Source organism: Somniosus microcephalus, unplaced genomic scaffold (genome assembly GCF_052327205.1).
Source record: "Somniosus microcephalus isolate GS21.2 unplaced genomic scaffold, FLI_Smic_1.0 unresolved_chr1, whole genome shotgun sequence".
NCBI lineage: Eukaryota > Metazoa > Chordata > Chondrichthyes > Squaliformes > Somniosidae > Somniosus > Somniosus microcephalus.
Window position 1 is genome coordinate 80,652,774 of NW_028225179.1, and position 72,089 is coordinate 80,724,862.

Below are 72,089 nucleotides of genomic sequence, written 5' to 3' on the forward strand. Positions count from 1 at the left end.
TGAGGTCGATAGTCGAGAAGACTCGGTATTGTGCAATCTGGTTGACCATTTCTGATATGCGGGGTAAAGGGTAGGCATCCAGCTGGGTATAAATATTAACAGTCTGGCTGTAGTCAATTACCATCCGTTTCTTTTCGCTATTTTTAACTATGACTATTTGGGCACGCCACGGGCTGGTACTGCATTCAATAATGCCTTCCCGCAGGAGTCTGTCCACTTCCGCCTTGATAAAGTGTCTGTCTTCCAGACTGTACCGTCTACTTTTGGTCGCTATGGGCCTACAGTTCGGAGCGAGATTAGCGAATAAAGAGGGCGGGCTGATTTTTAAGGTTGATAGGCCACAGACTGTGAGTGGCGGCTGGGACCCGCCATATGCTAGCATGACACTTTCGTGGTGGCACTGGAAGTCCAGGCCCAAGGTTACATTAACACAGAGTTCTGGCATCACGAGGAGTTTAAAATCCTTGCAGTCCGTGCCTTTTACAGTCAGTGTTACCACACAGTAGCCCAAAATGTCCGAAGTGTGGGGCTTAGCAGCCATAGCAATTCTGCTCCATGTAGGGGTTACCGTTAATGAGTGCCGCCGTACCAGGCTAGGGTGGATAAAACTCTCGGTACTCCCACAGTCAATTAAACATTTCATTAAATTCCCATTTACCTGTATGTCCATCATGGATTTTGTCAACGGGTGTGGCCTGGATTGATCCACCGTGATCGAAGCCACTGTTGGGCCCTGGGCGGCCGTTGAGTCGGGAAAAGTTGGCGGATCCCAAGATGGCAGCCCGCACGGCATGCACAAGGCAGTGACGGAGTTGGAAATCGGATTCCCCCTGCAGACTTTGCTAAAATGCCCCTTTTTCTTACATTTGAAGCATGTAGCGTCCTTCGCTGGGCATCGTTGTCTGGGGTGTTTGGCCTGGCCGCAGAAGTAGCATTTCGGGCCTCGAGACATTGCCGCTGTAGTAGGACTCCTGGGTGAACTTCTGTGTGGGGACTCCGGCGGCGTAGAGCTGGTCTGAGACCTGGACGGGGAAGATGGCTGATTCCAAGATGGCGGCCCCCTCGGCGCGCATGAGGCGGTGAGGGCCACATGTCCGGAAGAATAAGAGTCAGAGTTTTTCTGGGCCACGTCCAGCGATCGCGCAGTGGCCACTGCCTTTTTTAAGTCCAGGACCTCCTTCTCTAGCAGTCTCTGCCGGATATAATTCGATTTGAGGCCCGTGATGAAGGAATCGCAGACCAATTCGTCAGAGTACGCGTTGGCCGTCACGGCCTTGCAGTTACAGTCCCAGACCAGGTCCCTTAGGCCCTGTAAGAAATCGTCCATTGATTCCTCTGGTCGCTGCCTGCGTGTAGCCAGCAGATGTCTGGCGTACACTTCGTTTACCGGCCTCTGGTATTGGGCCTTCAGGATAGTGATGGCCTCCGTGTAAGAGGTGGCGTCCCGGATGAACGAATAAATCCGATGACTTACGCGAGTAGTCAGTAGGCTCAGTTTATCTACCTCGCTAGCGGATGAGGCCCCCGCGAAGAGTTCGAAGCATTTGAGCCAGTGTCCAAATTGATTTGATGCTTCAGCAGAATGTGGATCCAAGTCCAGACGCTCTGGTTTTAGGAGTCGATCCATCCTAGTATTCTTTAGTGATTAAAATTGATGGGCCTTCAATAACCACAAAACTAGAAGTTATAGACTTAAACAAGTTGGCTTTTAATCACTAAGATCAGAGCTAACATCTCAACACGCCGACTGGTTCACAGGAATGAGTCATACAGATCCTGGGATCTTTATGTAAGAGAAGTCAGGGGCGGAGCCAAGAACCAAGACCTGGAACCTCCCAGGTTAGTCGGGAAAGAGGAAGTGAAACTATACACAGTGGGGGAGGGTAATATACATGAGTGCAAAACGAATACAGGATCAAGACAAACAGATTTCATTACAAGGCCTAACTAGTGTTTTATACAGTTGAAGCATAAACCCTCCTGCTCTTGTATTCTATGCCACGGCTAATAAAGGCAAGCATTCCGTATGCCTTCTTAACCACCATATCTACCTGGCCTGCTACCTTCAGGGATCTGTGGACATGCACTCCAAGGTTCCTTTGTTCCTCTACACTACTCAGTGTCCTACCATTTAATGTGTATTCCTTTTCCTTGTTAGCCCTCCCCAAATGCATTACCTCACACTTCTCCATATTGAATTCCATTTGCCACTGTTCTGCCCACCTGACCAATTTACTGATATCCTCCTGCAGTCTACAGCTTCCTTCTTCAGTATCAACCACACAGCCGATTTTAGTATCATCTGCAAACTTCTTAATCATACCCCCTATATTCAAGTCTAGATCATTGATATATACCACAAAAAACAAGGGACCTAGTACTGAGCCCGGCGGAACCCCACTGGAAACAGCCTTCCAGTCACAAAAACACCCATCAACCATTACCCTCTGCTTCCTGTCTCCGAGCCAGTTTTGAATCCAACTTGACACTTTGCCCTGGATCCCATGGGCTTTTAACTTCATGACCAGTCTGCCATGTGGAACCTTATCAAAAGCCTTGCTAAAGTCCATATACACTACATCAAATGCACTACCCTCATCTACCCTCCTTGATACCTCCTCAAAAAATTCAATCAAATTTGTCAGACATGACCTTCCCTTAACAAATCCATGCTGACTATCCTTGATTAACCCGTGACTTTCTAAATGAAGATTTATCCTGTCCTTCAGAATGCTTTCCAATAATTTTCCCACCACCGAGGTTAGGCTGACTGGCCTGTAATTACTCGGTCTATCCTTTTCTCCCTTTTTAAACAAGGGCACCACAATAGCAGTTCTCCAGTCCTCTGGTACCACATCTGAAGCCAGAGAGGATTGAAAAATGATGGTCAGGGCCTCTGCTATTTCCTCTTTTGCTTCGCTTAACAGCCTGGGATACATTTCATCTGGGCCTGGGGATTTATCCACTTTTAAAGCTGCTAAACCCCTTAATACTTCCTCTCTCACTATGTTTATTTCATCTAATATTTCACCCTCCTCCCCCCTGATAGCATGTCTGCTTCGCCCATCTCCTTTGTGAAAACAGACACAAAGTATTCATTAAGAACCCTACCGATGTCTCCCATCTCCACACACAGATTACCCTCATGATCTCTAATAGGCCCTACCCTTTCTTTAGTTATCCTCTTATTCTTAATGTATTTATAAAACATCTTTGGGTTTTCCTTGATTTTACTTGCCAAGAATTTTTCATGTTCTCTGTTTGCTTTCCTAATATCCTTTTTAATTGCACCCCTGCACTTTCTGTACTCCTCTAAAGATTCTGGAATATTTAGCCCTCGGTATCTGTCATACGCCTCCCTTTTTTTCTTTATCCTATCCTGTATGTCTCTAAACATCCAGGAGGCTTTAGATTTGTTAGTCCCACCTTTTTTCTTCAAGGGCACATATTTGGTCTTGTGGCGGAGCCACCAAATGACTCAGATCGTTTGTTCATAATTCCTTTAACAGATTGTTAGCCACAACTGGTGTCTGTATTTTTATCTGTACTGTGTGACTTTAACAGTGCGGTCAAAACGTGATGACGTCATGCCATTCATCACGTGATCCCCCACTGGCGGGAAGAACGTGATGACGTCATGACATCAGCCAGGGAACGGCCCCAGCAGTCCTCGTGGAGCCTCTGAAGAGAGCAGACCTGTATTCGACGTTGTCCTGCAGTTTCTTGTTAAAACCTGTTTGTTTTATTAAAGTTCGTTTGATTGATTGCCTGAACAGAACTCAATCTTTTCGTTAGGAACTCCAGTTCCTACATTGGTGACCCCAAATTTTGCGAACGGATTTCGCAGAATTACAGAATGGAAACGAACGCCGTGTCTCTTAAACTGCCACAGTTCTGGGAGCAGCAACCAGCCGCCTGGTACATCCAAGCTGAAGCCCAGTTCGCCATCCGGGACATCGTCGCGGATCTGACCCATTACTGCGACGTGGTCTCCGCCCTCGACAGCGCCACTGCCTCGCGGATCGTCAGCCTACTCGGTAATCCACCCGCAGACGGCAAGTATGATACCTTAAAGGCGCGGCTGCTTCAAATCTTCGGACTCTCGAAGTCAGAGCGCGCTCGCCACCTTCTAGCTATGCCCGGCCTCGGGGTTTCCAAACCGTCCGAGCTCATGAGCCAAATGCTCACGCTCTTAGGTGCTGAACCGGAATGCTTCCTTTTTAGGGAGTTGTTCCTCTGCCAACTGCCGGAGCAAGTTCAGAAGTCACGGACTGCGCAGAGCTTGCTGCCGAAGCAGATAAGATATTCGCAGTAACCCAACAGGGCTGCGCTGCCATGAGGTGCCCATCCCCCACAGACGCGGCTCCAGCTCCTCTTGCAGCAGGCTGGTGCTCATACCACGCCCGTTTTGACGCGAAAGCTCGGCACTGCCGCTCTCCCTGCAGCTTTTCGCCCAAAGAAAAAACAACAAGGCCCCTGCAGCGTTCCTGGCGAGGGAGGACCGGGTCTAACGGGCGTTCTACGGCTGCGATGGCCATCGGATCTTTGGGGAAACTTCTGTTCATCACAGACTCCCTCTCAGGTCGACGTTTCCTTTGCGACACCGGGGCGCAGTGCAGCATCCTGCCTGCGTCGAACCTCGATCTCCAAGCTGGGGGCCACGGACTCTCCCTTGAGGCAGCTAATGGCGCAGCCATTTGTACGTTCGGTAAGCGGCGGGTCCAAGTGTGTTTCGGCGGTCAGCACTTCCATTGGGAATTCGTCACAGCCAAAGTCTCGCAAGCCATCCTAGGGGTGGATTTTTTGTGTGCTAACGGTTTCCTCGTCGACGTCCGGCACCGCCGGTTGATCAATGCGGCCACCTTCCACTCGATTCCTTGCCACCGCGGCAACGCTGTATCGCGCTCTGTTGCCTGCGCTTTTCCATCTCCGGATGCCTTCACTCGCCTCCTCGGAGAGTTCCCGGAGCTGACCAGGCCCACCTTCTCCTCCTCGGTTACGAAACATGGAGTCGAGCATCATATTACCACAACTGGCTCCCTGGTTTATGCACGGTCTCGACAGCTGGAACCCGGCAAGCTCGCGGCTGCGAAGGCGGAGTTCGACACAATGGAGCGGCTGGGGATTATTCGCCGGTCGAATAGTCCCTGGTCATCGCCGCTCCACATTGTCCTGAAACCTGGCGGTGGCTGGTGACTATGCGGCGACTACCAACGCCTGAACGACGCCACTACTCCTGATCGGTACCCGATCCCGCATATTCAGGATTTCTCGGCCCATTTGAAGGAAAGTCCATCTTTTTCAAAGTGGACCTCGTCCGTGGGTATCATCAGGTTCCCGTGCACTCACAAGACGTTCCCAAAACCGCAGTAATCACCCCGTTCGGCCTTTTTGAGTTCCTGCGGATGCCGTTCGGTTTAAAGAACGCGGCACAGGCTTTCCAGCGTTTAATGGACTCTGTGCTTCGAGACCTACCCTTCATTTTCGTCTACCTCGACGACATCCTCATCGCCAGCGATAGCAAGGAAGAGCACATCTGCCAGTTACATGCCCTCTTTTCTCGCCTTAGCCAGCATGGTCTAATCATCAACCCGGCCAAGTGCCAGTTCGGCCTGCAGCAGATCGATTTTTTGGGACACCGCATAACATCAGATGGTGCGGTCCCCTTACTGACGAAGGTGGAGGCTGTTACCGCTTTCCCGCACCCGCAGACCGTCAGGGCACTTCAAGAGTTCCTTGGGATGATCAACTTCTATCACCGATTCGTCCCTAAGGCAGCTCTGCTTATGCAGCCTTTGTACGAGGCTCTCAAGGGCACGTCCGGTAAAGATCCAATCAGTTGGACGGCCGAGATGGACCAAGCCTTCGGCAACACAAAGAGCGCCTTGGCGAACGCAACCATGCTGGCGCATTCGCGTCCAGGTGCCACCATCGCCCTTACAACGGACGCATCGGACTACGCCATCGGCGCAGTGCAGGAGCAGTGGGTCAATGGCACGTGGCAACCGCTGGCGTTTTTCAGCCGTCAGCTATGAAGGAATGAACGCAAATACAGCACCTTCGATCGGGAGCTGCTGGCCCTTTTCCTAGCCATCCGCCATTTCCGGTTTTTATTGGAAGGACGTCACTTCACGGCTTTTGTCGACCACAAGCCACTGACTTTCGCCATGGCTAAAACCACCGAACCGTGGTCAGCTCGTCAACAAGGTCACCTGACGTTTATTTCTGAATTTACCACGGACATTCAACATGTGTCTGGCAAAGACAACCTGGTAGCGGAATGCCTCTCCCGCGCGACGGTCAACGCGGTTCACCTGGGGATTGACTACGCCCTCATGGCTGCGGATCAGGCCACGGACCCAGAGGTCCAGTCATTCAGAACCATCCAATCCCGTTTCCAAACGGCCGACGTCAGTTTCCAGGCCGCAGGCACCACGCTCCTTTGCGACGTCTCCATGGGCGTTCCCCGACCTATCATGCCAGTCGCATGGCGCCGGAAAGTGTTTGACGCCATACACGGGTTGTCGCACCCCGGTATGAAGGCTTCGCAACGGCTCATGTCGGCGAAATTCGTATGGAAGGGTATGCACCTCGACGTTCGCGACTGGGCCAACACCTGTGTAGTTTGCCAGAAGGCCAAGGTCCAGCGCCATGTAAAGGCTCCATTGGCTACGTTTACTGTTCCGGAACGCTGTTTCAACCACGTGCATGTGGACCTGGTGGGACCACTTCCGCCTTCACACGGTTACACTCATCTCCTCACCATGGTGGACCGCACCACTAGGTGGCCAGAGGCAATTCCTTTGGTTTCCCCCACTTCGGCAGACGTCGCTAGAGCCTTCATCTCGTGTTGGGTTGCTCGTTTCGGGGTACCAGCGGACATCTCTTCCGATCGGGGGCCACAATTTTCCCCGGAGCTCTGGAACGCTGTAGCTCAGGGGCTCGGCACCAAACTTCATCGTACCACCGCCTATCATCCACAGGCGAACGGCCTTTGTGAGCGATTCCACAGGTCGCTTAAAGCCGCCCTACGGGCCAGTCTTCAGGGTGCAGGATGGGTGGACAGACTCCCATGGGTACTGTTGGGTCTGCGGACGGCGTCCAAGGAAGACCTGCAATCATCCTCGGCGGAACTTGTTTATGGCCAGCCTCTCCGAGTTCCAGGGGATTTTCTACCTTCTCCCACGGAGCCATGGTCCGCCTCTCAACAACTCGTCAGCCACCAGGAAGCGGCCAGATGTTTCGCTCCGGTGCCTACATCAAATCACGGCCTACAGAGCTCCCACATGCCGGTTGAGCTGAAGAGCGCCGAGTACGTCTTCATACGCCACGACGCTCACAAGGATCCGCTCAAGCCCCCTTACACGGGTCCTTTCCGCGTCATCGAAGCGGGAGACAAATCCTTTGCGGTCGACATCGGAGGGAAGCCGGATCATATTTCGGTGGACCGGTTGAAGCCAGCTCATTTGGAACTGGATCGCCCCGTCGTCGTCGCTCAACCGCTGAAACGTGGTCGACCGCCCACAGCCGCCGTGCCAGACCAACCTCAGCCGCCCGCTAATTCAACCACAACCGCCGCGCCAGCTCAACCATAGCCACCCGACAACTCGACCACCGCCCTTCAGCTTCCTCTGCCAGGTTATCGAAGTCGCACAGACAGACTGGTCAGGCCTCCTCAACGTCTCACTTTTACTGTTAAAGACAATTCTGGGGGGGCGCATGTGGCGGAGCCACCAAAGGACTCAGATCGTTTGTTCATAATTCCTTTAACAGATTGTTAGCCACAACTGGTGTCTGTATTTTTATCTGTACTGTGTAACTGAGCAGAGCGCGGTTGCTTTAACAGCGCGGTCAAAACGTGATGACGTCATGCCGTTCATCACGTGATCCCCCACTTGCGGGAAGAACGTGATGACGTCATGACGTCAGCGAGGGGTCCGCCCCAGCAGTCCTCGTGGAGCCTCTGAAGAGAGCAGGCCTGTATTCGACGTTGTCCTGCAGTTTCTTGTTAAAACCTGTTTGTTTTATTAAAGTTCATTTAATTGATTGCCTGAGCAGAACTCAGTCTTTTCGTCTGAATCCTCCGGATCTCCTTCTTGAATGCCTCCCACTGCTCTGACACTGATTTACCTTCAAGTAACTGTTTCCAGTCCACTATGGCTAAATGCCCTCTGATCTTAGCAAAATTTGCTTTGCCCCAATTTAGAATTTTTATTTCTGCTCTATCCTTGTCCTTTTCCATAACTGCCTTAAATCTAACAGAATTATGGTCACTAGCACCAAAATGCTCCCCCACTGATACGCCTTCTATCTGCCCAGCTTCATTCCCTAAAACTAAGTCCTGAACTGTCCCCTCCCTTGTTGGGCTTGCGACATACTGGCTAAAAAAGTTCTCCTGGGTGCATTTTGGGAATTCCGCACCCTCTATACCCTTCACACTAATTTTATCCCAGTTAATATTGGGGTAGTTGAAATCCCCTACTATTACTGCCCTATAGTTTTTGCACTTCTCAGAAATTTGTCTAGTAGGAAGAATAGAAAAACAGAGTATTTTTTAAATGGTGAGAAACTTTCAAATGTTGGTGTTCAGAGAGATTTGGGTGTCCTCGTGCAAGAAACACAGAAAGCTAGCCTGCAGGTACAGCAAGCAATAAGGAAGGCAAATGGCATGTTGGCCTTTATTGCAAGGGGGTTGGAGTATAAGAGTAAGGAAGTCTTGTTACAATTGTACAGGGCCTTGGTGAGACCACACCCGGAGTACTGTGCACAGTTTTGGCCTCCTTATCTAAGGAAGGATATACTTGCCTTGGAGGCGGTGCAACAAAGGTTCACTCGATTGATTCCTGGGATGAGAGGGCTGTCCTATGATGAGAGATTGTGTAGAATGGGCCGATACTCTCTGGAGTTTAGAAGAATGAGAGATGATTTCATTGAAACATACAAGTGTAGGAATTCGGGTTGACCTCAGCAGGTATTGGACGAATGCCTACTAAATAATCGAGTTCGACTTCAGGAGAACAATCTAGAAGTTGTTTATTTACAAGAACAGATGAAATACAGCAGGTAAGATGGCTGGATGCAGGAGCGTGACGTCAGCGCGTTAGGTCGCCTCTTAAAGGGGCAACGGCCCAACAGGTAAGTTAAAGGGGCAATGGCCCAAACAGGTAAGTTACATACAAACTAGTTAGGTTAAAGTGAATTATGTACATAGTTAGTAAGGGACAACTGGTGGTACCACCACATGCGCCGCCCCCAGAATTCACTCTAACGAAAGTCCAAAGATGAGATGGTCTGACGAGCTAGTGGTCTCGGCGGGCGTGCTGTCTCGACTTGGCTGGCCAGGTCTGAAGATGCTGGTCGTAAGCGGATCCTTATGCACGTCGTGGCGAATAAAACGTATCCGTCAGGCGAAGGACCGTGGAGACGTGCGAAACAGCAGGCCTTGTCAGAGTGACAGGCAGGTTGGGCGGACGCGGGCGATGTCTCCGTTGATGTTGAAACAAGTCCTTGTTCTGACGAACTCTGCAGGAACACCAAACGAGCGATCCAGAAGGACTTGACAGGTGAGGTCGGTGAAGTCGCCGACAGGTGAGCGAAACCTTCGGGAGGCTGGAACGATACGACGATAACACAACGGAGGGTGAAAAGTTGCTGCGTTGATCAGTGATCGGTGAGGACAGCAACTTTCACGTGGCTGATCGCGGCCGCGAGATGCCCGTTGGACCCGTCCTCGATGTTTGCAGCATCAGTAGATGTTTGCGTTTGTTAAGGAGAAAACTGGAGAAAGGGCGGCAACGGTCCAGGTTGTTGTTGATTGCGGTAGGGGTAAACTCTGCCCGGAGGGCGGCAACACTTGTAGTTGTTCTTGCTATAGGAGAAAACAGCCGGGAGGGCGACACGCTTCTTGAATCGCCGAAAAGTGTGGTAGGTAACACAACCAGCAGGCTGACGGGCTGGTGTGTCATCGGCAGGGCATGAGTCTTCGTGTTTCACGAGGAATGGGTCCTCGTGGTTCGCGAGGGATGGGTCCTCGTGTTTCGAGAGGAGTGAGTCCTCGTGGGTCGCGGGGGTGAGTCCTCGTGGTATCCCCGCAGGGCGCGCTCCGATCTTGTGGGCCCGAACATGCCGTATCCCGCGCTTGGAGAGATCTATACTTGCTGTTGCGTTGGACATAGAGGCGGACGACCCGCGTGGCGGTAGAAAAGTCAAATACGGAGACCGTAAGCAAGTGCGTGGTCTGCGACGCATCAATGTTCTCAGCGAACAGGGCTTCTACCTTTACAAAGCACGAGGGCGGTTGTTTCTCCCTGAATTGCGGTAGCGACAGCGGAACGGCTGGTGCTTCCATGGCGTGCTTCTTTTGTGAAAATTATTCACAAAAATCGGGGTCCGCCTGCGCTTTGTCCGTGAAAAACGGGATCACCTCCAGGCTGCGCTTCCTTGGCGAGTACGTTCGCAAAGGCGGGGTCGCCAATGTAGGAATTGGTGTTCGTCGGCTGTTCGTCGGTCGTCTTCTGTGAAGACGAGGTTCAGGCTGCACGTTGCTTCCGTGAAAATCATTCACGGATACGGGGTCACCAATTGTTGTGTAGGAATTGATGAGCTCCCGTACTCACGTCGTTGGGTCACCAATTGTAGGAATTCGGGTTGAGCTCAGCAGGTATTGGACGAATGCCTACTAAATAATCGAATTCGACTTCAGGAGAACAATCTAGAAGTTGTTTATTTACAAGAACAGACGAAATACAGCAGGTAAGATGGCTGGATGCAGGAGCACCGCGATATAGGTCTTTCCCCAACGGGGATGTGAGGACTCAGTCCGCAGTCCTGTGGAGAGCGTGATGACATCATTACGCTCAGTCGCGATTTCCCGTGCTTCGGGTGTCACGTGACTGCGTCGTAACGTTAGCGCGTTCGCCCGCGCTTGGGGCGGTCACGTGACCCACGCCGATACGTCGGCATGTTTACCCGGCACTGAGGCTGGCCGTTGAGGCCGAAGTCGCGAGCGCGGGAGCTGGAGGCCGAGCTGGGCCGGCGCTTGCCGCGGGAGATCGTGTTGCTCACGTCGGCTGGCCGATGTGGCTGAAGCCGCGGTAGGCCGGGCTGTGCCGGCGGCCGCCATGGAAGGCCGAGCCGGCACGCGTACGTCACGTGATGCGTGACGTCAGCGCGTTGGGCCGTTGCCCCTTTAAGAGGCGACCTAACAGGTAAGTTAAAGGGGCAACAGCCCAAACAGGTAAGTTACATACAAACTAGTTAGGTTAAAGTGAATTATGTACATCATTAGTAAGGGACAACCGGTGGTACCGCCACACAAGATTCTGAAGGGGATTGACAGGGTAGATGTGGAGAGGTTGTTTTCCCCTGGCTGGAGGGTCTAGAACTAGGGGGGCATAGTCTCAGGATAAGGGGTAGGCCATTTAAGATTGAGGTGCGGAGGAATTTCTTCACTCACGAGGGCTGTGAATCTTTGGTATTCCCTGCCCCAGAGGGCTGTGAATACTGAGTCTTTGAATATATTCAAGGCTGAGATAGATATTTGGACTCTAGGGGAATCAAGGAATATAGAGATCGGGCAGGAAGTGGAGTTGCGGTCGATGATCAGCCATGATCTTATTGAATGGCGGAGCAGACTCGAGGGGCCGGATGGTCTACTCCTGTTCTTATTTATGTTCTTAGCAAGTTCCCCTGTCAAGTGATCAGAATACCACCTGGTGAACTTCCTTTGACATTAAGAGCTCCAGCAGCCAGTCCTATTTCCGGGTAGTTCTCCACTGAAAATGCCACCATTGTGCAGTATAGAAACTTGCATTTATATGGCACCTTTAATAAAGAAAAAATATCGGCAGCGTAATCAGACAAAACTGGACACCGAACCAGAGGAGGGATGACCAAAAGCTTGATCAGAGGTGGGTTGTAAGGGAGGAAATTCCAGACAGCAGAGAAGGGGGGATGCACAAAAGCCAAGAGAGTTCAGGTGGTGGGGGTTGCATTTATATAGCACTTTTCATGACCACCAGACATCCCAAAGTGCTTTACAGCCAATGACGCTCTTTTGAAGTGTAGACATTCTTGTAATGTGTTGTGCACAGCAAGCTCCCAGAAACAGCAATGTGATAATGATCAGAAAATCTGTTTTTGTGATGTTGATTGAGTGATAAATATTGGCCAGGACACCAGGGATAATTCCCCTGCTCTTCTTCGTTATCGTGCTATGGGATCTTTTACATCCACCCGAAAGCACAAATGGGGCCTCGGTTTAACATCTCAGCCGAAAGACGGCACCTTCAGTAGTGCAGCACTCTCTCAGTACTGCACTGGAGAGAGATAGCAAAATACTGCGGATGTTGGAAATCCAAAATAACAGAGAATGCTGGAAAAACTCAGGTCAGGCAACATCCATGGAGAGAAATTTGAGTTGACGTTTCGGGTCGAACCCTTCTTCAAAACTGGAAAGGAAATGAAATATATCGAAAGGCAGGGCTGGGAGAGAACAAATGAAGCGAAGAGACATTAAGAGGTATTCAAAATGAGAGAAGGTACCAGAACACTTCACACCTAATCTAGAGCTGTCTTTTGTCTCCACTAGTCTGATCACCATCTCATCTCGTTTTGAATACCTCTTAATGTCTCGTCACTTCTTTTGTTCTCTCCCAGCCCTGCCTTTCGATCTATTTCATTTCCTTTCCAGTTTTGAGAAAGGGTTTGACCCGAAACGTCGACTTATTTTCTCTCCACGGATGTTGCCTGGCCTGCTGGGTTTTTCCAGCATTGTCTGTTGTTATATTGGAATAGTTGAGCCTGGAGGTGACAAAAGCGGTTTATTCCCCTGGCATGCAATGGTTATGGGTGGATAAAAATGAATTTACAACACTTCAGGTCACAGGTGGTTATTGGAGCAAGGAACCAAATGTCTTTTGGTGGCCCGTCTCCAGATAACAGGGTTGAAGAAGGTAGTGCGATTGATTTTTTGTATATGGACTTTCAAAAGGCATTTGATAAAGTACTACAGAGCTGAGAGAATGTGCTGGGGGCGGGGGGGGGAAATTTGGCAAGTGGGAATTCACTGGTAGGTAGTGCAGATAGTGTTATCCAAGTGAAATTGAATCTAGTTTTCTTACTTTAAAACTTAACTGCCACTGACTTGCAGTTTTGAAGTAAACAGTCAATTGGGTCCCTGACTGTTAATTATTGCAGCTGGCAATTGACTGACAAGTTGCAACCAGTGTTTCTAAAAGCTAGGAGAATCTGAACAGCGTGGCGGCAGGGATCGTGCGAGAATGGGAATTCGGTGCAGAGGGGAAAGGAAGAGGCAACAGTAAATATATAGAGTAATGAAGTCCAAAGGGAAAAAATTACAATTAATAGAGGATACCAACATTAAAGGGATCCAAATTGCATGAAATAAAAATCTGGTATACCTAATTGAATAATAAGAGTAAAGGATACGAAACTAAACACAAGTAGATAAAACTTAAGTAAAATGATGGGACAGGTGAGACCTGTTGCTTGTAATTCCTGTGCCATGTGGGAACTCCAAGACACCTCATATGTTCACAATAACCACATGTGCAGGAAGTACCTACAGTTGTTAAGATAAATGTCAGCACAGATTTGTTAAAGGCAAAAGTATTTCACTAACTTGAGTTGAGTTCTTTGAAGGTAATGCAGCTGCTGTGTATATGGACTTGCAAACTACCGAATAGACTGGTTAGCAAAACTGAAGCCCATGGGATTAAAGGGGCAGTGGCAACGTAGATACAAAATGATCTAAGATAGAAAGCATAGTAGTGGTGAATGGTTGTTTTTCCAGACGGGAGGGAAGTGTGCAGTGGTGTCCCCCAGGGGTCGGTATTAGGATCACTGCTCTTTTTGATATATATGTTAATGGCCTGGACTTGGGTATACAGGACATAATTTCAAAGTTTGCAGAGGACACAAAACTCAAATGTAATAAACAATGAGGATAGTAGACTTCAGGGGGACATCGACAGACTGGTGAAATGGGCAGACAGTTGATAAAATTTAATGCAGAAGTATGAAATGATGCATTTTGGAAGGAAAAATGACAAGGCAGTATAAACTAAATGGTACAATTTTAAAGGGGAACCAAGACCTAGGGGTTAAATCTTTGACGGTGGCAGGACAAGGTGATAAAAGCTATTAAAATACAGGATCCATGGCTTTATAAATAAGACAGTACAGCAAGGAAGTTATGATAAACCATCATAAATCACTGGTTAGCACTCAGCTAGAGTATTGTATCCAATTCTGGGCACCACACTTCAGAAAGGATGTCAAGGTCTTGGAGGGTGCAGAAGAAATTTTAGAATGTTACCAGGGATGAGGGTTTCAGTTATCAAGAGACTAGAGAAGCTGGGGTTGTTCTCCTTAAGAGCAGAGAAGGAGAAGGGGAGATTTAATAGGTGCTCAAAGATCAGGAAGTTGAACTAATTGGTAGCTCTTTCAGAGAGCTGGCACAAGCACGATGGGTCGAGTGGCCTCCTTCTGTGCTGTATGATTTGATGTGTTCATTGAAAAACTAAGCTTTAGCCACACTCAATGATGGAAGCTCATGCTTATGAAAGCCACTGAACATTTTGTAAATAGATGATTAAGAAATTGAGCAGAAATGGCTTTCCTAAGAAAATCTGCACCATAATGATTGTGACCTTGAATATTTCATTGCCAAGGGGACTGTCCTACATATCACTCTTACTATTCCACCTGCAACTCAACAGTATGCATCTTATTTTTTGAATGCTTTACCTGACAAATCAATTTAATAAACAGACACACACATGTAGTTTTAAAGAACACTTTTACTGTACAGGTTTGAGAACTGAAGGTTTAACAAATACACGTCGTCACATACAAGTTGGTAACTGCTACATGAGGTCCAATTCTACAAATAACAAAAAAACGGAGGAACGGACTGTAGAAAAAAACTTTACAGATTAAGATAAAAAATAAAATCACCTTTACATTAAGAAACATGCGTCTCAATTGTGCATCTTCGTATATACAATACTTGTTAAAATCTCACTCTACACTCTCTTGTGACCTGCATCAACAGGCACATTGGTTCAGTCTTTACAATATAAAACATAATTATTTTGTAACAAAATAAATAAAACACCAGGCAACTGGATGAAAAAAAGATTAAATTCAGCTGTCAGCTTTTCCTGTAACCTCTGCAGAAATGAAGACTACACCTAAACTGTACACGTTAAAAACAATCCTTCGCTCGAAGCCAAGTCGTGCAACTGAGCAAGACAGAGCACCAATTGGAAGGATAACCAGCAAGACTATCCAATCAGCCTAATCCAAACCAAGAGGGAGGGGAAATAAGGTAGGCACATCAAGCGATTGCTTACAGACTGTGCACTGACCAACACCACCATGGTTACAGCGTTACTGCTCTGCATTCAAGTATCGGATGTGGGAAAATAAAGCAATGGGCAGAGCTCAGCTTATCTGCTCACGTTCACAGTCAGACTACTGCCTTTTCAAAATGCTTCTCGAATCACCACGCTAACTAGGACTAGTAAACTCAGCAAGAGGAGCCAGTGGCCTCTGGACAGTGGCTGAACAGTCGAGATGGAGCACAATCCTTATGACCCATCTTCAAAGATGTAATGAACTAAAATTTAAGAAAAATTTGTAAAAAAACCCTCCACTGAACATGGTTATAAACATGGGTTTCAGAGTGACAGTTCAGAGACCAACAGCTTAAAATGCTTTTAAACTGGAAAAACCTTCCAAAACAAAAATAAAACTGCTTACTGCGACTCTACACATGGGTTCAAAGCTGCTCACCCCGCTACAAATATCACATTGGATCCTGCACATGATTTTATGCAACAAAGAGGGTGGCGCTGGGTTTAGAGGCTGCAGTCTCTCTTCTGTCCTGACCTTGAGTTGCCGTCCGCTATTGAGAGGAAGGCGGAACCAATCCTCAGCCTCGAGTACCCCATGGCTCCCGTTTGGCCTTGCACACGGCACACTTTTGGGACAGACGAGTTAAGAGATCTAGCTGATGTGTAAGGGAGTGGTGCAATCCTCTACCAGGTCTGTCCTTGCGATGCATCACTTGTGTAGTTTTTTTATATAAAAAAACCAAATCACATCAAACCACGTACACTGCAGTCAGTAACGGCGGGCAAGTGGGGACAAGCCATCTCCCAACAGTCTGGTTCATACTTCGTCCGACCCCGCAGATTAGTTCGAACCAATCCTACACCAATTCCCCCCGCCTGAAACCTGCCAATGCATTTGCCAATTCTAACCAGAGTCAGAATCACTGGTGTCTGATGAACTCGATCCACTGGAAGTGCTACTAGTGTCAGATCCTGAAGAACTGCTGCTGCTGGCACTGAGGCGTGAAGGGCCCACTGGCTGAACTGGATCCGGCTTTTCAGTTGCTGCAGAGAGAGAAATCTTATTAAAGCATAATTTCTGACAATGACCAGCATACCCAGTGGGCATGCTGCTGTAATCCTTGGTTTAAAAAAGGCACACAATTCTTCACCGTCTCAAGCTTGGCTGAACACTTAAGCTCCTTGAGAGCATGTTTATTCTATGCAGTTTTGTATTACTGTACTTTACACTTTCCATCTGCAACACTCCCCTCCCCCCAAAACATCAAACCTAGTCTTCTGATCGGTCAGCTTCCTGTATGGCTATTTAAGAGTGGAGTAGGAACTGCTTGAAATGTTATTTTAGGATTAGGTTCGGATCATTTTAAACTGGATCCAACCCAGAGCGAGTACACCCACTGCAGTCTGCTCTTTACCCGGCAGTTAATCCCACTTAGATCCAAATTGTGTATGATAAGCAAAGACTGGATTTGAATATTGTAGATCAGCCATGAACAGAAAAAAGAATAAAAGGGATTCAATAACAAAAAAGGGCATCTGAAGAGTTCTAGTGTATAATCAAAGATTAACAGTGTAATCATAGACCACACTTCCCAGCATTAACTTATCCTCAGCATATTTCACTACAAATCGCTAACACCAGGCATTGGCCAATGGACGATACCTTTCTTGGGAGGTTTTTTACTGGGATTCAGCTGTCCGCTCACATCCTGCAGCCGTTTTTCTAACTCTTTCTTCTTCTCCAGAGCCAATTCTTCCTTGGTCTTCCCTGCTTGTTTCTTTGCTGGAAGATTAATGCAATAGCAGTTAGTAAAACGACTTCCCAATTTGGACAGAGTGGGTGACAGGATAGTGGGAACCAAAACCTCAGTGTCAAGACACACCCCTCCAACAGGCTCCACCAACCCCTCCACGTATGCTTCCAATCCTTTCTCTCTCGTGTTTTTCTAGTTTCCTCTTAAATGCATCTATGCTACAATCTTTCTCTTGAATTTTTGAGGGGATAAAATGGAATGTCTTCTCCTACAGCCTTATCAAAGTGCTCAGAGGCCAGGTATTGCATGAGTTAATTACATCCTCATACCATACACATGGATAAAGGTGGTTCACATGAACAGAAAGCTTTAATTGACATCTCCAAAATGTTTTTTTTTAATCCAAGTTAGACCAGCCAGAATCTCCGTTCTGGGCATCTGCCGCAAATCTGCAGTCAGTCTTTCTGGTCAGCAATGCCGACAGTTAGTCATACTATGGAACCTGGGGCACAAATTACATCCCCAACACTAGAAAGGGCTTCACAGTAACTGGTCAATATTTACACCAGCTCTCATCCAGCAAGGATGCTTGTGCATACAGGCCAGTCTGTAGAAAAACTGCTTAGCACAAAGAGCCCTCTACTGGCTGTTTCTAACACCAAAAAAGGTTATCCCCACCCAATAGGCCACTGCTCCTACGTTGTCCAGACGACCAACAATCGCAACATTCCATACTTTTAGGCTTAATCACTTTCTGATGACACAAGATAGGTTAAACAAACACAGGCCCCAGAATAGCAGCGTAACACATTACAGGTGCCCATCCTGTACACCACTTCAGACTTACAGTAAGGTTTGCGAGGTTTCTTCCGTAAGCAGGACATAACATAGCGTTCAAGCTCCCGAAGTGTGGATGGTTTAAGAGTTTCAAAGTCTATCTCAATCTCATCAGGATTGGAGTCTCGAAGCGACGGCTCTCGGGATTGGATGATATGTACCACACGGCCCAGCTTGTCACCAGGCAGTTTATTAATGTCCAAGCTTAACTGTCGCTTCTCGTCATAAGTCATGGGCCTGCAATTATCTTCCTCTTCTGAATCATAGCCAGGAGGGGGTGGTGGTGGGGGAGGCTGTTTCACCTTCTTGGACTGCCTGCGAAGAGTAAACCCAAAAATAAAAAAAGGTTAAATGAAGCCGGTTCTACTAGGAAGCAAATGCACACAATTCCTGATCCCTAATCACCATCTACAAAGCGCCTTTGAGAGATCCACTGCAATTCAGTCACTGTCACCATCAGACATTTTTGGCTTCAAAATATAGCATGTCGACATGGTCGATCCGATGGGGAAAAAAGTATAGTCATCATTGAGCCACAGTGACCAAGTGCCATTACAGTCTCGCTGGCTGGGTTTTGAATATTTAACTTGATGTCTCCATCAAGCAATGCACTTGTGCAGAGCTCCTCGAGACAGAGTAATCCCATAGTAAATAAATCAAAATATTTGCACATTTTTCTCCTATCCAGACTTTTAATGTACCCAAACTTTGGCACAATCTCAAAATTATGATTAAACAAAGCCATTGCACCGAGCACCTAACACTTACTTATTGTTACCCCCCGAACTGCTGCCTCCAGATGCTTTCTTTGACTGTTTCTTCGGTGCTGCTTTCGATTTGGATGGTTTGGACAGCTTTTCCTCTTCCTCTTTCACCTTGTGCTTCTCTCTCCTCTTCTTTTTGTCTTTCTTCTCTTTCTTGTCCCTCTTTTTCTTTGGTTTGGACATAGGAGCCTGCGAGAGGGCCGCCAACTGCTCATGGACAGCCCTTAGCTGTAGAAAGAAACAGGTCATTCCATTACAGTTCTTGCTCAGTCTATTTTCTAAACAGGACGTGATCACGTTTGCAACAAACTCCAATCACCCACATTATGCTGGGAACAACAAGCAGGCAATAAATAGCGTATACAAGGGTCATTAAACAGACATCTTATTTTTAATGCACGGAAACATTACAAATTAGAAATTTAAAAACGTTACTCTCGTCATAAGGAATCAGTGCTCCATTACAGAGAATGAACAGCTTCAACAAGCTCTAGATACTCCCTGATCACTCTTGATTTTTGGCACAGAGCCGTATCAACAAGGAAGAAAAAGACTTGCAAAATGTTAATTCCCTTAAACTAGTCCTTACTTGTGGTTCTTTACAGCCAAACTGCAGGGGGGGGGGGGTGCAGAAAGAAACTTTCACAGTTTTGCCCTTTAGATTCCATGTCATTCTTGTAGCTAAATGTTAGACAGGCAACCTTCTATTACAATACTACAAGAGCACCAACCACAAACAAGAGGAGCATGGTCGGCAGTGCCTAACCCATCTTGCAGGAATGGCATGGTCTTAATTTTGACATCTCCAATAGTAGGACCCGAACACCTCTAAAATCAGACCTATTCATGCAAGAATAACCAGGATTAATCCTTTACCTGTTCCTGCAGTTCTGCCAAACGATTAGCTCGTTCCTCCTCTGAATCATCAGAGCTCTCAGTGTCAGACGAGCTCTCGCTGCTGCTATTACTGGAAGAATCAGATGATGATTTGGACACAACAGGAGGGAGAGGGGTTGGCGCAGGTGGTGGCGTGAATTCTATAGGCTCATCCGGCATCTTGGCAAAACGGAATTCAAAGACATCCTGAAACAAAAACAGGGCTTTTTAAACAAACAGATTTGAGGATACAGTCCACTGGAATGTACAGACAGCAATTAAAGACAGACAGCACTCTGATACAGCCAACACAAAAGGCCAAGACACTATATTCAGTGTGGCAAACAGAACTGAAAGCTTTAAAAACATTACCATGCACATTTCTACAGTGCTCTGGACACAGACAGGGCAGAGAAAAAGCAGCAGGGTTGAGGAGGGAGCATAAGCATGGGGGAGAAGGAAAGTTTTCAGCAGCTTTTTGAAGGCAGGGAATGCGGCAGCCAGACAGAGATGCTGAGGGAGGGCGCTCCAATGGACAGAGACAAGGCGGTTGAAGGACCAGGAAACCAGAACAGTTGTGCTGGGTGGTGCAGGTAGGTACAGAGGGCTGGAGAGGTAGGGAGGGAGGGGCAAGGTCATGCAAGATTTGAAGGTAAGGGCGAGAATATTAAGATTTGCTGGGATGCGTAAAGCTAGAACTGGACAAGAACAGGTTGGTGGAGATGAGGATCTGTGCTGCAGCACTCTGGATGATAGCTCACAAACGGTAGACTCTACCGACTAAACGAATGGATACCAAACTGAAATAAATGAACAGACTTGTGGGTGTGGACACTGAAAGCCACTACCAGTTATTCAGTCAGTCTAAAAGGTGAACGCTAAACCTCTCCCTTCAGGGCTGGGACTAAAATTAACCAATTTGAAAAGTTAAAAAGGGGAACCCACTGCTGAAATGAGACACCTTGCTGTTAATGCGAAAGTTACAGGCTTCTTCATAAGTGGAAAGGGGGGGGGGGGGATGCAAATCAGCATGTCACACGAGAAAAATCAGGTTAAACACACCCCTCTTGCATACTAAGCTGAAGGTACCTGCAGTTTCCTGGCCATGGCAACTACATCATGGTCCGGTGGGTTATACTTGTAACAATTCGAGAACATTAATCGCACATCGGCTGCAAATTCTTGTGCATCCTGGTATTCCCGCTCATCCATCTTCCTCTAGAGGAAAGGAAGACGATATAAAGACAGAACATTTAACAAGCTGCACCACAGTTGGAGAATGCCGCTTTCTCAGCCAACAATGCATCAAAATTGGAGACCGACAAGATCGCTCATCCCTCCCTTCAGTCCCAAGTAATACAGTAATTTTTAATACTTTCTACTTTTCAATTGAAGGTGCACTAACTCCACGAAGGCAGATTATCTGTGCTGACAACTCATCCCAGTCACGTCTTTAAAAAAGCAAAATTTACTAAACATTTAGAAGGACAGTGCCTACATTAAGTGTAGCTGCGTAGGACAAATGCAAACTTGCAGCTGCCATACTGCACACCTTTCCAAAATGAGTGCATTGCCCAGTAAATAAATCCCAGGACAGCAAGTGATAGTCCTGTCACAATAAATTATCAGCCACCTTATACACACAATGAGATCTAACAGCAGTGAACTTCAGTTTGGCTTCAGATTTTGCAGAAATGCCCCAAGTTAGCACAAGCTGGAAGCAGCAATCCATTTAACTAGTTTGAGGATCAGGTGATCTTCAATAGTATTAGAACAGGCTTCTACACATCAAGAATGGCAGAATTCAGTTAGCCACGCTACTTGGCAATTAGCCAGGATACCAAAGAATAATACGATAGCAAAATACTGCAGATGCTGAAAATCTGAAAACAGAAAAAGCTGGAAAAACTCAGCAGGCCAGGCAACATCCATGGAGAGAGAAATAGTGTTAACGTTTCAGGTCGAAACGGTTCTTCGGTTCTGAAGAAGGGTTTCGACCCGAAACGTTAACTGTTTCTCTCCACGGATGTTGCCTGGCCTGCTGAGTTTTTCCAGCTTTTTCTGTTGTTATACCAAAGGATAAAATGGCTCCCAAACAGGCAATGCAATTCCCCACGTTCCTTTTAGTGTATACCAAAGGCCCAGAACCAGGTTGGCAGCCCCTCCTCGCAGCATGAAATGATACAAGGATACTGGGGAAAAAGAAACGGGTCAGTCTACCACAGCCCAATCTTTTACACGCTTTCAAGGAAAACCAGGACTTTGTCAGGGTTGTGTAGTTCAGCACTGGAGAACAGTAGCCACCTGCTTTATGTATCCAGCAGGTGGTTTGAAACTTCTGTTCCAGTGTGTATTTTAACATTCCTGTGTAGAAGTTCAGCGGTTTCTGTTGATTTATAAAAACACATGCAATACTTTAAGAGTTTCAATGGAGATCAGGAAATACATTTCTCCTGATAATGCTACCTACATCTACGTATTTATGGTGTCATGGACCAGGGATTCTTCTAGTCCTGTAACTGATGTCAGCTGTTCTCTCAGTTGGGAAATGTTGCGATGTCCAAAGGCAGTAAGAGGATCTGAGTAAGTACTTGAAATGTTTCACCGCATCTGTCCAAATAAGTCATTTAAAATGCTTATGCACAAATAAATGTGCACATTCCCTATCATTTTAGACATTGCTAAGAGCACAGCACAGCATTCTCCTCTCCACATTTATTCTGAAGTAGCTATGGGAGGGGTTCAGTTATATGGTACAGTGAAACCTGCATTTAGCAGTCACCTTTGAGACTGAAGGGAAAAAAAGACAGACAGCATCTCAATCCTGGGAAGTGTTACAGCCCAACCCAACCACGGTGAAAATTTACTACTTTGGAGTCAGTGTTTAAAAGTGTCGATAAATCCAGGTGCAAGTTCCATTCCCTTAAAATTGCTAGTTTCTTATTTTTAGAAGCAGCACGTGTAGCCTCACTGGCAGGTGGCTGCTTACTCCGGGAACTAGACATAATTAATTCAGAGAAAAGAGCCCTTGGCTGGGAAAGAGCACCATGAAGACAGGAGCCAGTTTAACGTACAGGTTTCACTGTATCCGAGTACAAATGGTATGGCGTTAAGACAGAATGTGTTTCTTGGACGCGACATACTTTGATAGTGCTCAGGTCCATGGGATGCTTGATTAGGTCGTGGTAGTCGTGAAGCCCAAGGGCTTTGGCGTCCACAGGTTTATAAAAGGGCCAGGCGTATGCTGCGTGCTTCTTTGAAAGCAGCTCTTTCAAGATGCCATTACAATATTTCAGCTGTTCGCTCAGTTTGCCTTTCTTCGAACTCTGGTGTTGTTGGGAGTCTGGCAAGTCTTTCTTTGGCGGTTTGATCGGTCTGCCACTTTCCCGTCTAACTGGAATCTTTGCAGCCTTGCTTTCTGCTACTGACGGGGACGACTCCCCGCTTGTGGTGACAACAGAAGTGGTTGGAGTTGTTGTATCTGCTTTCCTCTTCACTCCTCTCTTCTGTAAAGGAAAGATATTATATTACTCACTGCAATCTTGTCATTATTTATCTCCCACGACCCACAGGGAGGCAACCTGCTCTCCAGTTGCATGTGTCACTCCAAGCAAGGCACTAAATATGAAAAAGCAAGCTGCAGGGCGACTCATCCTGGGATCTTCCAAAGTACTAGTCTGGGAATTGCAGGCATGCAGTTACAAACTTCACCCTGGTCGGTAGTGCTTCAGTACGTCAACATGCTTGACCAATCCAAGTAGAAGCACAGATTCCAGACTTCAAAGAGACCCAACTACTTCCTTTTCTGTCTCGAACAGAATCCCCAGGACACCACTAACCCTAATTACAGCTAAAACGGATTTATAATAATTAAAACAGACAACAGGCGCCTGCCAATCAACTATGCCAGCATCATATTATAAGGTTTCCTGTACCATTTGATTTTCAACTAATGGCTGGCAATTACTAAGCTGTGCAGACTATGTAGCTGCACTATATTAATCTGGCATCCCTTGTGAAAAAAATAAATTCTGAAACCCCCATCCATCTGGGAACTTGCCAAAACATACACAAGTCTCATCACACAAGTACACCCTAAACAAAATGCCTTATTTTGAGTCATGTTAAAAGAATCATAGACTCATACCATGGTTACAGCACAGAAGGAGGCCATTCGGCCAGTCAAGCCCATGCCAGCTCTCTGCAAGAGCACTTCAGCTAATTCCACTCTCCAGCAGCCCTGCAATTTTCCCCTCTTCATCTGCCTCCACCACCATTTCAGGCAGTGCATTCCCGATCCCAACCACCCGCAGTGTAAAAAAGTTCTCTCTCGGGTTGCCTTTGGTTCTTCTGCCAATCACCTTAAATCTGCCTCCTCTGGTTCTTGACCCTTCCACCAACAGGAACAGTTTCTGTCTAGACCCCCTCATGATTTTGAGCACCTGTCAAATCTCCTCTCAACCTTCTCTACTCTAAGAACAACCCCAGCTTCTCCAGTCTATCACTGTAACTGAAGTCCCGCATCCCTGGAATCATTATTGTAAATCTTTTCGGCACCTTCTCCAAGGCCTTCACATCCTTCCTAAAGTGTGGTGTCCAGAATTTTAGACAATACTCCAGTTGAGGCCAAGCCAGTGTTTCATAAAGGATCATAACTTCCTTACTTTTGTACTCTATGCCTCTATTTATAAAGCCCAGGATCCCGTATGCTTTTTTAACCGCTTTCTCAACCTTCCACCTTCAACGATTTGCGCACGTATACCCCCAGGTGTCTGTTCATGCATCCCCTTTAGAATTGTACCCTTTAGTTTATATTGCCTCTCCTCGTTCTTCCTACCAAAATGCATCACTTTGCACTTTTCTGCATTAAATTTCATCTGCCACGTGTCCACCCGTTCCGCCAGCTTGTCTATGTCCTCTTGAAGTCTATCACTATCCTCCGCACTGTTCGCTATACTTCCAAGTTTTGTGTCATCTGTAAATTTTGAAATTATGCTCTGTACACCCAAGCTATATTGGGTGTACAGGGTTACATTGACACCGATTAAAAGGAGATCATTCTATCCCTTTAACACTCAAAAGAGCTTCAATAGGCCACTGGCTCAGCTACCACCTAAAAAGCAACATGTAAAGTGGATTACATACATCCACAGCACCATTTACAAGACACACATATAAATGGATATATGATTCATTCACCACAAAAGCATTGGCTTTGCTTCTACCCCCATAGCAAGACATTCTTACTGCTCAGTATTCATGAGGAGCAAGATTACTTCCTGAAACACTCCATGGACCACAACAACCACCCTAGAAAAGCATTCCTAATATTCTTTTGAAACTAGTCAGGTCATCAAATCCCCCACAGTATAGCAGTCAGAGTCCAAAATGTAATTATTCAACATTCCACTGATACTCAACTCAAGTATATTCCCAATTTATCAAAATCAACCCACTGGGTGATTACTACTGGCAGCTCACTTTCAGACACCCCTCATTCTTGATATACAAAGTTCGCCACAGCCAAATTATTAGCAAATAGAAAAAAGTATAACTTCATTACTTTACTTAGGCTTTCTTTCAGCCTCAGAGCCCTGCTTACCTTTGTGACAGGCTGTGCAGGTGGGGGTACAGCTAATACGGATTGAGGGGGAGAATGCGAGGGCTTATGCACAATTGGTGTAGAGATGACCGACGTCTGAGACACTTCAAGGATAGGTGTGGGCACTTCTGGTGTCGGAGGAGAGTAGGCTGTCGGTTGAGACACAGACGACACCATTGGGACCTGAGACATGGTCACTCCTCCTGGGACAGATGGCACCCCTGTGGAAAAGAACCCATTAGCACCGAAGAACACTTTACTGCAACAGAAGCAACCATTTAATTGGAAGTAGAAAGGTTTCAAACGGTGGTTTTAAAAAATACCTCGTCCTCTCCCTGCCCCCAACTTCACATCAAGTCTTATGTGCACAGCAACCATTTTCAGAATTGAAGGCATGATCATGTTCCCAGAATCCACTAGTAACCAACCTCACCCACCAACAAAACGTCAGCAAGCAGCCAGTCACCAGACAATCTCTGGGATCAGTTGACACGCATGTGATCATCATAAAAAGGAGCAGTGCAACCTCACCCCCTTTCACTCCCACTTTAGCAAGTAACAATTCTACATTTCATTAAATGCCAAACCTCTTGGAATGGAAAGGAAGTTGTCCAAACTCCTAATCACATTCAAGTGACAGCTGTTTGGATGTTTAACAGTGCGGGTGGCGAAGAAGCAAAAACGGTTGTGATGTCCCTGTGGGCGAGTAGCCTGCCAATATTCCATCTAGGTTCACACATGGAAGAATGGCCACACTTTACCCGCGGAACTGCACACCAGCAAAGATTAATGCAGTCAGAGCGCTGGGGAGAAAAGTAGAGTTTTCCACTGTGCTGCATCTACTATGGTGGCCAGAAACTTCAGGTGTGCGCAATTCATATAGTGCCAACTATTCTTCTCCTATGCCATTAACACTGAAAAAAGTCAGCTGTCACTACACACATCAGAATACAATAACCAATAAGGCCACTCTCAAAACTCAAGTCATATTCTGACCAGAAGCGCTGCTAATTTCCAAATCCTGATGGGAATTCTACACTAGATATCATAATCACACAGCACTGGCACTTGGGAGATGGTTTGCACAGATTTGGCTGGGAGATGGCCTGTTCCAAGTTGTCAGGTAACTAAACTAAACATAACTAAAAAGGTACTGCCCCATACCAATGTGTTGCCCTTACCCGCCGTTTTGCGGCCCTTTGAGTGTTTTGATTTTGGTGCTGGTGCTAATTCCACTTCCTCCTGGGGCATCTGTGCCACCTTCTGCAGAAACAGCTTCTCCAGAGTCTGAGCCATCAGCACAATGTCATCCGTGGGCTGTGAAAGACAAGTTATCAAAGTCAAATAATTACATCAAGGGAGAATCTTAGTTACCATAAACGTCACAGCACACTAGAGTGTAACTAAACTAAAATTAGTACAATCAATCCCAACTCTCATTAAAACAGTGCGCTGTTAATGGAGAGCTCCAATGAACAGAAACAAGTTTACCTTGTTATAAATGTAACAGTTTGTAAACATTGTGTTGAAGTCTTGCATGCATTCGCTGGCACTCCAGTAATAATTATTCTCTAAACGCTTCTTGATGGTGCCCATGTCCATTGGCTGCTTGATTATCTTGTGGTAATCCTGCGGGAGAACAAGGTTTAAAAGAGTGTTTCTAGATAAAGCTGCCCAGATATTACACTGTATAAAAGCACAGGGCCGTGGATGACAGGCAGGTAACCAACTGAGAAGCTCTACCCAAATCACTAAAGATGCAGCCACCTAACATTATCATACCAAATCACTAAAAACTAAACTGTAACTGTCAAAATCTGCTTGGTGGTAGCACTCTCTCCTGCTGTTGTGGGTGCATGGCCTACTCCAGTATCTTGAGTACACTGACTACGCTGACACTTCTCAGTGCAGTACTGAGGGAGTGCTGCATTTTCAGAGGTGCTGCTCAGGAAGTTACCGTGGCACTTTTCCAAAGAGCAGTAAAGTACTTCCAATGTCCTGACCAAAATTCAGCCGTTGACAACACCATCAAAAACAGATCAATCATCTCATCTGTTTTTGGAGGACCCTGCACTGCAAGTTGGCTGCTGCTTTTACCCACAACACAAAAGTGACCACACAAAAGTAATTAATTCTCTCTTCAAACTACAGGAAACTCGTTTTTTATCCGGCACCGACAAGACCGGCGTGGTGCCGGTTGATTAAAAAGTCTGGATTATAGAGAGGTATACTTACCAAGCCCCATACACGGCCACAAGTGCAGGAACCCCAGTTACACGGCCACAGATCCAGGAGTCCCTGCTGCACGGCCACAGGTGCAGGAACCCCGGTTACACGTCCACTAATATTATAGTAAAAAAAAACTTACCTGAACCTACTCCTGAATTTTACCGGTTAAGAGAGGTTTCCAGATATTTAGGTGCCGGTTAAAAGAGAGTTCCCTGTACTTGAAAAGTGTTACATAAATGGAAGTCTCTCCCTCCTTTAATTCAAATTGCTCAATGCAAGTAGTCTGTTCATTTGAATTTAAAAATCACATTAAACACAGACCTTTGCCTGTATTGCTTATTCCCTCATCTGGATAATGCAATTCTTCCCCTCAAGCATAAAAACATGCTGAATTAATAGGAGTACATTGTATGTACACAAGATTGCAATCAGAAACAGGAACTATGACTTAAAATAAACTCAGCAGTTGCAGGAGGCGAACATGAATTGCATCATCTCCACTGCCATCTTGGCAGAGATTAGTTAACTAACACAGATCAGAAATCACACTTGATGTTAATCAGCAAAGCTTAGTGGAAGTGGAAATGAAAACTGGGGCAAAGCCAATACGAAAGTGACAACTTTGTGTCCCAAGTCACATTTTTAAAACAAAAAGGGATGCAATAGCCTACTGGGGTAGAACAGGAACACCACTCCAAAAAATCTGGCTTCTATTCTAAACATCCTAACGTGCATGCAGCAACTGTTTTCAGAAGTGATAGCATGATCATACTCCCAAAATCCTCCAGTAACCAGCATTACTCACTAACAAAACGTCAGCAAGCAGCCAGCTGTCTGATAGAAACTCTGGGATCAGCTGACACGCATGTGATCATCATGAAACAGCACAGTGCCCTTCCCCCTCCAATAACATACCATTCTTTAAATATGGTTAAAGGAAGCTTTAGTATTACACGTGTAACAACTACACCCACCCCTTAGTGGAAAATATAATTCCAGCAACCACACTTTCTTTATTCTATATAATGCAAGAAAATTGTAGTGATGATGCAACTCAGTCATTACACTGCAGTGTGATAGCATTTAGTGTGAATTTAATTCACAGACTTGAAAATCAGAGAAAATTGCCTAGAGCTAGCAACTTGAGATTTTTTTGAGACCCACTGTCAACATACCCAGTAATAGGCGCAGTCGCTTATGCATTTACCTGGCCACCCATAACAAATTAGCTTATATCAAGAGCAAAGTTTAGAAATTTCTCATTACTACTTTCGTCAATCCATTCACCATATTCAAGTGCACACTGCTCCCAAGCCTCTACCCATAGCTCTCTGTGCAGCATGGTCACGGTGAACTTTGTTAATGCACTATATAGGTATTGCTACCATACAACACTTAAGCAGTTCACAACTTGCCCTGCACGCAGTTTCACTCACCGGGAGACTGAGTTTCACCGCATCCACTGGCTGATAAAACGGCCACGCAAACTGATGCTTCCAAAGGGCTTTCATCAGCACTTTCTGCATGTACTGGACCTGGTTAGTCACTCGGCCAGGTTTCTTGGGATTGGACACCTCAGGTGGAGGAGGACTAATGACAAAATTGTTCTGAGAATGAATCGAAGTAGACATGGCCATTGTGGGACTCTCAAAATCTTCATACAGCATAGACGGTTTGCGGATGCGCTTCCCAGACCCTGGATCAACGGACAGGCCAGTTATCCCATTACCAGCATCCCCCTGCAACCTTTAACAAAAGAGAAAAATGCTCAATGTTCACTGCATTAGATATCCCAATGAAGCTCTAACATCTTTACGAAACCGTGCGATTGTATCTATACAGCACATGGATTTCATGGTATACTTAATCCCATAAGGATTGTGTTCAGAAGGCTGTTTAAAGACTCCAGACTGTCCCTCCTCCCACCACGTTTAAATGCCACATCTACACTGTGCATTGCACCAGGTCACACTTAATGGCACATGGACCATATTCACAAGACCCCATTATCAAAGAATCCCAGGCATCCCCTCCCACCAGCGTGTTTAACTGCCATCAGCCTGATGGAGACTAGATCTCCAACCTTACTGATTTGTACTTGTGAAAGTTACAAAAATAATAAAATAAAATAAAAAATACCAACCACTAGGAATCAGGCTAACAGTTGCTTGATTTGCTGAGGATCCCTATAGAGAGGCAACTACATAAAGGCCTGGCTGTAGATCGTCTTCTCTGCCGTCAGTACTGTTCAGTCCTGATAATTCTAAGTTCGTCATGGGAAATTTTGCTATAAGAAACAAAAAATACAGAATATTCAAATACCTTTTTTTAAAACAACAGAATTTCATGTCACTTTTACTCAGAAACAGAATCCATTTCTCAAATTACTGCCCACAAAGTACATGTCAGCACTGAGTAATCCTTCTGAATATTGGCCAGCAAGCATAGCACGAAGACCCGCTTGAATAGATTATCACAAGGGAGGAAGAAAGTCGCACAGGTCATGACTTACAGTAAACCAGGCCATCAACCACCTCTGGAGCAATAGAAACCGGCAACTCCACACTCAAATGAAATTGCAAAAGCAGCAGAATTTGAACACTGCAAGGTATCTAAATTAAGACGTGTTATTTGCTCATCACATAATCCACAAGAAAGGCAATTAAGTGAAATATTGCCACAGCTCAAATAATCTCAGAAGAAATGCAGTCCAGTGCCTATATAAAATGATTTCTTTTTTTCCTCCCCATACTCTAGCAAAATCAGATCCTCCATCACATCACTCAAGCCATTTATCTCCTCTTTCCCCAACACAATCAGCAGGTATTACTTCAACATCAACACAGTGCTATTTACCAAATTACTAAACGTATAGTGCTTCCTCAACTTGACAATTCCTGACTATTCATACAACATCTATACGGCATGTTTCCACTTCAGACAAAGATGCCTTTGAGGCAACTTTAATGCATGTGTAAATTAGCATTTCCAATAGCTAAAAACAATTAGTTTTGTAGTACAGAAATTAAAAAAAATTGCAACAGATTTCTTCACAAGCCTGGCTACAAACCCCTCTGACCAATACTTTTATACAGTATTATAATGCATGGATGACTCACTACTGCTATCCAAGCATTCCATGCTTGGAAAAAAACAAATAGTATTCAAAAAACAAAAACTTTTTTGGATTCCACCCACCTCTCAGAGCTTATAATTCCAGTGAATGCTGCATCCTACTTTAACAGCACAATAATTCACCAGTGTAAACCGCATAGTATCCTGAAGCAATCAGTTCCAGCTTTGCTAAATGTGCAATGGCGAGGTGCAAAAGTGAAAGCACAATCAAGGTTTCCAGGATTATCTAGCCACTATCTGCTAAAGTCAGCAAGTAACCAACCCTATATAGGTTCGCTAGGATCAGGACATTATCAACAGTACATCTACCTCAACAGAAAGCAGCTATTCTGTGCAGTCAGTAGAGAACTCTAAATGCTGGTTATGCCCGGTATATGCAGTAGTTACAAAACAACCTGAAAATTACTGTAGTACAAATACATGAGATACTGTAGTACCGTTTAACCAACTAGGAAGCTCGAAAGAGAAACTTCACTCTTACCCAAAAAATTCAGCATGAGAATTTTATTCATCAGTCACTGAACTGATGCACCCACTAGTTAGTGTAGTCTACTTGTGTACAAAACTGACCAGTTCTATACAGTTTTTTCTGTCTATGGGGCAAATCCATCCAGTTTGTTTTAACACCCCTCTTGTCCACTAGTAAAGGATGCAACATGTTGCATACTACAAGTGCTTTGCAATATGCTCTGGAACCACCCACTAAGATGTGCAAGAGGCCAATTAAAATGGTAGTGACTGCAGGCTTACCATTGTAGCTCGTGTCCTCAGCATAGCAGGCAAGACCATCTGTCCAGTCCAGCCAGCCGATGTGCAACAGCAAACGGCAGTGTTTCTTTAAACAAACGCAGAGGCCCATTTGCAACCCCAATGACTTAGCACAGTACGAGCTTTCTGCCAAGGAGAACAGCTGCTTCTGCAAATGTAGGATTTTTCATCCACAAAACCGATGAGATATCAGTCTGTGACTACACAGTTGGACCCAATTCCCATTTCCTACTAAATGCTGCAGCTAAAGTCCAGCCCTTATTTAAAATAAAGGGAACTAACACCCACTTATAATGTGTAGGAACCCAGCATGACATCATCAAGCTGCAAGAATATTTGGTCCAATTTATTTTTGTTAAGCCCCCAAAAAAATCAGAAGCCTTGCATTAGAAACATTTCTGGTTTGAAAACCAGTCCTGGAACTCGTCCTCATAATTTTATATACAGATACATCTTCAATGCCTTGACTTAGCCACCACTGATCTCTCAATTGCTAGGATGAAAGAAGCAAAGCAATCAGATTTCACAGGAACACACAGGTTCCACAACCACTGATGCTGTTAATACACTCAGACTGATCCACCCTGCTTACTGAAGGTGTAAATATGGAACTAGAATATTGTGCCACTGGAGCTGCCCATCTGACTTGGAGATAAATAAGGAGACTGGATTTTTTTTTTTTTTAAATAAAGGATTACATCAATTCCAGTTTTCAAGCTGAAGAGTGCAATCAGAATTACAAACCAAAACTTTGGGGTGTCAACATTTGGAACTAGGAAATTAGAACTGGGCTGGTGGAGCATGAACGGAGACCAGTAAGGCAGGAACAGAACTGGAAACAATGAAATACAACAAATATGAATTAAAACACTTATCTATACTGGGAACTTCAGTGGGAATCACCAGCCCCTCATGGGAAATCTGGGCAGGTTAAAACATTCATCTCAGGCCAAATCCAGACTGGTCAGATACACAGATCAGTAGTTAGCATCAGTGGGCTGAAGAAAATGTGCTGCTTATAAATATACAATTTTTGAAAAGAAATTGATGGGGAGATAAGGCGGGAAAGAAAGTCAAGCACAGGTTTGTGACTCCATTGTTTAAAAGGGACAGGTTTGCATCAGCTACCTGTTCCCAATCACATGGTCATTTTTTCGGGGACGGGAAGGAAAGCAAATCCAGTAGACTGCTGCAAGACATTTGCTTAAAAAAGGAATGAGTATCCCAGGCCACTTGTGTATCCTAATGAATGTTAGTTGTTTGCCTTCAGTTTAGAAAGGATGCACATCTCCATAAATCCAAGGGAAATAGTGTGTAGAATGTTTAAAAACAAAGGCATACCCCCACACTAATACCTGATCAAATAATGTATGCAGTAAAGACTGGGGAGAGACAAGAGTACCCCACAGCATGACGACATCTAATGTACTGATACACACGCCCACTCTGCTACAAGTGACACCAGACACATTTCCACATGGCTACTTGTCCTGGAGCCCCTCCCTCTTCCCCTCAACAAAAACAGTTATTTCGATTCCCCAAAAACCGATTTTCTCCTACTTTATAAAGACAATCTGCACTGTACCCAAAGACTGCATCAGCTGTTACATGACAATTTATTAAACAGGACTGAAATTTGAAGGAAATCCAAAAATAAAAATGAAACAGCTCAACATGCCAGTTTGGTAATTTTTAATTTAACAGGTATATAGAATTAGTACAGCGCAAATAATTGAACACCGAGGATATACAGCGTACTATAGCAGATTGCCTTTCATTGGTCCCTCCATCATTAGACATTATTTATGAAATTGGTGTACTTCAAGCCATGTGTTTTCCCAATAAAAAGGATCATGCTGTTCAGGAGGTACAGTTAAGAGTATTGAACACAAACTATACTTTCGTATAAGCCAAGAAGTTACTAGGTTCTGAGCTTAAATATCCATATGCAGGAATGGCAGTGAAACAGTGAATGTTACAATTAACTGATTTAAGTGATCTCCAACAGACAATGCAAGTCATAGCTTTCCAACATTTTCAGTGGAAAAGATGGTCAAAAATACTTCCATGATGACAGAACTCCAGCAGTTCATTCAGATCACAGAACTTCTGCTGCACAAAAAACCCGATAGAATTGCAGATTTAAAAAATGCTGTTATTTTCTAAAAATTAAGAGCCATTCTTTAATATATACATAATACGACAAGTAGTCACAAGTCATAGCCCAAATATTTGGAAATGTACGAACAAAAAAATATAAAATTACACCTACAGAAGGTTGTAATATTACACTTTTGGACAGACAGCCGTTTCCAGATAAATCGAAAGAGTTTTGGAAATCAATCTTGTAATTTATTAATTCTGAAATCGCCCCCGGCTCAGTGACCCCACTCCCCTGCATCCCAGCCCGGATGTGTACTGTATGTATACTGTTTGTGAATGGCAGAAAATGGCGGCCCCGGCTGCCGGGCCTGCTCCTGCTCCCTGGGTACTCTCTCTCCGCCTCCGGGATTTTCTGCCTGCTTGCCCTTGCATTTCTCTTCAATACTGCTTCCATTACACGGCCGAGGATCTGCACTGCTCTGCCGTACCTGTCGATCCCCGGATGAGTGGCCGTTTCCATCAGATGCCGCCTGATTGCGTGTCCACTCGGTTCTTCCCCCCGCGCCTCTCCCTCTCCGGTTTCGGCAAAAAGCAAATGGCGCCGCAGCGCTCGACCCCGCCTTTTTATACCGCCCGTCGCCCGGCGGCCCGAGCCGATTGGCTGAGGCCGGCGCGCGGCCCGCCCGCCCGCCCGACGCCGCGCGTCGCCATTGGCCGGCCAAGGTCACGTGAGCCCGGGGCCGGCGGCTCAGCGCGCTGCGATTGGAAAGAGCGCCAGAGTCACGCGGCCGAGCCGGTGGTGGAGAAAGGACAAGTCAGCCATTACACAACAGGGAGGGGGAGAAATAAACACTGCCCGGCCAGAGAGCGCGCGGACACTCCAACCAGCCACAGCAGCTGGGGAGCACTCCAGCAGCAGCAACACGGCCTAACCCCGGCCTTTCACCCACTGGAGGGGGCAATAACACCCGCCCCCTAGGAGGGAGGCTCGCTCCCTCAGGGGTTAACATGGCGCCTGGCTGCACCAGCCTTTTCTTCCAGCTTCTACTTCTCCCCACCCCCACTATAAATGAGAGACGATAACCTATTGCAGAGGTGACCCATGCCCAACACACCAGCGAGATTAGTGTTGGCTTGCAGTCTTCAGACAGCACATAGGGCGCTCGGGTTGTGGAGAGGCGGTGCCGGTCGTCAGGGCGCAGCACAGGCCCGGCGCCATCTTTAGTAACATTACACAGCAAAAAAAAAACCCAAACAGATGAAAGGAGGTGGCGGCGAGTGAGTGCTGCGGACAGCTCACGCAGCATTTGTCACCCTGCTGCCCTTCATTTTGAGAGGACGGGGGTGAACCGGAACATATGTGGGGGCAAAAGGGAGACATTGTGAGAGCCCTTGACTTCCCTCCCCCAACTGACAGTCTCTGCCCATTCAAAATAAACATGAACAAAAAAACTGCTTAAATTCAAGGGGCAGCTTTAAAACCAATGTTGTTCATGTTGAAATTGAACATTAAAAAAGGTTAGTTTATTGATTACATTGGCTTTCATTCACCCCTCCACCCTACTCAAGCAAGTAAAATAGGTAGAAGAATCATTTGTTTGTTTAAAACCCAGACATTTGGTCGCATTTTTCAACAAACCAAAATATATTTTTAGGGGGGGGAAAAGAGGGAAAAGAAAAAGAATTTATTTAAAATTTGCTGACAAAAATGAAATTTTGCTGACAAAAAGTCAAGCACCGTCTGCAGCACGGACACAAGGTTTGCGGCGAGACATCTGAAAGCGGCGATGTTTTTTCCGCCGTTAAATTCGGTTAATCTGGACAGGGTTTTGAATTTTGTTTGAAATTTTCCTCCAGGTTCCATTTCCTAACGGCCACCGCTCCGGCAGCTCGACGGCTGATTGGCTGCGGCCGGTCACATGACCCCACAGCCTCCCCTCGCCGACAAATTCGCCCCAAAATTAAGCCCCTTTTCTCACCTTGCACCCGGCGGCATAGTTCCCCTCGCCTTAGCCGCGTCCTCTTCCGTCCCCCGCGTCGAGCCCGGCTCCGGCCGCTCGCTTTTAACCGCCTTTTGCCCTCCATTTTCCACAAAATGTTAACAAAAGAAAATCTCCAGCTACGTCAGCGCTCGCCCCGCAGGCGCCCGCCCATTGGCCGCTTCCCGGTCACGTGACGCGCCGCCGGCTTTAAAACGCTTTTTTCTTCGTCCCCGGCGACCGCTTTCCGACCTCCCGCCCTCGAAATGCAGCATTAACATCGCGATGCATCGGCTCCCGTGAGTATCGGGTCTGCAGCAGCGCCGTTTACATGTTCTTTAACCCTCTCGGGTGTCTTGACTGTGATGGCGGCTTCGGGTTAATGTCGGCGTGGTCCCACTCGAGGCCGAACTGCGCATGTGCAGAGGGTGGGGGCAGGGAGCGGGCAGGCAGTCCGCATGCGCACTGCACCCCTTCCCCCCCCCGCCGTCCTCTTGGACTTGGACTTGTTCTTGCATCTTTTGTTTTTCTGCTCAGCAAGCTTTGGGGCTGCACTCACATATCCCCCCCTCCTCCCACTCAGCAAAATCAGTAATGAGGCACATCTCAGCTCAATGTAGTTTCTGTAAAAGTGCACACAAAAAAAGCACCCTCCTCACCCCTTAAAGCACAAGAACCATTGCCCAAAAATGTCTTGACAAGGCAACAGACAAAAGGTTCAGTGGACAGGACGGTGCATTTTACCTCCAGGATGCACAAACACGCTGGAAGTACTGAATTGAAACACTTTAGCTTTTCATCACTGAGCATAAATGTGCCACCAGTGTTAAAAATTAACAAAATTAAAAACAATCCACAATTGCCCGAACAGCAGAAAGCATTACAGAGCAACACCGATTAGTTGTACTTGGCCTTAGTTCTCCTCAAACCTCACTCCACGCCCCACTGCAAAGTTAGGACTGGGAAACGTCCACTGTGCTTCTCACTTCTGATCATTCTGTGACTCATGCTACAACACCTGTACGTGGACAGGGAATCAAGTTAGGATCAAAAGTCACTGGCAATGTTCACTGTTCAGGAGTGATTTCTAAATGAACAAAGACCCAGTGTGGGTATTTCGAATATTTTGGAGCGGTACACATGTCAACCAGTGAATGCTCAGCCTCTGATTATGCAGATATGTGAGCCCCATAAACACAATGCACATAAACATAAAAAAACACGTTCCAACAAAGGAAAAGGCAAGACCGTACGAACACACAAAAATCAACCGCCCCCGAACATGTAGGGAACCCAAACCTTTTCCTAATCTCCTCCATTTTTTCCATTACCATCCTTCCCCCAATGTTGGGTGTTCCCCACTTCTATTTCTCATCTACATGCTGACCCTCGGCAACATCATCTGAAAACACAGCGTCAGTTTCTACATGTACACTGACGACACCCAGCTCTACTTCATCACCACTTCTCTCGACCCCTTCATGGTCTCTAAATTGTCTGACATCCAGTACTGGATGAGCAGAAACTTCCACCAACTAAATGTAGGGAGGACCAAAGCCATTGTTTTCGGTCCCAACTACAAACTCCGTTCCCGAGCCACCGACTCCATCCCTCCTCCCTAGCGTCTGCCTGAAGCTGAACCAATCTGTTCGCAACCTTGGTGTCATAATTGACCCCGAGATGAACTAATGACCACTTAGCTGCGTCATAACTAAGACCGCCTATTTCCACCTGTGAGCCTGCCTCAACTCATCTGCTGCTAAAACCCTCATCCATGCCTTTGTTACCTCCAGACTTGACTATTCCCATGCACCCCTGGCTGACCTTCCATTTTCAACCTTCCGTAAACTTGAAGTCCTGCAAAACTCTGCTGCAAGTGTCCTAACTCGCACCAAGTCCCAGTCACCCAGTGCTCGCTGACCTACAGTGGCTCCCAGTTAAACAATGCCTCAATTTTCAAATTCTCATTCTTGTATTCAAATCCCTCCAAGGCCTCGCTCTCCCTATCTCTGTAATCTCCTCCAGCCCTACAAAGCTCTGAGATATCTGTGCTCTTGCAATTTAGGCCTCCTCTGCATCCCTGATTTTAGTCGCACTACCAATGGCAGCCATGCCTTCAGCTGCCAAGGCCCTGAGCTCCGCAATTCCGGCCATAAACTTCTCCGTCTCTCTGCCTCTCTTTCCTCCTTTTAAAATGCTCCTTAAAACCTACCTCCAATATCAACCCTTTGGTCATATGCCCTAATATCACCTTATGTTTGATAATGCTCCTATGAAGTGCCTTGGGAAGTTTCACTAAGTTAAAGGAGCTATTTCAATGCTAGTTATTGTTCCAGTCACCAAACTACAGTGACCATAACACACGCCAGTTGGATCCAGTCACTAAACGACAGTAAATATAAACCACACCAGTGAGGATCCAGTCTCTAAACTACAGTAAATATAAACCACACTAGTGAGGATCCAGTCTCTAAACTACAGTAAATATAAACCACACCAGTGAGGATCCAGTCTCTAAACTACAGTAAATATAAACAACACCAGTGAGGATCCAGTCTCTAAACTACAGTAAATATAAACCACACCAGTGAGGATCCAGTCACTAAACTACAGTAAATATAAACCACACCAGTGAGGATCCAGTCTCTAAACTACAGTAAATATAAACCACACCAGTGAGGATCCAGTCACTAAACTACAGTAAATATAAACCACACCAGTGAGGATCCAGTCTCTAAAATACAGTAAATATAAACCACACCAGTGAGGATCCAGTCTCTAAAATACAGTAAATATAAACCACACCAGTGAGGATCCAGTCACTAAACTACAGTAAATATAAACCACACCAGTGAGGATCCAGTCTCTAAACTACAGTAAATATAAACCACACCAGTGAGGATCCAGTCACTAAACTGCAGTAAATATAAAGCACACCAGTGAGGATCCAGTCTCTAAACTACAGTAAATATAAACCACACCAGTGAGGATCCAGTCTCTAAACTACAGTAAATATAAACCACACCAGTGAGGATCCAGTCTCTAAACTACAGTAAATATAAACCACACCAGTGAGGATCCAGTCTCTAAACTACAGTAAATATAAACCACACCAGTGAGGATCCATTCACTAAAATACAGTAAATATAAACCACACCAGTGAGGATCCAGTCTCTAAACTACAGTAAATATAAACGACACCAGTGAGGATCCATTCACTAAAATACAGTAAATATAAACCACACCAGTGAGGATCCAGTCACTAAACTGCAGTAAATATAAACCACACCAGTGAGGATCCATTCACTAAACTACAGTAAATATAAACCACACCAGTGAGGATCCATTCACTAAAATACAGTAAATATAAACCACACCAGTGAGGATCCAGTCACTAAACTACAGTAAATATAAACCACACCAGTGAGGATCCAGTCACTAAACTACAGTAAATATAAACCACACCAGTGAGGATCCAGTCTCTAAACTACAGTAAATATAAACCACACCAGTGAGGATCCAGTCACTAAACTACAGTAAATATAAACCACACCAGTGAGGATCCAGTCACTAAACTGCAGTAAATATAAACCACACCAGTGAGGATCCAGTCACTAAACTGCAGTAAATATAAACCACACCAGTGAGGATCCAGTCACTAAACTACAGTAAATATAAACCACACCAGTGAGGATGCAGTCACTAAACTGCAGTAAATATAAACCACACCAGTGAGGATCCCGTCACTAAACTACAGTAAATATAAACCACACCAGTGAGGATGCAGTCACTAAACTGCAGTAAATATAAACCACACCAGTGAGGATCCATTCACTAAAATACAGTAAATATAAACCACACCAGTGAGGATCCAGTCACTAAACTACAGTAAATATAAACCACACCAGTGAGGATCCAGTCTTTAAACTACAGTAAATATGAACCACACCAGTGAGGATCCAGTCTCTAAACTACAGTAAATATAAACCACACCAGTGAGGATCCAGTCACTAAAATACAGTAAATATAAACCACACCAGTGAGGATCCAGTCACTAAAATACAGTAAATATAAACCACACCAGTGAGGATCCAGTCTCTAAACTACAGTAAATATAAACCACACCAGTGAGGATCCAGTCTTTAAACTACAGTAAATATAAACCACACCAGTGAGGATCCAGTCACTAAACTACAGTAAATATAAACCACACCAGTGAGGATCCAGTCACTAAACGACAGTAAATATAAACCACACCAGTCAGGATCCAGTCTCTAAACTGCAGTAAATATAAACCACACCAGTGAGGATCCAGTCACTAAACTACAGTAAATATAAACCACACCAGTGAGGATCCAGTCACTAAACTACAGTAAATATAAACCACACCAGTGAGGATCCAGTCTCTAAACTACAGTAAATATAAACCACACCAGTGAGGATCCAGTCTCTGAACTACAGTAAATATAAACCACACCAGTGAGGATCCAGTCTCTGAACTACAGTAAATATAAACCACACCAGTGAGGATCCAGTCACTAAACTACAGTAAATATAAACCACACCAGTGAGGATCCAGTCACTAAACTACAGTAAATATAAACCACACCAGTGAGGATCCAGTCACTAAACTACAGTAAATATAAACCACACCAGTGAGGATCCAGTCACTAAACTACAGTAAATATAAACCACACCAGTGAGGATCCAGTCTCTAAACTACAGTAAATATAAACCACACCAGTGAGGATCCAGTCTTTAAACTACAGTAAATATGAACCACACCAGTGAGGATCCAGTCTCTAAACTACAGTAAATATAAACCACACCAGTGAGGATCCAGTCACTAAAATACAGTAAATATAAACCACACCAGTGAGGATCCAGTCACTAAACGACAGTAAATATAAACCACACCAGTGAGGATCCAGTCTTTAAACTACAGTAAATATGAACCACCCCAGTGAGGATCCAGTCACTAAACTAATGTAAATATAAACCACACCAGTGAGGATCCAGTCTCTAAATGACAGTAAATATAAACCACACCAGTGAGGATCCAGTCACTAAATGACAGTAAATATAAACCACACCAGTGAACATCTAGGCCTAGAAATTGGGTTGGGGCGCCAAAGTGGCGCAAAAGTCGCCTGAGTGCAGGATTTAGCACAGCGATCGGAGTGATACCGACCGCCAAAAATTCAGTTTCAGTGCCCCTCGAGGGAGACGAGGTGAGGCTCGAGGCGCTCCACGTCCCTCTTAGGGCGCTGAAACTGATTATCGCGGCGCAACGTGCCACAGCGCCACATGCTGCGGCACGGCATGCTGCGGTACTGCAGGCCTTCTTCCCATTGTTAAAGGGGAGGTGCCTGCAACAGCGCGATCCTCGATCGCAGCTGCCGGCAAATGAGCTCGGCACCAAGGAGAAGAGCCGGGCTCTCGGGAAACAGCCGGCAATGCCGCAGGGGGGGCGGTTAGGAGGCCGGGGACGGAGGTGCTGGCAGGCGGCCGCTGAAATAGCGGCCGCCCCGCACCTCCACCTTAACTTGCGCCGCTGCCGGCACAGTAAGGCCCCGTGAACCGGGCGTGGTTAGCGAGCGGCGCAACTGCGGCGTTCGCTACCAAATATCGTGAACGGGGCACGAATGGGGCGCTGCGCACACCGATGATGTCATCGGTGGCGGCGCAGCGCAAATGCCTAACGCCACCATTAGCGCCCCTACTGATTATCGCCGGAGACGCAGCCAGTGGCGCTACAGCCACTGACTGCCTCTTTAGGCGCCAACAGGTGGCGCTACTCACCCAATTTCTCCTAGTCACTAAACTACAGTAAATATAAACCACACCAGTGAGGATCCAGTCACAAACTTACAGTAAATATGAACCACACCAGTGAGGATCTAATCATTAAACTACAGTAAATATAAACTGCTCCAGTTATGATCCAGTTACGAAACTACAATAAATATAAACCACAGCAGTGAGAATCCAGTCACTAAACTACAGTAAATATAAACCACACCAGTGAGGATCCAGTCCTAAACTACAGTAAATATAAGACACACCAGTGAGGATCCCATCACTAAACTACAGTAAATATAAACAACACCAGTGAGGATCCAGTCACTAAACTACAGTAAATATAAACCACACCAGGGAGGATCCAGTCTTTGAACTACAGTAAATATAAACCACACCAGTGAGGATCCAGTCACTAAACTACAGTAAATATAAACCACACCAGTGAAGATCCAGTCTCTGAACTACAGTAAATATAAACCACACCAGTGAGGATCCAGTCTCTGAACTACAGTAAATATAAACCACACCAGTGAGGATCCAGTCACTAAACTACAGTAAATATAAACCACACCAGTGAGGATCCAGTCTCTGAACTACAGTAAATATAAACCACACCAGTGAGGATCCAGTCACTAAACTACAGTAAAGATAAACCACACCAGTGAAGATCCAGTCTCTGAACTACAGTAAATATAAACCACACCAGTGAGGATCCAGTCTCTGAACTACAGTAAATATAAACCACACCAGTGAGGATCCAGTCACTAAACTACAGTAAATATAAACCACACCAGTGAGGATCCAGTCTCTGAACTACAGTAAATATAAACCACACCAGTGAGGATCCAGTCACTAAACTACAGTAAATATAAACCACACCAGTGAGGATCCAGTCTCTAAACTACAGTAAATATAAACAACACCAGTGAGGATCCAGTCTCTAAACTACAGTAAATATAAACCACACCAGTGAGGATCCAGTCACTAAACTACAGTAAATATAAACCACACCAGTGAGGATCCAGTCTCTAAACTACAGTAAATATAAACCACACCAGTGAGGATCCAGTCACTAAACTACAGTAAATATGAACCCCACCAGTGAGGATCCAGTCTCTGAACTACAGTAAATATAAACCACACCAGTGAGGATCCAGTCTCTAAACTACAGTAAATATAAACCACACCAGTGAAGATCCAGTCACTAAACTACAGTAAATATAAACCACACTAGTGAGGATCCAGTCTCTAAACTACAGTAAATATAAACAACACCAGTGAGGATCCAGTCACTAAAATACAGTAAATATAAACCCCACCAGTGAGGATCCAGTCACTAAACTACAGTAAATATGAACCCCACCAGTGAGGATCCAGTCTCTGAACTACAGTAAATATAAACCACACCAGTGAGGATCCAGTCTCTAAACTACAGTAAATATAAACCACACCAGTGAAGATCCAGTCACTAAACTACAGTAAATATAAACCACACTAGTGAGGATCCAGTCTCTAAACTACAGTAAATATAAACCACACCAGTGAGGATCCAGTCTCTAAACTACAGTAAATATAAACCCCACCAGTGAGGATCCAGTCTCTAAACTACAGTAAATATAAACCACACTAGTGAGGATCCAGTCTCTAAACTACAGTAAATATGAACCCCACCAGTGACGATCCAGTCTCTAAACTACAGTAAATATAAACCACACCACTGAGGATCCAGTCACTAAACTACAGTAAATATAAACCACACCAGTGAGGATCCAGTCACTAAACTACAGTAAATATAAACCACACCAGTGAGGATCCAGTCTCTAAACTACAGTAAATATAAACCACACTAGTGAGGATCCAGTCACTAAAATACAGTAAATATAAACCACACCAGTGACGATCCAGTCTCTAAACTACAGTAAATATGAACCCCACCAGTGAGGATCCAGTCTCTAAACTACAGTAAATATAAACCACACCAGTGAGGATCCAGTCACTAAAATACAGTAAATATAAACCACACCAGTGAGGATCCAGTCTCTAAACTACAGTAAATATAAACCACACCACTGAGGATCCAGTCACTAAACCACAGTAAATATAAACCACACCAGTGAGGATCCAGTCACTAAACTACAGTAAATATAAACCACACCAGTGAGGATCCAGTCAGTAAACTACAGTAAATATAAACCACACCAGTGAGGATCCAGTCACTAAACTACAGTAAATATAAACCACACCAGTGAGGATCCAGTCACTAAACTACAGTAAATATAAACCACACCAGTGAGGATCCAGTCACTAAACTACAGTAAATATAAACCACACCAGTGAGGATCCAGTCACTAAACTACAGTAAATATAAACCACACCAGTGAGGATCCCGTCACTAAACTACAGTAAATATAAACCACACCAGTGAGGATCCAGTCTCTAAACTACAGTAAATATAAACCACACCAGTGGGGATCCAGTCTCTAAACTACAGTAAATATAAACCACACCAGTGAGGATCCAGTCTCTAAACTACAGTAAATATAAACCACACCAGTGAGGATCCAGTCACTAAACTGCAGTAAATATAAACCACACCAGTGAGGATCCAGTCTATAAACTGCAGCAAATATAAACCACACCAGTGAGGATCCAGTCTCTAAAATACAGTAAATATAAACCACACCAGTGAGGATCCAGTCTCTGAACTACAGTAAATATAAACCACACCAGTGAGGATCCAGTCTCTAAACTACAGTAAATATAAACCACACCAGTGAGGATCCAGTCTCTGAACTACAGTAAATATAAACAACACCAGTGAGGATCCAGTCACTAAACTACAGTAAATATAAACCACACCAGTGAGGATCCAGTCACTAAACTACAGTAAATATAAACCACACCAGTGAGGATCCAGTCTCTAAACTACAGTAAATATAAACCACACTAGTGAGGATCCAGTCTCTAAACTACAGTAAATATAAACCACACCAGTGAGGATCCAGTCACTAAATTACAGTAAATAAAAACCACACCAGTGACGATCCAGTCTCTAAACTGCAGTAAATATAAACCACACTAGTGAGGATCCAGTCTCTAAACTACAGTAAATATAAACCACACCAGTGAGGATCCAGTCACTAAAATACAGTAAATATAAACCACACCAGTGAGGATCCAGTCACTAAACTACAGTAAATATAAACAACACCAGTGAGGATCCAGTCTCTAAACTGCAGTAAATATAAACCACACTAGTGAGGATCCAGTCTCTAAACTACAGTAAATATAAACCACACCAGTGAGGATCCAGTCACTAAACTACAGTAAATATAAACCACACCAGTGAGGATCCAGTCTCTAAAATACAGTAAATATAAACCACACCAGTGAGGATCCAGTCTCTAAAATACAGTAAATATAAACCACACCAGTGAGGATCCAGTCACTAAACTACAGTAAATATAAACCACACCAGTGAGGATCCAGTCACTAAACTACAGTAAATATAAACCACACCAGTGAGGATCCAGTCTCTAAACTACAGTAAATATAAACCACACCAGTGAGGATCCAGTCACTAAACTACAGTAAATATAAACCACACCAGTGAGGATCCAGTCTCTAAACTACAGTAAATATAAACCACACCAGTGAGGATCCAGTCTCTAAACTGCAGTAAATATAAACCACACCAGTGAGGATCCAGTCTCTAAACTACAGTAAATATAAACCACACCAGTGAGGATCCAGTCTCTAAACTGCAGTAAATATAAACCACACCAGTGAGGATCCAGTCTCTAAACTACAGTAAATATAAACCACACCAGTGAGGATCCAGTCTCTAAACTACAGTAAATATAAACCACACCAGTGAGGATCCAGTCACTAAACTACAGTAAATATAAACCACACCAGTGAGGATCCAGTCTCTAAACTACAGTAAATATAAACCACACCAGTGAGGATCCAGTCACTAAACTGCAGTAAATATAAACCACACCAGTGAGGATCCAGTCACTAAACTGCAGTAAATATAAACCACACCAGTGAGGATCCAGTCTCTAAACTACAGTAAATATAAACCACACCAGTGAGGATCCAGTCTCTAAACTACAGTAAATATAAACCACACCAGTGAGGATCCAGTCACTAAACTGCAGTAAATATAAACCACACCAGTGAGGATCCAGTCTCTAAACTACAGTAAATATAAACCACACCAGTGAGGATCCAGTCACTAAACTGCAGTAAATATAAACCACACCAGTGAAGATCCAGTCTCTAAACTACAGTAAATATAAACCACACCAGTGAGGATCCAGTCTCTAAACTACAGTAAATATAAACCACACCAGTGAGGATCCAGTCACTAAACTGCAGTAAATATAAACCACACCAGTGAAGATCCAGTCTCTAAACTACAGTAAATATAAACCACACCAGTGAGGATCCAGTCACTAAACTGCAGTAAATATAAACCACACCAGTGAAGATCCAGTCTCTAAACTACAGTAAATATAAACCACACCAGTGAGGATCCAGTCACTAAACTGCAGTAAATATAAACCACACCAGTGAAGATCCAGTCTCTAAACTACAGTAAATATAAACCACACCAGTGAGGATCCAGTCTCTAAACTACAGTAAATATAAACAACACCAGTGAGGATCCAGTCTCTAAACTACAGTAAATATAAACCACACCAGTGAGGATCCAGTCTCTAAACTACAGTAAATATAAACCACACCAGTGAGGATCCAGTCTCTAAACTACAGTAAATATAAACCACACCAGTGAGGATCCAGTCTCTAAACTACAGTAAATATAAACCACACCAGTGAGGATCCAGTCTCTAAACTACAGTAAATATAAACCCCACCAGTGAGGATCCAGTCTCTAAACTACAGTAAATATAAACCACACCAGTGAGGATCCAGTCACTAAACTACAGTAAATATAAACCACACCAGTGAGGATCCAGTCACTAAACTACAGTAAATATAAACCACACCAGTGAGGATCCAGTCACTAAACTACAGTAAATATAAACCACACCAGTGAGGATCCAGTCTCTAAACTACAGTAAATATAAACAACACCAGTGAGGATCCAGTCACTAAACTACAGTAAATATAAACCACACCAGTGAGGATCCAGTCACTAAACTACAGCAAATATAAACCACACCAGTGAGGATCCAGTCTCTAAACTACAGTAAATATAAACCACACCACTGAGGATCCAGTCACTAAACTACAGTAAATATAAACCACACTAGTGAGGATCCAGTCTCTAAACTACAGTAAATATAAACCACACCAGTGAGGATCCAGTCTCTAAACTACAGTAAATATAAACCACACTAGTGAGGATCCAGTCTCTAAACTACAGTAAATATAAACCACACCACTGAGGATCCAGTCACTAAACTACAGTAAATATAAACCACACCACTGAGGATCCAGTCACTAAACTACAGTAAATATAAACCACACTAGTGAGGATCCAGTCTCTAAAATACAGTAAATATAAACCACACCAGTGAGGATCCAGTCTCTAAACTACAGTAAATATAAACCACACCACTGAGGATCCAGTCACTAAACTACAGTAAATATAAACCACACTAGTGAGGATCCAGTCTCTAAACTACAGTAAATATAAACCACACCAGTGACGATCCAGTCTCTAAACTACAGTAAATATGAACCCCACCAGTGAGGATCCAGTCTCTAAACTACAGTAAATATGAACCCCACCAGTGAGGATCCAGTCTCTAAACTACAGTAAATATAAACCACACCAGTGAGGATCCAGTCACTAAACTACAGTAAATATAAACCACACCAGTGACGATCCAGTCACTAAACTACAGTAAATATAAACCCCACCAGTGAGGATCCAGTCACTAAACTACAGTAAATATAAACCACACTAGTGAGGATCCAGTCTCTAAACTACAGTAAATATAAACCACACCAGTGAGGATCCAGTCTCTAAACTACAGTAAATATAAACCACACCAGTGAGGATCCAGTCACTAAACTACAGTAAATATAAACCACACCAGTGAGGATCCAGTCTCTAAACTACAGTAAATATAAACCACACTAGTGAGGATCCAGTCTCTAAACTACAGTAAATATGAATCCCACCAGTGAGGATCCAGTCTCTAAACTACAGTAAATATAAACCCCACTAGTGAGGATCCAGTCTCTAAACTGCAGTAAATATGAACCCCACCAGTGAGGATCCAGTCTCTAAACTACAGTAAATATAAACCACACTAGTGAGGATCCAGTCTCTAAACTACAGTAAATATGAACCACACCAGTGAGGATCCAGTCACTAAACTACAGTAAATATAAACCACACCACTGAGGATCCAGTCACTAAACTACAGTAAATATAAACCACACCAGTGAGGATCCAGTCACTAAACTACAATAAATATAAACCACACCAGTGAGGATCCAGTCTCTAAACTACAGTAAATATAAACCACACTAGTGAGGATCCAGTCACTAAAATACAGTAAATATAAACCACACCAGTGACGATCCAGTCTCTAAACTACAGTAAATATAAACCACACCACTGAGGATCCAGTCACTAAACTACAGTAAATATAAACCACACCAGTGAGGATCCAGTCACTAAACTACAGTAAATATAAACCACACCAGTGAGGATCCAGTCTCTAAACTACAGTAAATATAAACCACACTAGTGAGGATCCAGTCACTAAAATACAGTAAATATAAACCACACCAGTGACGATCCAGTCTCTAAACTACAGTAAATATGAACCCCACCAGTGAGGATCCAGTCTCTAAACTACAGTAAATATAAACCACACCAGTGAGGATCCAGTCACTAAAATACAGTAAATATAAACCACACCAGTGAGGATCCAGTCTCTAAACTACAGTAAATATTAACCACACCAGTGAGGATCCAGTCACTAAACCACAGTAAATATAAACCACACCAGTGAGGATCCAGTCACTAAACTACAGTAAATATAAACCACACCAGTGAGGATCCAGTCACTAAACTACAGTAAATATAAACCACACCAGTGAGGATCCAGTCACTAAACTACAGTAAATATAAACCACACCAGTGAGGATCCAGTCACTAAACTACAGTAAATATAAACCACACCAGTGAGGATCCAGTCACTAAACTACAGTAAATATAAACCACACCAGTGAGGATCCAGTCACTAAACTACAGTAAATATAAACCACACCAGTGAGGATCCAGTCACTAAACTACAGTAAATATAAACCACACCAGTGAGGATCCCGTCACTAAACTACAGTAAATATAAACCACACCAGTGAGGATCCAGTCTCTAAACTACAGTAAATATAAACCACACCAGTGGGGATCCAGTCTCTAAACTACAGTAAATATAAACCACACCAGTGAGGATCCAGTCACTAAACTACAGTAAATATAAACCACACCAGTGAGGATCCAGTCTTTAAACTACAGTAAATATAAACCACACCAGTGAGGATCCAGTCACTAAACTACAGTAAATATAAACCACACCAGTGAGGATCCAGTCACTAAACTACAGTAAATATAAACCACACCAGTGAGGATCCAGTCTCTAAAATACAGTAAATATAAACCACACCAGTGAGGATCCAGTCACTAAACTACAGTAAATATAAACCACACCAGTGAGGATCCCGTCACTAAACTACAGTAAATATAAACCACACCAGTGAGGATCCAGTCACTAAACTACAGTAAATATAAACCACACCAGTGAGGATCCAGTCTCTAAACTACAGTAAATATAAACCACACCAGTGAGGATCCAGTCTCTAAAATACAGTAAATATAAACCACACCAGTGAGGATCCAGTCACTAAACTACAGTAAATATAAACCACACCAGTGAGGATCCCGTCACTAAACTACAGTAAATATAAACCACACCAGTGAGGATCCAGTCTCTAAACTACAGTAAATATAAACCACACCCGTGAGGATCCAGTCACTAAACTACAGTAAATATAAACCACACCAGTGAGGATCCAGTCTTTAAACTACAGTAAATATAAACCCCACCAGTGAGGATCCAGTCACTAAAATACAGTAAATATAAACCACACCAGTGAGGATCCAGTCTCTAAACTACAGTAAATATAAACCACACCAGTGAGGATCCAGTCTTTAAACTACAGTAAATATAAACCCCACCAGTGAGGATCCAGTCACTAAAATACAGTAAATATAAACCACACCAGTGAGGATCCAGTCTCTAAACTACAGTAAATATAAACCACACCAGTGAGGATCCAGTCACTAAACTGCAGTAAATATAAACCACACCAGTGAGGATCCAGTCTCTAAACTACAGTAAATATAAACCACACCAGTGAGGATCCAGTCACTAAACTACAGTAAATATAAACCACACCAGTGAGGATCCAGTCTCTAAACTACAGTAAATATAAACCACACCAGTGAGGATCCAGTCACTAAACTGCAGTAAATATAAACCACACCAGTGAGGATCCAGTCACTAAACCACAGTAAATATAAACCACACCAGTGAGGATCCAGTCACTAAACTACAGTAAATATAAACCACACCAGTGAGGATCCAGTCTTTAAACTACAGTAAATATAAACCACACCAGTGAGGATCCAGTCACTAAACTACAGTAAATATAAACCACACCAGTGAGGATCCAGTCACTAAACTACAGTAAATATAAACCACACCAGTGAGGATCCAGTCTCTAAAATACAGTAAATATAAACCACACCAGTGAGGATCCAGTCACTAAACTACAGTAAATATAAACCACACCAGTGAGGATCCAGTCTCTAAAATACAGTAAATATAAACCACACCAGTGAGGATCCAGTCACTAAACTACAGTAAATATAAACAACACCAGTGAGGATCCAGTCACTAAACCACAGTAAATATAAACCACACCCGTGAGGATCCAGTCTCTAAACTACAGTAAATATAAACCACACCAGTGAGGATCCAGTCACTAAACCACAGTAAATATAAACCACACCCGTGAGGATCCAGTCTCTAAACTACAGTAAATATAAACAACACCAGTGAGGATCCAGTTACTAAACTACAGTAAATATAAACCACACCAGTGAGGATCCAGTCTCTAAAATACAGTAAATATAAACCACACCAGTGAGGATCCAGTCACTAAAATACAGTAAATATAAACCACACCAGTGAGGATCCAGTCTCTAAACTACAGTAAATATAAACCACACCAGTGAGGATCCAGTCTCTAAACTACAGTAAATATAAACCACACCAGTGAGGATCCAGTCACTAAACTACAGTAAATATAAACCACACCAGTGAGGATCCAGTCTCTAAACTACAGTAAATATAAACCACACCAGTGAGGATCCAGTCTCTAAACTACAGTAAATATAAACCACACAAGTGAGGATCCAGTCTCTAAACTACAGTAAATATAAACCACACCAGTGAGGATCCAGTCTCTAATCTACAGTAAATATAAACCACACCAGTGAGGATCCAGTCTCTAAACTACAGTAAATATAAACCACACTAGTGAGGATCCAGTCACTAAACTACAGTAAATATAAACCACACCAGTGAGGATCCAGTCACTAAACTACAGTAAATATAAACCACACCAGTGAGGATCCAGTCACTAAACTACAGTAAATATAAACAACACCAGTGAGGATCCAGTTACTAAACTACAGTAAATATAAACCGCACCAGTGAGGATCCAGTCTCTAAAATACAGTAAATATAAACCACACCAGTGAAGATCCAGTTACTAAACTACAGTAAATATAAACCACACCAGTGAAGATCCAGTCACTAAACTACAGTAAATATAAACCACACCAGTGAAGATCCAGTCTCTAAACTACAGTAAATATAAACCACACCAGTGAGGACCCAGTCACTAAACTACAGTAAATATAAACCACACCAGTGAGGATCAAGTCTCTAAACTACAGTAAATATAAACCACACCAGTGAGGATCCAGTCTCTAAAATACAGTAAATATAAACCACACCAGTGAGGATCCAGTCACTAAACTACAGTAAATATAAACCACACCAGTGAGGATCCAGTCTCTAAACTACAGTAAATATAAACCCCACCAGTGAGGATCCAGTCACTAAACGACAGTAAATATAAACCACACCAGTGAGGATCCAGTCTCTAAACGACAGTAAATATAAACCACACCAGTGAGGATCCAGTCTCTAAACGACAGTAAATATAAACCACACCAGTGAGGATCCAGTCACTAAACTACAGTAAATATAAACCACACCAGTGAGGATCCAGTAACTAAACTACAGTAAATATAAACCACACCAGTGAGGATCCAGTCTCTAAAATACAGTAAATATAAACCACACCAGTGAGGATCCGGTCACTAAACTACAGTAAATATAAACCACACCAGTGAGGATCCAGTCTCTAAAATACAGTAAATATAAACCACACCAGTGAGGATCCAGTCTCTAAAATACAGTAAATATAAACCACACCAGTGAGGATCCAGTCTCTAAACTACAGTAAATATAAACCCCACCAGTGAGGATCCAGTCACTAAACTACAGTAAATATAAACCACACCAGTGAGGATCCAGTCACTAAAATACAGTAAATATAAACCACACCAGTGAGGATCCAGTCACTAAAATACAGTAAATATAAACCCCACCAGTGAGGATCCAGTCTCTAAACTACAGTAAATATAAACCCCACCAGTGAGGATCCAGTCATTAAAATACAGTAAATATAAACCACACCAGTGAGGATCCAGTCTCTAAACTACAGTAAATATAAACCACACCAGTGAGGATCCAGTCTCTAAACTACAGTAAATATAAACAACACCAGTGAGGATCCAGTCTCTAAACTACAGTAAATATAAACCACACCAGTGAGGATCCAGTCTCTAAACTACAGTAAATATAAACCCCACCAGTGAGGATGCAGTCACTAAAATACAGTAAATATAAACCACACCAGTGAGGATCCAGTCTCTAAACTACAGTAAATATAAACCCCACCAGTGAGGATCCAGTCACTAAAATACAGTAAATATAAACCACACCAGTGAGGATCCAGTCACTAAACTACAGTAAATATAAACCACACCAGTGAAGATCCAGTCTCTGAACTACAGTAAATATAAACCACACCAGTGAGGATCCAGTCTCTGAACTACAGTAAATATAAACCACACCAGTGAGGATCCAGTCACTAAACTACAGTAAATATAAACCACACCAGTGAGGATCCAGTCTCTGAACTACAGTAAATATAAACCACACCAGTGAGGATCCAGTCACTAAACTACAGTAAATATAAACCACACCAGTGAGGATCCAGTCACTAAAATACAGTAAATATAAACCACACCAGTGAGGATCCAGTCACTAAACTACAGTAAATATAAACCACTCCAGTGAAGATCCAGTCTCTGAACTACAGTAAATATAAACCACACCAGTGAGGATCCAGTCTCTGAACTACAGTAAATATAAACCACACCAGTGAGGATCCAGTCACTAAACTACAGTAAATATAAACCACACCAGTGAGGATCCAGTCTCTGAACTACAGTAAATATAAACCACACCAGTGAGGATCCAGTCACTAAACTACAGTAAATATAAACCACACCAGTGAGGATCCACTCTCTAAACCTCAGTAAATATAAACCACACCAGTGAGGATCCAGTCACTAAACTACAGTAAATATAAACCACACCAGTGAGGATCCAGTCTCTGAACTACAGTAAATATAAACCACACTAGTGAGGATCCAGGCACTAAACTACAGTAAATATGAACCCCACCAGTGAGGATCCAGTCTCTGAACTACAGTAAATATAAACCACACCAGTGAGGATCCAGTCTCTAAACTACAGTAAATATAAACCCCACCAGTGAGGATCCAGTCTCTGAACTACAGTAAATATAAACCACACCGGTGAGGATCCAGTCACTAAACTACAGTAAATATAAACCACACTAGTGAGGATCCAGTCACTAAACTACAGTAAATATAAACCACACCAGTGAGGATCCAGTCACTAAACTACAGTAAATATAAACCACACCAGTGAGGATCCAGTCTCTAAACTACAGTAAATATAAACCACACTAGTGAGGATCCAGTCTCTAAACTACAGTAAATATAAACCACACCAGTGAGGATCCAGTCTCTAAACTACAGTAAATATAAACAACACCAGTGAGGATCCAGTCTCTAAACTGCAGTAAATATAAACCACACCAGTGAGGATCCAGTCTCTAAACTACAGTAAATATAAACCACACCAGTGAGGATCCAGTCTCTAAACTACAGTAAATATAAACCACACCAGTGAGGATCCAGTCACTAAACTACAGTAAATATAAACCACACCAGTGAGGATCCAGTCTCTAAAATACAGTAAATATAAACCACACCAGTGAGGATCCAGTCTCTAAAATACAGTAAATATAAACCACACCAGTGAGGATCCAGTCACTAAAATACAGTAAATATAAACCACACCAGTGAGGATCCAGTCTCTAAACTACAGTAAATATAAACCACACTAGTGAGGATCCAGTCTCTAAACGACAGTAAATATAAACCACACCAGTGAGGATCCAGTCTCTAAAATACAGTAAATATAAACCACACCAGTGAGGATCCAGTCACTAAAATACAGTAAATATAAACCACACCAGTGAGGATCCAGTCTCTAAACTACAGTAAATATAAACCACACCAGTGAGGATCCAGTCACTAAACTGCAGTAAATATAAACCACACCAGTGAGGATCCAGTCTCTAAACTACAGTAAATATAAACCACACCAGTGAGGATCCAGTCACTAAACTACAGTAAATATAAACCACACCAGTGAGGATCCAGTCTCTAAACTACAGTAAATATAAACCACACCAGTGAGGATCCAGTCACTAAACTGCAGTAAATATAAACCACACCAGTGAGGATCCAGTCACTAAACCACAGTAAATATAAACCACACCAGTGAGGATCCAGTCACTAAACTACAGTAAATATAAACCACACCAGTGAGGATCCAGTCTTTAAACTACAGTAAATATAAACCACACCAGTGAGGATCCAGTCACTAAACTACAGTAAATATAAACCACACCAGTGAGGATCCAGTCACTAAACTACAGTAAATATAAACCACACCAGTGAGGATCCAGTCTCTAAAATACAGTAAATATAAACCACACCAGTGAGGATCCAGTCACTAAACTACAGTAAATATAAACCACACCAGTGAGGATCCAGTCTCTAAAATACAGTAAATATAAACCACACCAGTGAGGATCCAGTCACTAAACTACAGTAAATATAAACAACACCAGTGAGGATCCAGTCACTAAACCACAGTAAATATAAACCACACCCGTGAGGATCCAGTCTCTAAACTACAGTAAATATAAACCACACCAGTGAGGATCCAGTCACTAAACCACAGTAAATATAAACCACACCCGTGAGGATCCAGTCTCTAAACTACAGTAAATATAAACAACACCAGTGAGGATCCAGTTACTAAACTACAGTAAATATAAACCACACCAGTGAGGATCCAGTCTCTAAAATACAGTAAATATAAACCACACCAGTGAGGATCCAGTCACTAAAATACAGTAAATATAAACCACACCAGTGAGGATCCAGTCTCTAAACTACAGTAAATATAAACCACACCAGTGAGGATCCAGTCTCTAAACTACAGTAAATATAAACCACACCAGTGAGGATCCAGTCACTAAACTACAGTAAATATAAACCACACCAGTGAGGATCCAGTCTCTAAACTACAGTAAATATAAACCACACCAGTGAGGATCCAGTCTCTAAACTACAGTAAATATAAACCACACAAGTGAGGATCCAGTCTCTAAACTACAGTAAATATAAACCACACCAGTGAGGATCCAGTCTCTAAACTACAGTAAATATAAACCACACCAGTGAGGATCCAGTCTCTAAACTACAGTAAATATAAACCACACTAGTGAGGATCCAGTCACTAAACTACAGTAAATATAAACCACACCAGTGAGGATCCAGTCACTAAACTACAGTAAATATAAACCACACCAGTGAGGATCCAGTCACTAAACTACAGTAAATATAAACAACACCAGTGAGGATCCAGTTACTAAACTACAGTAAATATAAACCCCACCAGTGAGGATCCAGTCTCTAAAATACAGTAAATATAAACCACACCAGTGAAGATCCAGTTACTAAACTACAGTAAATATAAACCACACCAGTGAAGATCCAGTCACTAAACTACAGTAAATATAAACCACACCAGTGAAGATCCAGTCTCTAAACTACAGTAAATATAAACCACACCAGTGAGGACCCAGTCACTAAACTACAGTAAATATAAACCACACCAGTGAGGATCCAGTCTCTAAACTACAGTAAATATAAACCACACCAGTGAGGATCCAGTCTCTAAAATACAGTAAATATAAACCACACCAGTGAGGATCCAGTCACTAAACTACAGTAAATATAAACCACACCAGTGAGGATCCAGTCTCTAAACTACAGTAAATATAAACCCCACCAGTGAGGATCCAGTCACTAAACGACAGTAAATATAAACCACACCAGTGAGGATCCAGTCTCTAAACGACAGTAAATATAAACCACACCAGTGAGGATCCAGTCTCTAAACGACAGTAAATATAAACCACACCAGTGAGGATCCAGTCACTAAACTACAGTAAATATAAACCACACCAGTGAGGATCCAGTAACTAAACTACAGTAAATATAAACCACACCAGTGAGGATCCAGTCTCTAAAATACAGTAAATATAAACCACACCAGTGAGGATCCGGTCACTAAACTACAGTAAATATAAACCACACCAGTGAGGATCCAGTCTCTAAAATACAGTAAATATAAACCACACCAGTGAGGATCCAGTCTCTAAAATACAGTAAATATAAACCACACCAGTGAGGATCCAGTCTCTAAACTACAGTAAATATAAACCCCACCAGTGAGGATCCAGTCACTAAACTACAGTAAATATAAACCACACCAGTGAGGATCCAGTCACTAAAATACAGTAAATATAAACCACACCAGTGAGGATCCAGTCACTAAAATACAGTAAATATAAACCCCACCAGTGAGGATCCAGTCTCTAAACTACAGTAAATATAAACCCCACCAGTGAGGATCCAGTCATTAAAATACAGTAAATATAAACCACACCAGTGAGGATCCAGTCTCTAAACTACAGTAAATATAAACCACACCAGTGAGGATCCAGTCTCTAAACTACAGTAAATATAAACAACACCAGTGAGGATCCAGTCTCTAAACTACAGTAAATATAAACCACACCAGTGAGGATCCAGTCTCTAAACTACAGTAAATATAAACCCCACCAGTGAGGATGCAGTCACTAAAATACAGTAAATATAAACCACACCAGTGAGGATCCAGTCTCTAAACTACAGTAAATATAAACCCCACCAGTGAGGATCCAGTCACTAAAATACAGTAAATATAAACCACACCAGTGAGGATCCAGTCACTAAACTACAGTAAATATAAACCACACCAGTGAAGATCCAGTCTCTGAACTACAGTAAATATAAACCACACCAGTGAGGATCCAGTCTCTGAACTACAGTAAATATAAACCACACCAGTGAGGATCCAGTCACTAAACTACAGTAAATATAAACCACACCAGTGAGGATCCAGTCTCTGAACTACAGTAAATATAAACCACACCAGTGAGGATCCAGTCACTAAACTACAGTAAATATAAACCACACCAGTGAGGATCCAGTCACTAAAATACAGTAAATATAAACCACACCAGTGAGGATCCAGTCACTAAACTACAGTAAATATAAACCACTCCAGTGAAGATCCAGTCTCTGAACTACAGTAAATATAAACCACACCAGTGAGGATCCAGTCTCTGAACTACAGTAAATATAAACCACACCAGTGAGGATCCAGTCACTAAACTACAGTAAATATAAACCACACCAGTGAGGATCCAGTCTCTGAACTACAGTAAATATAAACCACACCAGTGAGGATCCAGTCACTAAACTACAGTAAATATAAACCACACCAGTGAGGATCCACTCTCTAAACCTCAGTAAATATAAACCACACCAGTGAGGATCCAGTCACTAAACTACAGTAAATATAAACCACACCAGTGAGGATCCAGTCTCTGAACTACAGTAAATATAAACCACACTAGTGAGGATCCAGGCACTAAACTACAGTAAATATGAACCCCACCAGTGAGGATCCAGTCTCTGAACTACAGTAAATATAAACCACACCAGTGAGGATCCAGTCTCTAAACTACAGTAAATATAAACCCCACCAGTGAGGATCCAGTCTCTGAACTACAGTAAATATAAACCACACCGGTGAGGATCCAGTCACTAAACTACAGTAAATATAAACCACACTAGTGAGGATCCAGTCACTAAACTACAGTAAATATAAACCACACCAGTGAGGATCCAGTCACTAAACTACAGTAAATATAAACCACACCAGTGAGGATCCAGTCTCTAAACTACAGTAAATATAAACCACACTAGTGAGGATCCAGTCTCTAAACTACAGTAAATATAAACCACACCAGTGAGGATCCAGTCTCTAAACTACAGTAAATATAAACAACACCAGTGAGGATCCAGTCTCTAAACTGCAGTAAATATAAACCACACCAGTGAGGATCCAGTCTCTAAACTACAGTAAATATAAACCACACCAGTGAGGATCCAGTCTCTAAACTACAGTAAATATAAACCACACCAGTGAGGATCCAGTCACTAAACTACAGTAAATATAAACCACACCAGTGAGGATCCAGTCTCTAAAATACAGTAAATATAAACCACACCAGTGAGGATCCAGTCTCTAAAATACAGTAAATATAAACCACACCAGTGAGGATCCAGTCACTAAAATACAGTAAATATAAACCACACCAGTGAGGATCCAGTCTCTAAACTACAGTAAATATAAACCACACTAGTGAGGATCCAGTCTCTAAACGACAGTAAATATAAACCACACCAGTGAGGATCCAGTCTCTAAAATACAGTAAATATAAACCACACCAGTGAGGATCCAGTCTCTAAACTACAGTAAATATAAACCACACCAGTGAGGATCCAGTCTCTAAACTGCAGTAAATATAAACCACACCAGTGAGGATCCAGTCACTAAACTACAGTAAATATAAACCACACCAGTGAGGATCCAGTCTCTAAACTGCAGTAAATATAAACCACACCAGTGAGGATCCAGTCACTAAACTACAGTAAATATAAACCACACCAGTGAGGATCTAGTCACTAAACTGCAGTAAATATAAACCACACTAGTGAGGATCCAGTCTCTAAACTGCAGTAAATATAAACCACACCAGTGAGGATCCAGTCACTAAACTACAGTAAATATAAACCACACCAGTGAGGATCCAGTCACTAAACTACAGTAAATATAAACCACACCAGTGAGGATCCAGTCTCTAAAATACAGTAAATATAAACCACACCAGTGAGGATCCAGTCACTAAACTACAGTAAATATAAACCACACCAGTGAGGATCCAGTCACTAAAATACAGTAAATATAAACCACACCAGTGAGGATCCAGTCTCTAAACTACAGTAAATATAAACCACACCAGTGAGGATCCAGTCTCTAAACTACAGTAAATATAAACCACACCAGTGAGGATCCAGTCACTAAACTACAGTAAATATAAACCACACCAGTGAGGATCCAGTCTCTAAACTACAGTAAATATAAACCACACCAGTGAGGATCCAGTCTCTAAAATACAGTAAATATAAACCACACCAGTGAGGATCCAGTCTCTAAAATACAGTAAATATAAACCACACCAGTGAGGATCCAGTCTCTAAAATACAGTAAATATAAACCACACCAGTGAGGATCCAGTCACTAAACTACAGTAAATATAAACCACACCAGTGGGGATCCAGTCTCTAAACTACAGTAAATATAAACCACATCAGTCAGGATCCAGTCACTAAACTACAGTAAATATAAACCACACCAGTGAGGATCCAGTCTCTAAAATACAGTAAATATAAACCACACCAGTGAGGATCCAGTCTCTAAACTACAGTAAATATAAACCACACCAGTGAGGATCCAGTCACTAAACTACAGTAAATATAAACCACACCAGTGAGGATCCAGTCTCTGAACTACAGTAAATATAAACCACACTAGTGAAGATCCAGTCTCTGAACTACAGTAAATATAAACCACACCAGTGAGGATCCAGTCACTAAACTACAGTAAATATAAACCACACCAGTGAAGATCCAGTCTCTGAACTACAGTAAATATAAACCACACCAGTGAGGATCCAGTCTCTGAACTACAGTAAATATAAACCACACCAGTGAGGATCCAGTCACTAAACTACAGTAAATATAAACCACACCAGTGAGGATCCAGTCTCTGAACTACAGTAAATATAAACCACACCAGTGAGGATCCAGTCTCTAAACTACAGTAAATATAAACCACACCAGTGAGGATCCAGTCTCTAAACTACAGTAAATATAAACCACACCAGTGAGGATCCAGTCTCTAAACTACAGTAAATATAAACCACACCAGTGAGGATCCAGTCACTAAACTACAGTAAATATAAACCACACCAGTGAGGATCCAGTCACTAAACTACAGTAAATATAAACCACACCAGTGAGGATCCAGTCACTAAACTACAGTAAATATAAACCACACCAGTGAGGATCCAGTCACTAAACTACAGTAAATATAAACCACACCAGTGAGGATCCAGTCTCTGAACTACAGTAAATATAAACCACACCGGTGAGGATCCAGTCTCTAAACTACAGTAAATATAAACCACACCAGTGAGGATCCAGTCTCTAAACTACAGTAAATATAAACCACACTAGTGAGGATCCAGTCACTAAACTACAGTAAATATAAACCACACCAGTGAGGATCCAGTCACTAAACTACAGTAAATATAAACCACACCAGTGAGGATCCAGTCACTAAACTACAGTAAATATAAACCACACCAGTGAGGATCCAGTCACTAAACTACAGTAAATATAAACCACACCAGTGAGGATCCAGTCACTAAACTACAGTAAATATAAACCACACCAGTGAGGATCCAGTCTCTGAACTACAGTAAATATAAACCACACCGGTGAGGATCCAGTCTCTAAACTACAGTAAATATAAACCACACCAGTGAGGATCCAGTCTCTAAACTACAGTAAATATAAACCACACTAGTGAGGATCCAGTCACTAAACTACAGTAAATATAAACCACACCAGTGAGGATCCAGTCACTAAACTACAGTAAATATAAACCACACCAGTGAGGATCCAGTCTCTAAACTACAGTAAATATAAACCACACTAGTGAGGATCCAGTCTCTAAACTACAGTAAATATAAACCACACCAGTGAGGATCCAGTCTCTAAACTACAGTAAATATAAACCACACCAGTGAGGATCCAGTCTCTAAACTACAGTAAATATAAACCACACCAGTGAGGATCCAGTCTCTAAACTACAGTAAATATAAACAACACCAGTGAGGATCCAGTCTCTAAACTACAGTAAATATAAACCACACCAGTGAGGATCCAGTCTCTAAACTACAGTAAATATAAACAACACCAGTGAGGATCCAGTCTCTAAACTACAGTAAATATAAACCACACCAGTGAGGATCCAGTCACTAAACTACAGTAAATATAAACCACACCAGTGAGGATCCAGTCACTAAACTACAGTAAATATAAACCACACCAGTGAGGATCCAGTCACTAAACTACAGTAAATATAAACCACACCAGTGAGGATCCAGTCTCTAAAATACAGAAAATATAAACCACACCAGTGAGGATCCAGTCTCTAAAATACAGTAAATATAAACCACACCAGTGAGGATCCAGTCACTAAACTGCAGTAAATATAAACCACACCAGTGAGGATCCAGTCTCTAAACTACAGTAAATATAAACCACACCAGTGAGGATCCAGTCACTAAACTGCAGTAAATATAAACCACACCAGTGAGGATCCAGTCTCTAAACTACAGTAAATATAAACCACACCAGTGAGGATCCAGTCTCTAAACTACAGTAAATATAAACCACACCAGTGAGGATCCAGTCTCTAAACTACAGTAAATATAAACCACACCAGTGAGGATCCAGTCTCTAAACTACAGTAAATATAAACCACACCAGTGAGGATCCATTCACTAAAATACAGTAAATATAAACCACACCAGTGAGGATCCAGTCTCTAAACTACAGTAAATATAAACCACACCAGTGAGGATCCATTCACTAAACTGCAGTAAATATAAACCACACCAGTGAGGATCCAGTCTCTAAACTACAGTAAATATAAACCACACCAGTGAGGATCCAGTCTCTAAACTACAGTAAATATAAACCACACCAGTTAGGATCCAGTCTCTAAACTACAGTAAATATAAACCACACCAGTGAGGATCCAGTCTCTAAACTACAGTAAATATAAACCACACCAGTGAGGATCCATTCACTAAAATACAGTAAATATAAACCACACCAGTGAGGATCCAGTCTCTAAACTACAGTAAATATAAACCACACCAGTGAGGATCCATTCACTAAAATACAGTAAATATAAACCACACCAGTGAGGATCCAGTCACTAAACTGCAGTAAATATAAACCACACCAGTGAGGATCCATTCACTAAACTACAGTAAATATAAACCACACCAGTGAGGATCCATTCACTAAAATACAGTAAATATAAACCACACCAGTGAGGATCCAGTCACTAAACTACAGTAAATATAAACCACACCAGTGAGGATCCAGTCACTAAACTACAGTAAATATAAACCACACCAGTGAGGATCCAGTCTCTAAACTACAGTAAATATAAACCACACCAGTGAGGATCCAGTCACTAAACTACAGTAAATATAAACCACACCAGTGAGGATCCAGTCACTAAACTGCAGTAAATATAAACCACACCAGTGAGGATCCAGTCACTAAACTGCAGTAAATATAAACCACACCAGTGAGGATCCAGTCTCTAAACTACAGTAAATATAAACCACACCAGTGAGGATCCAGTCACTAAACTACAGTAAATATAAACCACACCAGTGAGGATCCAGTCTCTAAAATACAGTAAATATAAACCACACCAGTGAGGATCCAGTCTCTAAAATACAGTAAATATAAACCACACCAGTGAGGATCCAGTCACTAAAATACAGTAAATATAAACCACACCAGTGAGGATCCAGTCTCTAAACTACAGTAAATATAAACCACACTAGTGAGGATCCAGTCTCTAAACGACAGTAAATATAAACCACACCAGTGAGGATCCAGTCTCTAAAATACAGTAAATATAAACCACACCAGTGAGGATCCAGTCTCTAAACTACAGTAAATATAAACCACACCAGTGAGGATCCAGTCTCTAAACTGCAGTAAATATAAACCACACCAGTGAGGATCCAGTCACTAAACTACAGTAAATATAAACCACACCAGTGAGGATCCAGTCTCTAAACTGCAGTAAATATAAACCACACCAGTGAGGATCCAGTCACTAAACTACAGTAAATATAAACCACACCAGTGAGGATCTAGTCACTAAACTGCAGTAAATATAAACCACACTAGTGAGGATCCAGTCTCTAAACTGCAGTAAATATAAACCACACCAGTGAGGATCCAGTCACTAAACTACAGTAAATATAAACCACACCAGTGAGGATCCAGTCACTAAACTACAGTAAATATAAACCACACCAGTGAGGATCCAGTCTCTAAAATACAGTAAATATAAACCACACCAGTGAGGATCCAGTCACTAAACTACAGTAAATATAAACCACACCAGTGAGGATCCAGTCACTAAAATACAGTAAATATAAACCACACCAGTGAGGATCCAGTCTCTAAACTACAGTAAATATAAACCACACCAGTGAGGATCCAGTCTCTAAACTACAGTAAATATAAACCACACCAGTGAGGATCCAGTCACTAAACTACAGTAAATATAAACCACACCAGTGAGGATCCAGTCTCTAAACTACAGTAAATATAAACCACACCAGTGAGGATCCAGTCTCTAAAATACAGTAAATATAAACCACACCAGTGAGGATCCAGTCTCTAAAATACAGTAAATATAAACCACACCAGTGAGGATCCAGTCTCTAAAATACAGTAAATATAAACCACACCAGTGAGGATCCAGTCACTAAACTACAGTAAATATAAACCACACCAGTGGGGATCCAGTCTCTAAACTACAGTAAATATAAACCACATCAGTCAGGATCCAGTCACTAAACTACAGTAAATATAAACCACACCAGTGAGGATCCAGTCTCTAAAATACAGTAAATATAAACCACACCAGTGAGGATCCAGTCTCTAAACTACAGTAAATATAAACCACACCAGTGAGGATCCAGTCACTAAACTACAGTAAATATAAACCACACCAGTGAGGATCCAGTCTCTGAACTACAGTAAATATAAACCACACTAGTGAAGATCCAGTCTCTGAACTACAGTAAATATAAACCACACCAGTGAGGATCCAGTCACTAAACTACAGTAAATATAAACCACACCAGTGAAGATCCAGTCTCTGAACTACAGTAAATATAAACCACACCAGTGAGGATCCAGTCTCTGAACTACAGTAAATATAAACCACACCAGTGAGGATCCAGTCACTAAACTACAGTAAATATAAACCACACCAGTGAGGATCCAGTCTCTGAACTACAGTAAATATAAACCACACCAGTGAGGATCCAGTCTCTAAACTACAGTAAATATAAACCACACCAGTGAGGATCCAGTCTCTAAACTACAGTAAATATAAACCACACCAGTGAGGATCCAGTCTCTAAACTACAGTAAATATAAACCACACCAGTGAGGATCCAGTCACTAAACTACAGTAAATATAAACCACACCAGTGAGGATCCAGTCACTAAACTACAGTAAATATAAACCACACCAGTGAGGATCCAGTCACTAAACTACAGTAAATATAAACCACACCAGTGAGGATCCAGTCACTAAACTACAGTAAATATAAACCACACCAGTGAGGATCCAGTCTCTGAACTACAGTAAATATAAACCACACCGGTGAGGATCCAGTCTCTAAACTACAGTAAATATAAACCACACCAGTGAGGATCCAGTCTCTAAACTACAGTAAATATAAACCACACTAGTGAGGATCCAGTCACTAAACTACAGTAAATATAAACCACACCAGTGAGGATCCAGTCACTAAACTACAGTAAATATAAACCACACCAGTGAGGATCCAGTCACTAAACTACAGTAAATATAAACCACACCAGTGAGGATCCAGTCACTAAACTACAGTAAATATAAACCACACCAGTGAGGATCCAGTCACTAAACTACAGTAAATATAAACCACACCAGTGAGGATCCAGTCTCTGAACTACAGTAAATATAAACCACACCGGTGAGGATCCAGTCTCTAAACTACAGTAAATATAAACCACACCAGTGAGGATCCAGTCTCTAAACTACAGTAAATATAAACCACACTAGTGAGGATCCAGTCACTAAACTACAGTAAATATAAACCACACCAGTGAGGATCCAGTCACTAAACTACAGTAAATATAAACCACACCAGTGAGGATCCAGTCTCTAAACTACAGTAAATATAAACCACACTAGTGAGGATCCAGTCTCTAAACTACAGTAAATATAAACCACACCAGTGAGGATCCAGTCTCTAAACTACAGTAAATATAAACCACACCAGTGAGGATCCAGTCTCTAAACTACAGTAAATATAAACCACACCAGTGAGGATCCAGTCTCTAAACTACAGTAAATATAAACAACACCAGTGAGGATCCAGTCTCTAAACTACAGTAAATATAAACCACACCAGTGAGGATCCAGTCTCTAAACTACAGTAAATATAAACAACACCAGTGAGGATCCAGTCTCTAAACTACAGTAAATATAAACCACACCAGTGAGGATCCAGTCACTAAACTACAGTAAATATAAACCACACCAGTGAGGATCCAGTCACTAAACTACAGTAAATATAAACCACACCAGTGAGGATCCAGTCACTAAACTACAGTAAATATAAACCACACCAGTGAGGATCCAGTCTCTAAAATACAGAAAATATAAACCACACCAGTGAGGATCCAGTCTCTAAAATACAGTAAATATAAACCACACCAGTGAGGATCCAGTCACTAAACTGCAGTAAATATAAACCACACCAGTGAGGATCCAGTCTCTAAACTACAGTAAATATAAACCACACCAGTGAGGATCCAGTCACTAAACTGCAGTAAATATAAACCACACCAGTGAGGATCCAGTCTCTAAACTACAGTAAATATAAACCACACCAGTGAGGATCCAGTCTCTAAACTACAGTAAATATAAACCACACCAGTGAGGATCCAGTCTCTAAACTACAGTAAATATAAACCACACCAGTGAGGATCCAGTCTCTAAACTACAGTAAATATAAACCACACCAGTGAGGATCCATTCACTAAAATACAGTAAATATAAACCACACCAGTGAGGATCCAGTCTCTAAACTACAGTAAATATAAACCACACCAGTGAGGATCCATTCACTAAACTGCAGTAAATATAAACCACACCAGTGAGGATCCAGTCTCTAAACTACAGTAAATATAAACCACACCAGTGAGGATCCAGTCTCTAAACTACAGTAAATATAAACCACACCAGTTAGGATCCAGTCTCTAAACTACAGTAAATATAAACCACACCAGTGAGGATCCAGTCTCTAAACTACAGTAAATATAAACCACACCAGTGAGGATCCATTCACTAAAATACAGTAAATATAAACCACACCAGTGAGGATCCAGTCTCTAAACTACAGTAAATATAAACCACACCAGTGAGGATCCATTCACTAAAATACAGTAAATATAAACCACACCAGTGAGGATCCAGTCACTAAACTGCAGTAAATATAAACCACACCAGTGAGGATCCATTCACTAAACTACAGTAAATATAAACCACACCAGTGAGGATCCATTCACTAAAATACAGTAAATATAAACCACACCAGTGAGGATCCAGTCACTAAACTACAGTAAATATAAACCACACCAGTGAGGATCCAGTCACTAAACTACAGTAAATATAAACCACACCAGTGAGGATCCAGTCTCTAAACTACAGTAAATATAAACCACACCAGTGAGGATCCAGTCACTAAACTACAGTAAATATAAACCACACCAGTGAGGATCCAGTCACTAAACTGCAGTAAATATAAACCACACCAGTGAGGATCCAGTCACTAAACTGCAGTAAATATAAACCACACCAGTGAGGATCCAGTCACTAAACTACAGTAAATATAAACCACACCAGTGAGGATGCAGTCACTAAACTGCAGTAAATATAAACCACACCAGTGAGGATCCCGTCACTAAACTACAGTAAATATAAACCACACCAGTGAGGATGCAGTCACTAAACTGCAGTAAATATAAACCACACCAGTGAGGATCCATTCACTAAAATACAGTAAATATAAACCACACCAGTGAGGATCCAGTCACTAAACTACAGTAAATATAAACCACACCAGTGAGGATCCAGTCTTTAAACTACAGTAAATATGAACCACACCAGTGAGGATCCAGTCTCTAAACTACAGTAAATATAAACCACACCAGTGAGGATCCAGTCACTAAAATACAGTAAATATAAACCACACCAGTGAGGATCCAGTCACTAAAATACAGTAAATATAAACCACACCAGTGAGGATCCAGTCTCTAAACTACAGTAAATATAAACCACACCAGTGAGGATCCAGTCTTTAAACTACAGTAAATATGAACCACACCAGTGAGGATCCAGTCTCTAAACTACAGTAAATATAAACCACACCAGTGAGGATCCAGTCACTAAACTACAGTAAATATAAACCACACTAGTGAGGATCCAGTCACGAAAATACAGTAAATATAAACCCCACCAGTGAGGATCCAGTCACTAAACGACAGTAAATATAAACCACACCAGTGAGGATCCAGTCTCTAAACTACAGTAAATATAAACCACACCAGTGAGGATCCAGTCACTAAACGACAGTAAATATAAACCACACCAGTGAGGATCCAGTCACTAAACTACAGTAAATATAAACCACACCAGTGAGGATCCAGTCACTAAACTACAGTAAATATAAACCACACCAGTGAGGATCCAGTCTCTAAACTACAGTAAATATAAACAACACCAGTAAGGATCCAGTCTCTGAACTACAGTAAATATAAACCACACCAGTGAGGATCCAGTCACTAAACTACAGTAAATTTTAACCACACCAGTGAGGATCCAGTCACTAAACTACAGTAAATATAAACCACACCAGTGAGGATCCAGTCACTAAACTACAGTAAATATAAACCCCACCAGTGAGGATCCAGTCACTAAACTACAGTAAATATAAACCACACCAGTGAGGATCCAGTCACTAAACTACAGTAAATATAAACCACACCAGTGAGGATCCAGTCACTAAACTACAGTAAATATAAACCACACCAGTGAGGATCCAGTCACTAAACGACAGTAAATATAAACCCACACCAGTCAGGATCCAGTCTCTAAACTGCAGTAAATATAAACCACACCAGTGAGGATCCAGTCACTAAACTACAGTAAATATAAACCACACCAGTGAGGATCCAGTCACTAAACTACAGTAAATATAAACCACACCAGTGAGGATCCAGTCTCTAAACTACAGTAAATATAAACCACACCAGTGAGGATCCAGTCTCTGAACTACAGTAAATATAAACCACACCAGTGAGGATCCAGTCTCTGAACTACAGTAAATATAAACCACACCAGTGAGGATCCAGTCACTAAACTACAGTAAATATAAACCACACCAGTGAGGATCCAGTCACTAAACTACAGTAAATATAAACCACACCAGTGAGGATCCAGTCACTAAACTACAGTAAATATAAACCACACCAGTGAGGATCCAGTCACTAAACTACAGTAAATATAAACCACACCAGTGAGGATCCAGTCTCTAAACTACAGTAAATATAAACCACACCAGTGAGGATCCAGTCTTTAAACTACAGTAAATATGAACCACACCAGTGAGGATCCAGTCTCTAAACTACAGTAAATATAAACCACACCAGTGAGGATCCAGTCACTAGAATACAGTAAATATAAACCACACCAGTGAGGATCCAGTCACTAAACAACAGTAAATATAAACCACACCAGTGAGGATCCAGTCTCTAAACTGCAGTAAATATAAACCACACCAGTGAGGATCCAGTCACTAAACGACAGTAAATATAAACCACACCAGTGAGGATCCAGTCACTAAACTACAGTAAATATAAACCGCACCAGTGAGGATCCAGTCTTTAAACTACCGTAAATATGAACCACCCCAGTGAGGATCCAGTCACTAAACTAATGTAAATATAAACCACACCAGTGAGGATCCAGTCTCTAAATGACAGTAAATATAAACCACACCAGTGAGGATCCAGTCACTAAATGACAGTAAATATAAACCACACCAGTGAACATCTAGGCCTAGAAATTGGGTTGGGGCGCCAAAGTGGCGCAAAAGTCGCCTGAGTGCAGGATTTAGCACAGCGATCGGAGTGATACCGACCGCCAAAAATTCAGTTTCAGTGCCCCTCGAGGGAGACGAGGTGAGGCTCGAGGCGCTCCACGTCCCTCTTAGGGCGCTGAAACTGATTATCGCGGCGCAACGTGCCACAGCGCCACATGCTGCGGCACGGCATGCTGCGGTACTGCAGGCCTTCTTCCCATTGTTAAAGGGGAGGTGACTGCAACAGCGCGATCCTCGATCGCAGCTGCCGGCAAATGAGCTCGGCACCAAGGAGAAGAGCCGGGCTCTCGGGAAACAGCCGGCAATGCCGCAGGGGGGGCGGTTAGGAGGCCGGGGACGGAGGTGCTGGCAGGCGGCCGCTGAAATAGCGGCCGCCCCGCACCTCCACCTTAACTTGCGCCGCTGCCGGCACAGTAAGGCCCCGTGAACCGGGCGTGGTTAGCGAGCGGCGCAACTGCGGCGTTCGCTACCAAATATCGTGAACGGGGCACGAATGGGGCGCTGCGCACACCGATGATGTCATCGGTGGCGGCGCAGCGCAAATGCCTAACGCCACCATTAGCGCCCCTACTGATTATCGCCGGAGACGCAGCCAGTGGCGCTACAGCCACTGACTGCCTCTTTAGGCGCCAACAGGTGGCGCTACTCACCCAATTTCTCCTAGTCACTAAACTACAGTAAATATAAACCACACCAGTGAGGATCCAGTCACAAACTTACAGTAAATATGAACCACACCAGTGAGGATCTAATCATTAAACTACAGTAAATATAAACTGCTCCAGTTATGATCCAGTTACGAAACTACAATAAATATAAACCACAGCAGTGAGAATCCAGTCACTAAACTACAGTAAATATAAACCACACCAGTGAGGATCCAGTCCTAAACTACAGTAAATATAAGACACACCAGTGAGGATCCCATCACTAAACTACAGTAAATATAAACAACACCAGTGAGGATCCAGTCACTAAACTACAGTAAATATAAACCACACCAGGGAGGATCCAGTCTCTGAACTACAGTAAATATAAACCACACCAGTGAGGATCCAGTCACTAAACTACAGTAAATATAAACCACACCAGTGAAGATCCAGTCTCTGAACTACAGTAAATATAAACCACACCAGTGAGGATCCAGTCTCTGAACTACAGTAAATATAAACCACACCAGTGAGGATCCAGTCACTAAACTACAGTAAATATAAACCACACCAGTGAGGATCCAGTCTCTGAACTACAGTAAATATAAACCACACCAGTGAGGATCCAGTCACTAAACTACAGTAAATATAAACCACACCAGTGAAGATCCAGTCTCTGAACTACAGTAAATATAAACCACACCAGTGAGGATCCAGTCTCTGAACTACAGTAAATATAAACCACACCAGTGAGGATCCAGTCACTAAACTACAGTAAATATAAACCACACCAGTGAGGATCCAGTCTCTGAACTACAGTAAATATAAACCACACCAGTGAGGATCCAGTCACTAAACTACAGTAAATATAAACCACACCAGTGAGGATCCAGTCTCTAAACTACAGTAAATATAAACAACACCAGTGAGGATCCAGTCTCTAAACTACAGTAAATATAAACCACACCAGTGAGGATCCAGTCACTAAACTACAGTAAATATAAACCACACCAGTGAGGATCCAGTCTCTAAACTACAGTAAATATAAACCACACCAGTGAGGATCCAGTCACTAAACTACAGTAAATATGAACCCCACCAGTGAGGATCCAGTCTCTGAACTACAGTAAATATAAACCACACCAGTGAGGATCCAGTCTCTAAACTACAGTAAATATAAACCACACCAGTGAAGATCCAGTCACTAAACTACAGTAAATATAAACCACACTAGTGAGGATCCAGTCTCTAAACTACAGTAAATATAAACCACACTAGTGAGGATCCAGTCTCTAAACTACAGTAAATATAAACCACACCAGTGAGGATCCATTCACTAAACTACAGTAAATATAAACCACACCAGTGAGGATCCATTCACTAAAATACAGTAAATATAAACCACACCAGTGAGGATCCAGTCACTAAACTACAGTAAATATAAACCACACCAGTGAGGATCCAGTCACTAAACTACAGTAAATATAAACCACACCAGTGAGGATCCAGTCTCTAAACTACAGTAAATATAAACCACACCAGTGAGGATCCAGTCACTAAACTACAGTAAATATAAACCACACCAGTGAGGATCCAGTCACTAAACTGCAGTAAATATAAACCACACCAGTGAGGATCCAGTCACTAAACTGCAGTAAATATAAACCACACCAGTGAGGATCCAGTCACTAAACTACAGTAAATATAAACCACACCAGTGAGGATGCAGTCACTAAACTGCAGTAAATATAAACCACACCAGTGAGGATCCATTCACTAAAATACAGTAAATATAAACCACACCAGTGAGGATCCAGTCACTAAACTACAGTAAATATAAACCACACCAGTGAGGATCCAGTCTTTAAACTACAGTAAATATGAACCACACCAGTGAGGATCCAGTCTCTAAACTACAGTAAATATAAACCACACCAGTGAGGATCCAGTCACTAAAATACAGTAAATATAAACCACACCAGTGAGGATCCAGTCACTAAAATACAGTAAATATAAACCACACCAGTGAGGATCCAGTCTCTAAACTACAGTAAATATAAACCACACCAGTGAGGATCCAGTCTTTAAACTACAGTAAATATGAACCACACCAGTGAGGATCCAGTTACTAAAATACAGTAAATATAAACCACACCAGTGAGGATCCAGTCACTAAACTACAGTAAATATAAACCCCACCAGTGAGGATCCAGTCTCTAAACTACAATAAATATAAACCACACCAGTGACGATCCAGTCTCTAAACTACAGTAAATATAAACCACACCAGTGAGGATCCAGTTACTAAAATACAGTAAATATAAACCACACCAGTGAGGATCC

General features: G+C 43.1%; 1 protein-coding gene and 3 non-coding genes across 7 annotated transcripts; all 4 read right to left on the reverse strand.

Moving 5' to 3' along the window:
• Nucleotides 1-14,804: 14,804 nt before the first annotated feature.
• On the reverse strand, nucleotides 14,805-35,828 carry LOC147095525 (bromodomain-containing protein 2-like). Of its 4 annotated transcripts, none has more exons than XM_085974652.1 (13): nucleotides 35,428-35,828; nucleotides 29,586-29,729; nucleotides 28,879-29,188; nucleotides 26,705-26,842; nucleotides 26,395-26,530; nucleotides 25,214-25,434; nucleotides 22,755-23,117; nucleotides 20,701-20,829; nucleotides 19,612-19,818; nucleotides 18,740-18,963; nucleotides 17,982-18,286; nucleotides 17,044-17,163; nucleotides 14,805-16,424 (listed from the first exon to the last, which is right to left on the reverse strand). In XM_085974652.1, the coding sequence occupies exons 3-13, from the start codon at nucleotides 29,107-29,109 to the stop codon at nucleotides 16,285-16,287; spliced, it is 2,214 nt and encodes a 737-aa protein (XP_085830778.1). In that variant the 5' UTR covers nucleotides 29,110-29,188; nucleotides 29,586-29,729; nucleotides 35,428-35,828; the 3' UTR covers nucleotides 14,805-16,284. The 4 variants fall into 4 exon arrangements, with proteins under 4 accessions (XP_085830778.1, XP_085830777.1, XP_085830776.1 ...); XM_085974651.1 differs by lacking the exon at nucleotides 35,428-35,828 and adding an exon at nucleotides 33,937-34,049; XM_085974650.1 differs by lacking the exon at nucleotides 29,586-29,729.
• On the reverse strand, nucleotides 18,419-18,510 carry LOC147095526 (small nucleolar SNORD12/SNORD106). Its single transcript, XR_015074955.1, has one exon. It is a non-coding gene; the product is annotated as a small nucleolar SNORD12/SNORD106 (small nucleolar RNA).
• On the reverse strand, nucleotides 25,589-25,726 carry LOC147095527 (small nucleolar RNA SNORD10). The gene has a single exon (XR_015074956.1). It is a non-coding gene; the product is annotated as a small nucleolar RNA SNORD10 (small nucleolar RNA).
• Nucleotides 28,187-28,325, reverse strand: LOC147095528 (small nucleolar RNA SNORD10). The gene has a single exon (XR_015074957.1). It is a non-coding gene; the product is annotated as a small nucleolar RNA SNORD10 (small nucleolar RNA).
• Nucleotides 35,829-72,089: the final 36,261 nt, after the last annotated feature.

Excerpts from the sequence above, each read along its gene's own strand:
- LOC147095525 (XM_085974649.1), bottom strand. The coding sequence starts at position 33,968 with ATGGAAACGGCCACTCATCCGGGGATCGACAG. Across the intron at positions 25,435-26,394 it reads AAAGGGCCGCAAAACGGCGG|GGGTGCCATCTGTCCCAGGA; the intron begins GTAAGGGCAACA and ends TCTTTTCCACAG. Across the intron at positions 18,287-18,739 it reads AGTTCGGGGGGTAACAATAA|GCAGTCCAAGAAGGTGAAAC; the intron begins GTAAGTGTTAGG and ends TACTCTTCGCAG.